Source organism: Lygodium microphyllum, chromosome 26 (genome assembly GCF_053477565.2).
Source record: "Lygodium microphyllum isolate KBCC chromosome 26, Lygodium_microphyllum_v1.1.10, whole genome shotgun sequence".
NCBI lineage: Eukaryota > Viridiplantae > Streptophyta > Polypodiopsida > Schizaeales > Lygodiaceae > Lygodium > Lygodium microphyllum.
Window position 1 is genome coordinate 45217413 of NC_141160.1, and position 72089 is coordinate 45289501.

The window sequence follows — 72089 nt, forward strand, 5'->3', positions numbered from 1 at the left end:
CAGTCCATTTGTAGTAAGCTCAATCATATTGATAGCTTTCTCTTAGAGAAATCACGTGACAACCACTGATTGTTAGAAGTAGCCATATCACATGTTTGTGGGTGCCCACTATCTAATTTATGGGCACTCTCCTTAATCTTTATTTGGTAATTGGCCATCCTATATTGTGGTAGGACAACTCATTTATTTTTATCTATAAAAGGAGGGAGTGTGGCCACAGTCCATTGTCCATTCATGTATTTGCAGATTCTTGGTGTGGAGAGAGGGAGCTTGTGAAGTGTGTGAGCCGGTGTTCAACCATTTTACTCTTGTCATAGTGGATTCCAATTCCCGGTTACATCTTGTGCATTATCTCTTTTATTGATTGTGTGCTTCATGACACAAGTTGCACGTGTGCATGCTCTCTATGCACCAAGGGTACAAAGCATTGTACTTGTATAACAGGGCAATATGTTTACAGTGGGGTCATTTCTCTTTGGGAGTCTTTGCTTTGGCCTAAACCCAAAGAGTCTGCATTTCATGATAGAAAATGCATTTTTGGGATTTGTTCTCCATGTGGCACTAAAAAATTGGCCTTGTGCTTCATGCAGGATATAGAAACTAGAGTCAATGAGAGCAGTAAAAAGAAGAAGAGGAAAGATATCTCAATTTAGCAAATGGGGTGTCTAGAATTTATGTCATTTCTAAAAGAGAGTACCAAAAGCTTCATTGTGCTTAACTTTATCTATACATGGCAAAGTCGACAATTTAAAGAGTGCCTGGCAAGGTTTTCAACGATGTAGTAGTCTCAATGATTAAATTTGTAGAGAACTATTCCTTCAAAGAACAAAATGAAATATATTCTATGCACTGGTATTATGCCACCAGGTCACAATATCGATACATATAAGTTATGTTCTTGACAATGCAGATGTGAAAAGGACATCACTTATATATCTCTGATGACTAAACACATGACACATTGTTTGTACACCATTATTTCCTTTTGCATGATAGGTAGCTGAACGATCAAGGATACGAGTTGAAATGTCATTAGGCATGGTCCAATGTTTGTAGAGCACAATTCAAGGTAAAGCATCCATTCTATTTTGTGGCAAGATCATTTGTTATGACTGGTCTAGAGATGTTGTGGGTTTATCCATGCTCAGGACATGGAAAGGGAGAGCATGGTGATGCAACTATTGTGATAAATCGAAAGTTGACACATGAACATCTAAAACAAAATGGATTTGTGCTAAAATGCTCTTTGAATTGTGTTGTTTTCTTAAGGGTAAGGTTTTATAACAATGATGTGCACATAGTTTTCTGGGAAGTCCAGATAGGTGATATGAACATAAAATCAGTGGCATTTTCAAGTGGATATCCAAGTCCAGCTCCATGAATTTAGTGAATGGATATTTCTTCAACAATACACATTCTATAAGATGTCAATCAATATCATGCTTCTATGACCAGTGTTGAAGAAGAGGCAGAAACAAGCAGATTGTGTAGAATTGGAAGTATCACACTAATGAACCCCTTATTGATGCTAGATAGGAAGACAATAGCTCTAATGAAATGAGAAGGATACTGATCTCTCAGTGTATGCAGCAAGGCATCCAGATGCATTGAGTTATACTTTGTCTATTGGGGACAACTTTGCTATGAATGCAAAAAAAAACCTAAGTAGGGCATCATTAAATGCATTTCTACCAAGGAGAAGCTAACTAGGGCACATTCCAATAAATTGGGCAATGTTCTACCATCATACTCATTGGTGATCGATGGGCACTACTACGAACAAATGCACAAAGATGTCTAGTGGTTGCTTGTGGACAAGCCCCTTGTTCTCATGCATTCGTACTTGGTCCGGGCCATCAAGTTGTCAAAAATAGTGTGGTAGGGGGGCTTGCTTAAGTTGTTGTGCCAAACACACACCATACACACAAAAGGAAGCTTACTCAACAACACAAGAAGAGAGATGGAGGAAAAAACGTTTTCTTGTTAGTTTCTTCTTCTTCTTTTTCACAAAATACAATGTATACAAAGTATAGATAAGATACAACATAAAGAAAAGCAGCCTGCTAAGTCAAATAGTGCATAACTTACTATCCTAATTGACCTGGCACTATAACTATGCCAACTATAGGTAGGTGCAACAAACTAAACATAATAAGTGATAAGATAGTGGCCATGTGAGGATCATAATAACCACCGACATGGTAAGTATAGACTTATGGATCCATGTAACTTAGAGGTCCATCATCAATGTCTACACATGTTGAGCTTGCCATCTCAACACTCCCCCTCAAGCTCAACTATATATCTGCAACTCCAAGTAAGCTTCAAATTTTTCGTACCTTCTTTGCACCCAACGCCTTTGTGAAAATGTCAGCTATCTTATCATGTGTACTACAAGTCAATCTCACTTGCAAGTACCTTCTCTCTCACAAAGTGATAATACACATCAATGTATTTTGTCCTAGCATGGAACATAATTGGGTTCCTAGCTAACTATATGCTACTCATGTTGTCACAATGAATGACAACTAGACTATCTCCCTACACATCCAAATCACCCAATAACTTTTATTGCCATACCACCTTACATGCTGCAATAGCGGCACCTCTATACTTAGCCTCTATACTTGATAAAGCAATTGTAGGTTACTTTTTGCTAATCCATGTAATTGTTGTACTACCAAGGGAAAACAAGAATCCACTGGTAGATCTTCTATCAGACATGTTACAAGCCCAATCTCCATCTATGTATTCAAACACATGTATATCCTTTCCTGCCTGATAAAAAAGTCCAAAATGCAAAGTAGACTTCACATATCCCAATATGCATCTAACTGCATCCAAAATGAGTCTTTCTAGACATTTGCATAAAATGATTGACAAGGTCAATAGCATAACTCAAGTCTAGCATTATAATAGTCATATAAAACTAAACCCCTTCTATCTCATCTCCAACATCAGCACTCAACTTCACATTTTGCTCCAATAGAATTGAAAGAGACTTACATATTGTCATACCATACTTGGATAACATATCCAAGCCATATTGCCTTTGGGATAGCCATATACCATCATTACATTTGATCACCTCAATACCAAGAAAGTACCTTAGCTTACCCAAATCTTTCATCTAAAACTTCTTTTTCAAAAAGTCCTTGACTTCAACAATCCCACTCAATGTCACTTGTAATAATCAAGTCATCTACATAGATGACTATGATGATCAAATATGCAACTCTATTTCTCACATAAAGTGAGTGATCACCATCAAAAATATAAAAGTCAATCTTGACAAGATACTCTTCGATCTTATCAGACCATGCTCTAGATGCTTGCTTCAGCCTATAGAGTGCCTTTTTTTACCTGCACATATATGTGAGATGTCGTAAATCCTCATAACCTGCTCTACTAGTTGCTCCATATACACATCTTTTTGCAATTTGTGATGCAAGAGGATATTCTTAACATCCATTTGTTGCAAACTCCAACATTTGGCTACTGCCAAAGCAATCACACATATGACTGAATGTCTCTTTATAATATGTGCCATATATTTGAGCATAGTCTTTTGCAACTAGCCTAGCCTTATACCTACTAACAAAACCGTTTGCATTATGCTGAATTTCGTAAACCTACTTATAACCAATAGCTTTATTTCCCTTAGGCAATGGTACTAGATCCCAAGTCTTATTGGCTTCTAATGCAACAATCTTCTAATCCATTGTTGTATCCGATGAGCATGATCAACATCCTTAACCATCTTTACCATATAAGCATAATGGTGAGTTGCATTACCTTCAAAACCAACACATTTATAGAAATCTTTCATTTCTTCAAGATATTCAACTCTTGCTTGAGTTGAATCTTTCGTGCCTTTGTGTTTACTAGAAACATATTCTCAAAAATTGTCCAAGTTGCATGTGAAGTTTTTGCATTTCTGATATAACCCAACATAGTATTATCAATGACTACAAATAGTCAATACATCACCTTTTTTTCTCTTTTGTATTCCATTCTTTCCACGCCTTTAATTCATATCAAATCATCTTCCATAGTATGAAAGCCTGTAAAATGATTGTTGATTTGTCAAACACTATACGAGAATTATTTAAGTTGTAGTCTAGTACTCCTCATGGAGCTATCTATTGTGACCATTGTCCTCTATTGCTCTTGCTTGGTCATATGCATATGAGTATATGGGGCATGTAGCAATGAATGCAAAGGGAAGAGCTTTGATTACAAAGATGCATGAGTTAATTGCAAAGGCCTTTAGGCATGACATGCATAAGGAGTGGAAAGATCAAGACCCTCATCCAAATCCTATGTGATTCTCCATTGCTTCTCTATTTGAATGTGGACAATGAAATATATTTATTTCTTCTTCTTGTCGTAATTCATCTCTACTTTGAGGATGCCATGTCCTTTTGTTGTGAGATTTAGAAGTAATCATGTGGTCCTACTTCTACTTCCATGAAATCAAGTCTACTTGTAAACTCTCTACTTTTGCTTAAGTGTACCCATGGGCTCTAATGTATTCGTGTGAGTCTACCCACAAACTCATACTAATGAGGAAAATACTATCATTGACTTTCTAATTCTACTTAAAATTTATTCATAGTTGCATCCTTTACCCTACAATTCCATCTATTCCAAGACACATATCAAGGCACTTAGGTATCAATACAAATTCTAACAAGAAAGCCTAACATAGCCATTGGAAACCAAGTACAATAAAAAACATTGTCAAAAAATCATCCACAAGTAGTAGTGGACAAACCTTCACCAAATAGATGCTTACTTTAAGGTTTTATAATTTCCTGCCTTGTTTTTAAGCCAAAGTCAAGGAAATATCCCATATACAAAATTGAATATCTTAGCAAAACTTTGCTCTAAACACTTAAAATTAAGGGTTTCCAGCACAAGTTTTTCTAAAGCTTGTGGCCTTGCTCTACAAAACATACACCCAATTTCTTAATCTCCAAGTTTTTAAGTATAACTCACCTAATTTTTTAATATCTTCATGTTTGATCAACAAGTGTTCACCCATATTTATGAAATAAAGAAATTATATGGGTCCCTCAATTTTTACTAACGCTTTGCTTACATCTTGTAAGACATATGGAAGTAATAAACTCAAGAAGAATTGCTTTGATCAAGACTTGCTATTGGAAATTTGTTGCTAGTGAGTATACGTTCATTTCCAAGGTCTTTTGTTGATTATGATGCTTTTGTCATTGGCAAAAGAAATACCACTTGTTTGATCAACGAGTGTTCACCCATCTTTATGAAATAGAGAAATTTATGAGTCCCTTAATTTTTACTAATGCTTTGCTTACACCTTGTAAGACATATGGAAGTAATGAACTTGAGAAGAATTGTTTTGATCAAGACTTGCTATTGGAAATTTGTTGGTAGTGAGTAGATGTTTATTTCCAAGGTCTTTTTGTTGATTATGATGCTTTTGTCATTGACAAAAGAAATACCACTAAGCATCTTCATGAAATAAAACATTCGATCAAGAAAGAACTCGTGTGGACAAAGCACATTTTCAAATCGAGCTACTCAACTAGCATCATATCTGGCAACATTCAAATGATTCCCAATTAATTTACTATCAAGTATTATTTTTCTTAGATAAAATATAGCTTTTTAAAATATTTTGCAACGTTATATTAGAAAGTAAATATTTACATCGCTTTTTCATAGGATAAGACATATTGGCCTTTTGTTGTAGGAATCTACCAAGCTTCAAGCATTGCTTAGCTAGCTTGAAGTTCACTTACTATGTGCTTTTATGAATAATGAGATGGCAAGACAAGCTTGCACCATAGTTTTTACATGTACTCGTGCATGCAAGTTTTCTATTATAGATCAACTTCCAAAAGAGAAACAAGCTATAAAACTTATGCATTGGGTAAGTTTCATATTGTTCTACTTTGTTGGCTTAAATCTTCCAATTTGTAGATATAAGAGTTACATGTGCTATTTGTGTTGAAATCCAAGTAACTAGTACATATTATTAAACTCACACCATATGTGAATAAATAAAATTGTTGTGTTTGTTTTAAATATGTACTTAAAGTTGATATTGGTGTTTTAACTAGTATAAAATAGAGTGTTCAAACTTTGAAGAAATCTAGCATTTAAGGACAACTTGAGTATCATATATCCAAGTAACTTTCATATTTACAATGTAACATAATATAATATAATACATGACCTACATACTCATATTCAAATAGAGAAAGGACACTATACTTTTGCACACGTATTTGTTGCTCTTTATCTCGGGTAAGTTACTTATGAATATATGTGTGCATCACGTAGGTTCAAAATAAGATATTTTTAAAATACCATTTTTATACATTTTTTACATATAGAAGGGTGTAATATAAAGGGGTTATTTGCAAATTGAATAGAAAAGGGTTATGTTTTATTAAGAAAAAAATCACATAAGGATATTTATAAATAGGCCTTGAACACACCTGATGTAGAGGATATACATATAGTAACTTCTCCAAGCACTTTATCTGGCAAATGTGCAAGATCTCAACTACTATTATATGATTCTTAAATATGCCTATAGTAAGTTTGTATAGCCCCCTTTTTCTCACATTCCATTACATATACCATTACACTATCCTTTACTTCCCTATTATAAAGCACATATTGCAACTACACATGCACATAGAGCTTGCAATGAAGTATTATTCTAGACAAGAACTACGAGCTACAAATCTACATGTTATGTTTTATGTGTAAGTATAAACTATACTCGCGTTTATATCAATAAGTCTCAATTAATTGGAAGTTTATATCAACAAAGAGGAGCTTAAGAAGTTTATTGAGTCTTGCCCGGACAAGGATCTTGTTAAGTACCAGTCTCCATAGGAGGGTGTTTAGTCGATTGGATTTGGTGGCTTTCCAAGTCCTTCTTAGGCATCTCCTCCAAGTGCACATTCAAGAGTGAGGAAACTGCTTCTTCCAAGCAACCCAAGTTTCCATGATTAACTGGGTAGATGAGCCATCAATCTGTTTAAACTTCTTGGCAAACCAAGCTCTTGTGCCTGCATCAATGACCAATGATTTGAGGAGATGGGTACGTTGTGGATTGCTCAACGGCGAATAAGCGGGCTCGAGGGGCTTGAGGCGTGACCTCAGTCTCATTAGCCACTAGAGTTTTGTCTCACTAAGACTAAATTGGTGCCTAATGGTAGGCAAATCCTTCCAAGTGGTGAAGGGTGAGTTCTATACATCTACCCATGACTTCAACCCTTTAAGGGCCATCTTCCTTGCAAGTTTGGGCTGCTCATGATAGGGTGTGAAGGGAGGATCATAGGGGAAGGGGGAGAGCCAAATGCTAAGCAACAGCGAACCATCCTCCTTCATTTGGGGATCAAGAAGAAGCTTCATTTCACCCAAGAGAGTCCCATAGTTGTACCAGATCCTATGCTATTCTAGACTTGGGGATTTTAATCTTCAGATTCACACCTAGCATATCATGCCGGGATACTTCAAGCCATTCTTTGCCATCAAGTTTAGCTATTCTAATCCATTCTTTGATAAGACCTGTCCAAGGTTGATAAGTATCAATTCTTCTGAGTGTCGCGAGTGCTAGACGTTGGGCCTTAGGATAAAAAGAGTTCAGCCCGTATCCCCCCTCTAACCTATCTGCAATAAGAATGGACCACGATATCTGTGCATAGCCTTTGGCTATATCTTTCTTCCATAAGAAATCTCTCACCATCCGATTTAGCTGCTCCCAGGACGTTTGATGGAATGGGATCATGGAGGCCATAAAACCCATAAGTGATGACAAGATCACCTTGGCTACCACTAGCTTTCTAGTTAATGAAAGCTGAATTTTTTGCCATTTCTCGAACTTGTTCTAAAATTTCCCCCTGAACCATTGAAAGCATTGTTTGAAAGAAAGACCTACACTTATAGGACACCCAAGATATCTTTAATTTCCCCACATTTGACTAACCTAAAACCATATTGTAGTAGCCATGGATGTGCCTCATTGTAGGTTAAGGGAAGAAGCTTCGTCTTGACAATGTTAATTCTAGAAGCTGATAGACTTGCAAATTCGTGGTAAAGTCCCATCAAACTATCTAATGAAGTCTTCTCTGCCTAGACTATGCTCGCATTATCGTCAACAAAAATTTGAGCCGCCATGTAGGACCCATCAAGAAGGGGTAGCCATTTAATAGTGCTTGCTGCCAAAGGCTGCCACTTGCTTGTCAACATGCCTCAAGAGTGGGTCAATAATAAGTGGAAAAAGGAGGGGTGCCAATGTACAGCCCTGCCTAATTGATCTGCGCAAAGGAAATGACTAGGAAAGCTTTTCGTTTACCATTACACATGTCATGGCATTGTTGAATAATGCACCCACCATGCCTAGGTAGATAAGGCCAAAACCAAATGCTTGCATTGTAGACATAATGAACTTTCAACTGATTCTATCATATGCTTTGTCGAAGTCCATGTTGACCAATACAAAGTCAATGTCTAGCCCCAAAGTATGGTCAATGGAGAATATAAGGTTGAGAACCACATCTTGAATTTTCCTCCCGTAAACAAACCCATATTGCCTAGGATGTATGACTTTCACTAAACAAGAACTTAATTCTGCCCGAGAGCAACTTGGCTAAAATTTTATAGGTGAAAGGGAGCATGGTCAAAGGCCTCCAATTGGATGGCTTGGATCTATCCAAGGCTTTAGGCACTAGCTTTATGAGTCCAACATTGCATTCTATCGACATCGTGCCTATTTTCCTAATCCAATTGAGGAGATGGACTAATTGTTCAAAGTAGGAATCCCAAAGAGCTTGGAAGAACTCGGGCGGGAGTCTGTTAAGCCCTAGAGTCTTCCCTTGCTTCATCAGATCAAGTGTAAATGTCATCTCCTCCTTCGTAAATGGTCTTCCAAGGTGGAGGGCATCCTCAGGCCAGATAGGGTCCACCACAGTCCTAAGGAAGCTGTGTGTCCTTGTTTGGTGGTTCTCCAGCTCATCACGCTCATTACCTACGATGTTAGAGAGATGCTCTTTGAATATCAAGCTCATTACCTACAATGTCAAAGAGATGCTCATTACCTCATTTGGTAGTCCACCTATCGCCAGTGTGCTTGATTCCATTAATATCAACAATTTTTGTGATGAGTTCTTCCTTTCATTTGTGCTAGTGCACCAAAGAAAAGTGGGGAGGATGGATCCCCCAACAATTTCCATGTCCCTTTGAGATGCACCTTTGCAGCAGCTACTTTTGTTTCCTCGAATTCTATTAGTGCTTGTTCCACAGCGAGGAGGGTAGCTTACATATAGCAATCCTTCGGGTTGCGTTGTAACACTCTTACAAGCACTTCTCTTTCCTCAATTGTGCACTGGTCCATTTTCCTTCTTTGAACAACTTTTTGTTTGCCATAGTATTTGGATGCCTTAGTGGCGGGGTGTAGGCACTTGGTTCGCCTGTAGTCACCAAGTGTGATGTCTTCATCAACATGTGCCCAACACTCTTCATATAGCGAAGAAAAGCCTTGTCTTTAAGAAATCAAGTATTCAACTTAAAGGGAGGAAGACCATTGGGGGTTCTAATCGAGAGCACCATCTTAAAAGTGATTAGAACTGGCATGTGATTACAAGTTGTCTTGAGTTAGGATTCTTACCTTTGTACTACTAATAACGAACCATCGTGCGTCAAGATTGACGTAGACCCTGTCAAGTCAGTCTTTCCAAGCGGGGCCCACATGTCCGTTGTCTTGATTGAAGGGCATAAGGATATTGGGGGTTCTAACTAAGAGCACCATCTTAAAAGTGATTAGAACAACCGGTAGGTGATTAGAAGTTGTCCCTTGAGTTAGGATTCTTACCTTTGTACTATTAACGAACCACCATGCGCCAAGATTGGCGTAGACCTTGTCAAGTGTACTGGCTTTCCAAGTGGGGCCCACATGTCTGTTGTGCTAATTGAAGGGCATAAGGATATTGGGGTTTCTAACTGAGAGCACCATCTTAAAAGTGATTAGAACAACCGGCAAGTGATTAGAAGTTGTCTCTTGAGTTAGGATTCTTACCTTTGTACTACTGACAAACCACCATGCGTCAAAATTGGCATAGACCCTGTCAAGTTTGTTGGCTTTCCAAGTGGGGCCCACATGACTGTTGTGCTAATTGAAGGGCATAAGGTTCTGTTGGAACAGCACATTCAAATCTCTCAGATCATGACTGTGTTGCACGGCTTCCCATGTTGTTCTCTCCACTACCAACATAGATCCAAAACCACTAGATCGATCTGTTGGCAATAGCATCATATTCCAATCCCTTGCAAGTAGAGTTGGGACAGATTCAAGCTTCCCCTTCATCCATTCCCACCAAACGCTACCTATTAACTAAGATATTGGGGGCATATATGTATACTAAGGTTATCTCTTCACCGATGATGGTAGCCCTAACCGCCATAGCAATGCCATCCCCTTTTATCCATGTAATCTAAGGTCGAAGCTCATCTTTGACAGCTAGAATGGTCCCGCCTCTGCCTCAAGCCAAAGTGTCAGCGTAGATGGTGAATCCTAGGATACATATCTTGTCCACATCCTCCTCAGTTTGATCTCTTGTAGAGCCACAACCGGAGGCTTGTGTAATTTAATAAACACCATGCATTGTTTCCATCTCGACTCACTAGCGAGACCCCTTACATTCCAGGAGAGCAAAGTCGCCTTAGTTGATTACTTATTCACATTAAAACTATTCATGGAAGATAGTGTCAATGTCACCAAAGCCCTCAATAGCCACATAAACATTACGGTCAACCAAAGGTTTGCGAACAAGTCTCTTGAGAGATACTCTAGTCTGCTTCTTCTTGACTTTAGCTATGGTCCATCCTTTCTTCAGTGGGGCGTTTTCCTTCTGTGCCTGCATGGAGTTGATAAGATGCCAATCCAAAGCCATGGCATTCCTCGCGTTTTGTGCACTCTAAGGGGGTTTACCAAGGGGCTTACCTGCTACCCCTTCTTGATGCTTCTTCTCCTCCTTTGATCCTTAGCCTTAAATGGTTCAGCTCAAGTTTTTGTCTTCTTAATCTTGCATTTGAGTGCCATCAATAGATGAAGTGTTGTTTTGTTGCTGCATTTCTTTGGGGCAGTTTCGAGCAAAATGCTCGTTCTCATGGCATTTATAGCATGCACCTGATAAATGAGAAAATTTAAGTTCAACCACCACCTAAAAGCCCGACGGATCCATGATCTCGAGGTAGTCTGGAGGATTGTTTCTTCGATCCCACAGTACATAAGCCAACCATTCAACTTTAAGTTAGCCAGAGAAGGTAGTAGGAGAGGGCACATAGAGGACTTTGCCCACACCTTGGGCGAGTTTCTCAACATCATCATCAAGCATAAATGGAAGGTCAGCAAAGGTGATCCATGCCGAGCATTCATGCATGAGATCTCCTTCGAGAGCACATGATTTCATGAAAATAATAACTTTTGATAAATCATATCAAAATGAATACAACAAATGACATATTTCAAAACTATGTTAGGTGCAAGAACAAAACACAAATTTATTGTCACTAATTAGGTTACACCTCTATACCCAATTCTAAATCAACGTCTTTTCCAAGATGTTACTCTACTAGATCCTCTGCCCTAGTGCATAGAGAGAGAGAGAGAGAGAGAGACACACACACACACACAGAGCTCCAAGCCTCCATGCCCCTTGGTCGATACAATATATCTATTTATGCACTCGACTCCATGCAAGAGAATAAACACACTCACACACACACACACACAAAGAATATGTTAGTATATGTACATGCAATGTTCACAAAAAACATTCTTGGTAGCATATGCAAAAAACTCTAGCTAAAATTTTTACAGAGATTTTTGAATCAAATTACATGTATTTACCATTTTTATAACTAAAATTTAGTTGGAGGTTTTAAACCTTCTTTCAATTTTGAAAGTTTTTTTTTAAATTTTGCAATTCACTTTACATTAAACCTTGGTTTTTTGTGAACATTGATGTCAGTACATGTCCAAGGGTGCATGCCTACATGCAGGTAGTGTACAAAGGCAAGTGTGCACATCTGCACGAACACAAAGAGATGAACCTAGCCCCAATGCAAGTGTACACCTGCAAGCACATGTGCATACATAATACATATGCTTTAAAAGCTAGCTATTATTTACATTTAAAAAAAAAAGACTCGGCATTTGGCAACGTTAAATGAATATTTGAAAAAAAAAATTGAAAGATAAAAGAATACGTCACGAGTGATGACCCAAAAGACTCAGGAGCACAAAACTTAAAAAGGAGGGCCGAATAAGTCAACCTTCTTGAAATTCAAGTCTTAAGACTTTTCACACGACGCGGCATCAATGCATTGACACTTGTGTGCTATGTCCTACTTATTGGGCATGACCATAAATCACCTGCAAACAGTAAAACAATAGTACCACAGTATCCAATAGGTGTAAATTGAACATATCTGGACCAATTACTACTAATATCACCAACTCCTTCCATCCGGTACAGAACTAGATCAGGATGGATATCTCCTGCGAATACATATAAGGGAACTATTCCATCCCTAAAACACTCTCACGCGTCAGAACGTTCCAGCATTATCAGCCATTAGACCTGCAAATAGATTTCATACTCGAGCTTATAAGTTATAACCCCTCCAGCACACAAAAAACTTATAATGGAATTGACCCAACTTTTTGCTTACCTTTGGAATGAACTTAAGACCCACTTGGACCTCTCCCTGCGGTTGTCCCTGTTTCCCGAGTACTTTGTAAGAGATTGGCGGTACAAAACCTTCCACAAACACCTTGTTCAATGGGATCCTGCTCCAGCATCCGAGCAAAATTCTCGTGACTTTTTAACAGAATCACCATTACCAGCATGCATGATTCAATCAGGAGAGAAAATAGATGTAGCTACTCGCATCAACAGAATCTGGTGAAAAGGAATGGGCTCCACTTACACAGCAGCCCCTAGAGGATCATCTGCTGTAAAGGTGTCTCTGTCAAACAGTTTGACATACATTTCAGTGACCTCACTATCAATATTGAACACAAAAGTCTGGTTCCATACTGGATCGCTCCCTGCATCTGAGGTGAGAGGCAGCAGGCTATTAGCGGCAAAACATAATGCTCTACAAGCAAGCTGAAATGCACTGAAAAAGTTTAAAAGTTTGTTGCCAGGCCATAAGTTTGGGAAAACGTCATCGCACTCGAAAAAAGAAGAAGAAGAAGTTAGGGAAGCGTCAATTTACTTTCCATAGTGCGACTCTTTTGCGTTTGGTTGTGACAAACAATCACTGCATACGGATCAGATTTATCTGCATAGAGAAGGTGAAGATGATGCCCTTCAAGTCCAGAAAACTCATTTATAACTGGATGCAGTAATTCTGAAAGGCATCATTTTCTCTCACCAAAGACGTCTGCTGAGAGAAGCCCGTGTCCTTGCACTAGGTGAACCTCTAAAGCTCCACGGTGTACCTGGCCACATTGGGCATAGTGGTGATGTAGCTTGCGTGAGAAGGATTTATGTCAAGTTTAGCTGGTCTAGATTCACAACCCTAATTTACACAGAACGTTCATGGTTGATTGTTAAAATGGTTAATGGTTACTAGCTTCATCTAGTTCTCCTGGTTGTAAATGTGGACAGACGGTTTTGAATGTTAGATCATCAACAGATCTAGGCTCATTACAGTACCCCCAAATAACAAATTGATCAACAGCCAGCCTTTAGGATTATTAAGATAAATGCACACACAAATCACCTTTGGGAAGAACTTCAATCGCAATTCAAGCTCGCCGTGAAAATGTCCATTTGGCAACTGCACTTTGTATTTGCATGGAGCAATCTGACGTTGCGCATACACACTAGCTAAGGGTATTCTGAGGACAGCATACAATCAAAAGAACGACTACTTTGAGTCCCCTCAGGCTGTATATAACTGCAAACCCTTAATAGTTCATAAGGTTATATCTAGGGGTATCAAACTGCTCTATCTGAAGGCGAGGTAAGCACTGTCGATAATTAACCAAGTTTCAAATATCAGCAACTAGAAGAGTGCATGAGGAACATCCTGCTTGTCCTGATCAGCTGAAGGTCCAAATATGCGACATAGGGCTAAATACATGGCCTAATGAGAGGAAATATACTTACATGACAGTGCCCATCGCTTCGTCTTTCCCATGCCTCTCTTGATCATACAAAGCGACTGAGAGCTCAGGAATGCCATCAGGAATCTCAAACAAAAAGCTTTGATTCCATGCAGGAGTGCTCCCTCCATCTGAAGATGAGTGTACAAAACAACTGTGAGAACTCCACTAACAATATGACAAGTAATCAAATGCCTTGTGCTTGTCCTCTTACCGTGCACTGTGCGGCTACGATGCTTGACATTCCCACAGGTCAGAAGAGCATAGGGATCAGATTTGCCTGCACATGAAAGCATGTATCTCCATGAAAACCACAATGACGATGCTCAACCATTAAGACGTTAATGCTCAAACATCTCAGTCCATTCTCTTAAACTTTCAGGCGCCTTACAACACGACATGTATCTAAACCTGGATGGTTGTGCTGATGATCAGCGACGGACAAGACTCTTTCTGTCGACTACGAATCCCGTTTCAAGAAACCCTCGATTATTATCAATGTAGATCAACGCAGGCGCAAAAAAGCAACAGATGCAGAAAGATTTGATAATGAAAGGACGCACCAAACAGTTCAACATCCTTGAGATCATGAGCTTTGATGAGCTCCACTTCGAGAGTGCCTTCGGGCATGGCTACTTCTTCTCAGGTTCGCTTTCAGGTCGCTTCCAAAATCTGTTGGAGAAGCAAGGGGAAACCTAGCCTTCAAACTGCAGATGCACACGCACACGAACTCAGACACACACACAATACACAGAGAGGCACGGAGGAGAAGAAGAAGAAGAAGAAAGACGATCAGCCGTCCCCAGTTATTGCCGTTAACTCGATTGCATGCGACAATAAGCTTCCAAATCCAGGTTAGAGACAGACAGAGAGAGAGAGAGAGAGAGAGAGAGAGAGAGATCAGCCGCCCAGGGCCGTCCCTAAGCATTTGGCCCCATACCCGATGCCATTGAAGTACACAACAGCAAGCTGGAAGGTAGCGAAAGCTATGTACAGTTCCACTGCAAAGTTCGCCGAAAATCGACCTTCATTATTCATAGTTTGTTTTTTTTCATTATAAGCATCGTAATGAAATTATTTGAATTTTTAAAAGAGCTTTTAATCATAACCCATAATAATCAATTGCTCCTTCTGATAAGGCATGCCATTTACATTTAAAGCTTCCAAACAGTCAAATTTACAAACGTTCTGTTTAATAATGCGGTTTCTTAATATTAAGATAAGGACTTTACAAGCGTTGATATTGATTAAAATTTGAGTAGTAGAGGGCTACAAGAGGGAACGTGGTGTAAGATGCATCTACATTCACATAACATGAGAATGAGACTTCGGTCCATAAAACCATACTTTAAAAATGTTCACATGTATAGTGTTTATCAATAGGACTCGAAGCTAAAAAATTCAAAACCTTATCGCAGCCCTAATATCTATGAGAATATGAGGCTCTACGTTTAGATAGGTCGAGAAAAACTTGCTCCTCTTACTACTTCGGATATGTTTACATGTGCATTGACCTCAAACTAAAAAAGGACAAGTGGGCAAAGGGAAGAAGAGAGGATGAGTGTGGTGAGATTAACAGGCTTTCAAGAAAACGTGAAAAAGCAAGATATGCAACACATGAAATACAACAATCATAAAAAAATCACCAATTACAAGTGCTATTATACTCATTTCCAAAACTCTCAATGATAAACCAACCTACTAAAATGCAAATGAGAATTAAAAATGTATCTACTAAGTCCCGTTTACTAATTAAAAGCCTTTTACTACTTACCATGTGGCCATCCTCCTCATGCAATACACGACATGGGGCTTGGCCACCAAGCTCCTAAATTTAAGGAGAAGGGCAAATTAGGGGGCAAGTAGGGATGAGAAAATGTTTGAGTACGAAAGCAATTAGGATGCTGGTTCACTTAGTTGTGTTTAAGAGGAAGAGAGAGGAGGAATTAGATACATTAGATGAAGATTAGTATAGAAAGCCCATGGAGCCCATTGACTATAAGGTAGAAAGCCCATGGAGCCCATTGACTATAAGGTAGCATTGAGTGGAGAGTCTACTATTTTGAAGGAAGATTTTACACTTTGGCTCAAGGCAAAACCCACAAGTGGTATCAGAAATCTTGGTCAGGTGCATCAACAAAAGCATAAAGGATAAGCCAGATGGGGTGGTGAATAAGGTTGTGCTCAACACAGTCAAAGTTTATGCCAATGTGATGCAATTTAACCCTAAGTCTATGTTGGCCTTCTTCATTAGCAAACCAACTAAGCTACTGGATATGGCGACTTGGTTCAATGTTATCCTCAAAGGTAAACATAATGTCAATCAAATACAGTATGGTGGTAGGCTTATTTAAGCTTGTTTTTGTACATGAAGGAAGCAATTAAGAAAGCATTGAAGCAGCAAGATATGTACTTCTAGGGGCTTGACTTGGTAGTTGTCATTTTGTGGCAACAAGTCAAATTAGGGTGTGATTGCATCAAAAGGAATGCCTAGTCTGGGTGGAAATATCAGATCCCTCAACATATTTGTGGAATCTCGTACCAAACACTTCAATAAACCATTCTACTTCATGCCACTAGCAAGTCCCTTTTGTAATTGCCCTACATGTTGTGGAATACCAACACGAAAAATCATGAAACCTTGGTGTTGGATGTACCATACACGGGTGAGCTATCCTTCGAGATCACATGGAGTAACTGTAGAGACTTGTCATCACCATGGATTATGGGGACATTAATACCAAGACTTTGCATAATACAACAACTAAGAACATCAAAGGGCAAGCAAACATTACAAGGATACGGAGGCATACCGACGGCGCTTTCCGACGCAAAATAGCGCCTCACTATTTGCGTCACTATTAGCATTGCAAATAGTGATGATGCTTAGACAAAAAAAGTGGGCGGAAACCCGAGCGCGTTATTTTGCACGAACAAACGAAAGAGAGAGCGAAAGGGAGAGTGAACTCCATCTTGCATTTGAGAGAGAGAGGGAGAGAAAGAGAGAGAAGGAAAGCTTCTCACCGTTGCCACCGCCGTTTTCGTGAAGAAGAGGAGGAAGTGTACGGAGGGCGAAGAGGAGCCGCTGTCGCGAAGAGGAGCCGTCGAATCCATCCTCGGGTCTTTACAGTGAGTGCATTGTTCCTTCTTGATTTTTTTTTATTTTTTCTCTTTTTCTTTTACTTATTTTTGTTAAAAATCATGTGTATTAAGAGAGTGAGAGAAAATGAGAGAGGGAGAGGAATAGAGAAAAGGAAAGAAGGAACGAGAGAGAGAGGGAGAAAACATTAAAAATGATAGGGAAAGAGAGAAAGAGAGGGAGAGGGAGAGGGAGGGAGGGAGAGAATGAGGAAGAGGTTGTTGTTATTGTTGTTGTTGTTTTATTTCTTCTTCGTTTTTTAATTGTTTGTTATTGTTGTGGTAGTAGTGGTAGTGGTAGTGGTTGTTTAATTTCTTATTTTCTTGTTTGTTGTTTTTGTGGTTGTCGTAGTAGCGGTAGCGGTAGCGGTAGCGATAGTTGTTGTTTAATTTTTTATTTTCTTGTTTGTTGTTGTGGTAGTCCTAGTGGTAGTGGTAGTGGTAGTGGTAGTGGTAGTGGTAGTGGTAGTGGTAGTGGTAGTTTAATTTCTTCTCTTCTAGTTTGTTGTTATTGTGTTAGTCGTAGTCGTGGTTGTAGTCGTCGTAGTTGTGATTGTAGTAGTAGTATTAGTAGTAGTAATAGTAGTTTTCTTGTTTGTTGTTGTTGTAGTAGTAATAGTTTTTTTTATTTTCTTGTTTATTGTTGTTTAGTTTTCTTGTTTGTAGTAGTAGTAGTAGTAGGAGTAGTTGTTGTTCTTTTTTTTCTTCTTCTTCTTCTTCTTTTCTTGTTTATTGTAGTGGTAATGGTTTGTTGTTATGGTAGTCATAGTCGTCATAATCGTGGTTATAGTAGTAGTAGTAATGATGGTGGTTTTCTTGTTTGTTGTTGTTGTTATTATTGTAGTAGTAATTGTTGTTTTTATTTTCTTGTTTATTGTTGTTTAGTTTTCTTGTTTGTTGTTGTTGTTGTTGTTGTTGTTGTTATTATTGTTATTGATTTTTCTTCTATTCTCGTTTATTGTATTGGTAGTAGTAGTAATAGAGAGAGAGAGTTGTTGTGGTAGTGGTAGTCGTAGCCATCGTAGTTGTGATTGTAGTAGTAGTACTAGTAGTTTTCTTGTTTGTAGTAGTAGTAGTAGTAGTAGTAGTAGTAGTAGTTTTTTCTTCTTTTCTTGTTTGTTGTTATTGTAGTAGTAGTAGTAGTAGTTTGTTGTTGTTGTTATTTTTTCTTCTTTTCTTGTTTATTATAGTGGTAGTGGTAGTGGTAGTGGTAGTGGTAGTGGTAGTGGTAGTGGTAGAGAGAGAGAGATGTTTTGTTAAAGGAAATCGGTAGTAGAGAGAGATATATGCTTTGTTAAAAGAAATGAGAGAGGGGGAGGAAGAGAAAAAGGAAGAAGGAACGAGAGAGAGGAAATAAACATACAACATAATAAAGAAAGAGAAAAAGAGAGAGAGAGGGAAGGAGAGAAGAGAATGAATGGATAAAAAACAAAGAGAGAGTGGTGGCGAGGTCCGGTGAGGTCCGGTGCAATACCACGAGACGGGAAACACTTCGACATACATTAATTTGTGGATGGGCGGAGACTTTATATACGTTAATTTTTGCTGAGTTATAAGAGAAGAAATCCCTTCTCAAACAATTTAAGAAAGAAAAAAAGAATGATAACAAAAACAAATTGTTTGTCCTAACGTAGACAAAATGGAAAATGATGAAGGTCCTGATGTCCAAGATCACGAGTCGTATCTTAATCAGCGTGTCCCATGTCCTTGCTCTCAATGTAAGCTGGCAATTAGACGAAAACATCGATTGTCTATAGAACAAGTATGATGCTTCGGTGAGTTTCAATCTGAGATCATTGATCAGGCAAACTTAGATTTTGAGCAAATGGTAAAAAAGTTTATATCAATCATGCATTGTATTCGCAAGCTAATTGAATACCATATACAAAAAGATTGGTGCGGCCATCAAAAGCTGTTGAGAGTGGAAAAAGACTGAATTTTTGACTGATTTTTGTTGTTTTTGAGGTCTGAATGATTAATTTTTGATGGATTTAGAGTGATGTATGGTTGATAATGGAAGTATTTGAGAGTGTTTTGGATTATATTGGTTAAGTTTTGGAAGTTCATGATGATTCTCAGTGGAGATATGAGGTTCTGTGATGTTCTAATAGGTTCTGATTAGTTCTGGATACCTTCTATGTAGCTTCTGTTTTGTTCTGATTATCTTCTGTATGAAGCATGGATTGATGATTGATGAAGATTGAGATCTTTTGAAAGCTTATTGAATAGTTTTTGATAGTTTGGAATGGTTTGAGTATGAGTTATGAGGTTCTGATGACCTTCTGTAGAGCCTCTGTCTCTGCTCTATCTCTGTACTGTAACTGTACTGTAGCTATTCTGGTACTGTACTATAAGTGTTCTGTAAACCTTCTGTAAGTGTTCTGTAGAATGTATGTGTGACTTTGGGAAAGTTTTCTAACCTTTGGAAAGAATGAATCTAAGTTCAAAAGAGCTAAAACAAGTGAAAGAAGCAGCTTCTGAAGACTGAAGTGACAGTGACAGTAGTGAGCTGTGAAAAGACACTGTAGTGGCTTTGGTGACTCTTCATATCAGACATACCTCTTGGGAGGTGCATCCACGACCTAAGAAGGATTATTGAGGGTTATTATGAGAGTATTGTAGTGAGGAGATGATGTACTATTGATGGAGAGAGAGAGAAAGAGAGAGAGAGAGAGAGCCAGAGATAGCCAATTCTATCAAAGTAGTGTAACTGTATATGAGAGATTGAGAGAGAGAACTATGAAGACATTGAAGATGAATAATATATGATTGATTTCCATTTAAAAGATGGTGTATTCCTTTGTGTTCTTTGTTATATTGATGGATTCTATGAAGATGTTGAAGATTATGGTTGATTCTATCAAATCCGTGGGAGAAATCTACTATGATGCTGCATGAAGAATTGTTGTTTTCTTTGTTTTGGTCATCAAAAGAATGAAATAAAAGCTTGTTGATGTTACAAGATAGATTTTCTTGCAAGAGAATTCCCTTTTCCTTGGTGTTCCTCTTGGGGCTCCATGTTTTTGATGTGCAGCCGGGGAAATTTGCCATCAACAAGCACTAGAAGAGGCTGAAAATGAAGGAAATGGCATTGCCAAGAAGAGGAGAATTCAATGGATGTTTGTAAAGTTCCTTCTTCCACTGAAGAGTTGGAATTTATCATTATCAAAGCCACTTTCCACAAGAAGTTCATCCCACAATGGTGGAAATATATCACCACCATGATGCATGCTCTATGTGGTGGATTGTTTCCTCTTCCTGTTGAAGCAGCAGAAACTTGCATCTTGGTGGCAAACTGTTTGGGAACAAACTAAAGAGCAGAAACAGAGAGAATGACCATCCATGGAAGATTTGACATTCATTGAGAAGTTTTCAGACATCATCAAGTGGGAGATTATGAAGAAGCTTCAAGAGTCTTGGTCTGTGGAGGTTCACGAAGACAAGAAGAAAAAGAGTTGGAATTTGTTCGGGATGCTCAACAGCAAGATACGTGGGATGCTTGGTGCACTGACAATCTTCTGTTTGTCCAATTAGCAACCCACTAGAAGTTGGTAGACAGAGTTTTTTTCACAACATACACTGTTGAAACCCTCAGAAGCTGGCATTATTATAATGACGCAACAACGATCCTAAGAGGAATGAGTTTTGATACTTTCAAAATGTAATGTCTCCCCCTCTGTAGTGGTTTGAAAGCCGAATTCAGATATGTTGAAAAGAAGGAAGTAGAAGAGATGTAGGCCAGAGAATCCATCAGAGGTTGAAGCCCTCTCTGATACTATCCTGTTGAGTCCAGAACAACTGGTTGAAGCCAACCCCCTGATGAATGACACCATAAAGAGGCAAGCGTTAGAACGAGTCCAGAGGTACGTGAGAAGAGAGAAGGCAAAAATCAAAGCTGAGAATGAGCTCGCAGTAGAAGCCTCCTTTGATGCCTTAAAAGCACTCTTTACAGAAGTCCCCATGGTGACTCAAGGTCCCCTTCCTAGTCAGATTCGTCCTGGAAATATTGATGACAGGCCAGCAAATGTAGTCCCATTGCCAGTTTTTAAGGGAGAGTACAATGAAGACCCTGATCTTCATGTAGCAGAATTCATGGTAGCATGTGTGGCTAACAATGCCAGAACCCCTGAGCATTGGCTAGCAATATTCCTCGCCACTTTCAAGGGCGCGACGTTTCAATGGTATGAGAGACAAGCAGCAGGGACTTTTGGCACACGGGACGACCTGAAGTTGGCCTTCCTCACTAAATTCAGGCATGAAGGTTTTGAAGAGTGGATGCAAGAGGAGTTCATGAACCTGAGTCAGTCCTCTAGAGAAAGAGTAGAAGCTTATGTCTCACAAATGGAATCCATCCTGAAGAGATGGACTAACCATCATTTGGATGAAGGAATCCAAAAAGGAGTGTTTCTCAGGGGCCTACAACCAGAAGTTCGCAAGTTCGTGGAATTGAGAAGACCTGTCAATCTGCAAGCTACAGTGGAAGGTGCAAGATTGTATGACAAAGTTGAAGCAAGGCTGTCAATGACTCCAGGAAGGGGAGTCTTACCTCCTCCCATGCCAGGAATGGTATACCCACCAAATGCAGTCCCAGGGACAGTTCCCTACCCCTATCCCCAGATGCAAACAGTGCCGCAATATAATGCACCTAATCCAGTATAATGCAGTATAATGCCACTGATAGCCAACAGAAGGTACAAGAGCTTGCTTCCAATTTGGTAGAGTTGGAAGTTGCTGCTGTTACGCGCACCAAGAAGAAAGAACCAATGGTTCAGAATGAAAATAACTCTTTTGCCAAGATTGTGAAGTTCAACCTTCCAACAGAGGGAAAGAGCAGTACAGAACAGACCAGTACAGTACAGAGCACTGTAGCGCCATAGAGAGCTACAGAGATAGTCCCAGCGATAGGACCAGAGGCCCAGGAGATAGAAGATATAGAAGCACTTCCAGAAACAGAAGAAGTGCCGATGTTGCAATTACTAGAAGAAAAAGAAAAGATGAAAATGGGTGTAGCCCCATTCCCTAGCCGGCTGGAGAAGCCTGTGGATCCTATCAAAGATTATGACTTGGTCAAAGGCCTAGACACTTTTAAACCAAACTTAACATTTCGGCAGGCTGATGCTGTCTCCCAGCTGCCGAAAGAAATTCAAAAGCATCTTGACAAGAAGACGTGGATTAAGGATCGCTCCTTCAACAGCGACCAAGACCAATAAGGCCCCGAAGCCTGTAAAGGAAGTCGATGTGGCTAATGCCTTCCTAGATCCTGGAACCCTAGAGATTAGTGTATGGATAGAAGGATGCTTTATTTCAGATGCATTGATTGATGGAGGCTCATCAGTCAACATAATGAGAGATGTCACAATGAAGGACTTAGGGTTGCAAGGAATTCAACCTACACAGTGGCTAATCAGATTGGCAGACCAAAGCAGAGTCAAACCGTTGGGCATCCTCCCATACGTAAAAACAACCCTTGTTGCAGGAAGAGATTATTGGCTGGCATATTTGGTGGTCAAACCAAATTCTTATGGGATCTCATACCCTCTGTTGCTAGGAAGACCTTGGCTTTTTGAAGCAAGAGCCAGGACGGACTGGTTCAAAGGAACTCTAACCCTAGGCAGAGGACCCAATAAAGCGGTATTAAAGCTGTATGGATCGCAAAAAGGCAATGGATCCACATCCATTGAAGTCATAACTGACTCCTCTAATGAGGTAATAGATGGTACATCAAGAGATGAAGAAGCTGTTAAGGAAATCTTCCTAAGAAAACAAAGGCACAGTCCCTCACAGTGGGCACTGTAAGCCAACTGCCACAGGATGTAAAATCCTTGTCCATGGGTGAATACCTCCAGCCTCAACTAGAATCAACTTTTGAAATCATATCTGACAGTGAAATAGAAGCATGGATGTACTGTTCTCCCTGTTACATGACAGTCGTAGAGACAGAGCAGAGACAGAGCAGATACAGAGCAGCTACAGAATAGAGACAGAGCGGATACAGAGACAGTTACAGAGACAATAACAAATATAGAGCCAGAGCCAGAGACAGAAGCAGAGTCAGAAGTTGTGACAGAAGTAGAAGTGCATGCAGAGGCAGAAGATCTGTTCTTCTTTTACAAAGCCTCTACAGAAGCAGAGACAGAGCCTTCAGAGGAAGAGGATAAAAATGATGAGGAAGAAAATGAAGCAGGTTATGCAAGTGCAGATGAAGAATTCCTTCTGATAGAGGATGATCTTGTTGATGTCCTTACAGAGACCTCAGAGGCCAAATATCTTAGGGTACTGGATGGAATGACCATGGTGCCGTTTGGATTGATCAATGGACCACAAAGTATGCGGAATCTGTATAAGCAATGGATTAAAGGCATAAAGATTAAGTTCACCAGTGGCTCCTGTTGCCCTAACTGTTTAGTCCAAAGAAAAGACGATGATGATACCCCGTGCCAACAGAAGCTAGAGCCCTCAGAGCCCCGGCCTCTAGCAGGTCCGTGCTATGTGACATTTCTGGATGCATCTTCAGAAGATGAATCCCTAAGTCTAGAAGAAATCACCACTCACACTGAAGCAAACAAAGCTCTGATACCCTTCCAGCAACCTAAACAGATGAATGAGTCATGTGTATAGAAGAAGGACACTGGTTCTAATGGGACATCAGACGAGGATACTACTCTCTTGGAAGAGTCAGACCTCTATCCAGAAGTAATCCGTGCGACATTTATCCGTGAAGTGGAAGGTGAAAGACAAGTAACATTCTTGGATGCTGACGGTACTGAACGTCACCTCAAAGTGGGTCTCAATCTTCCAAAAGAAGAACTAGTGGTCCTGCGAGACCTACTAAAGGAGAACTTAGACGTGTTTGCTTGGTCATATAAAGATCTAAAAGGGATTGATCCTATAGTATGCCAACATCACATTGACCTAGAGCTTGATGCCAAACCTGTAAGGCAAAGACAAGGCGTATGAATCCTAATTACTCTACTCTGGTGAAGGCCGAATTATTGAAACTTCTTGAAGCAGAGTTCATTTATCCCGTGGCTAACAGTGAATGGGTTTCACCCATTGTGGTAGTACCCAAGAAGAATGGGGAACTTCGAATATGTGTCGATTTTCGAAAGCTCAATTCGAAGACGAAGAAGGATCATTTCCCTATCCCTTTTACAGACCAACTGTTGGACACAATGGCAGGCCATGAGCTGTATTCCCTCTTGGATGGATTCAACGGATATAACCAAGTCCAAATCGCAGAAGAGGACCAATCCAAAACAACCTTCACCACAGAATGGGGGACCTATGCCTACAGAGTGATGCAATTTGGGCTCTGTAATGCTCCTGCCACCTTCCAACGAGTAATGATGGCTGCCTTCCAGAATCATCTGCATGATTTCATTGAGGTGTATCTTGATGACTGTTGTGTCTATAGCTTGATCCGAGAGCACTCGAGACACCTAGAGCAATGTTTTGACAGATGCCGAGAGTATGGGATCTCTCTCAACTCCGACAAATGTGTCTTTGGCGTCTCCTTATGAGTTTTGTTGGGCCATATTATCTCTACACAATGGATTGCAACAGACCTGACAAAGATTGAAAAGATTTCTGCCTTAACAGCACCAACAAATCTCAAGCAATTGAGAGGATTTCTTAGCCATGTGGGCTACTACAGAAGATTTATTGCACATTTTGCAACTAAGGCAGCCCCTCTGCACGAGCTCCGAAGGAAAGAAGCTGATTTCCTTTGGACGGATGACTGTGAAGAAGCCTTTAATATCCTAAAACAGTGCCTGATCCAAGCACCTATTTTGCAGCCTTCTGATTGGACAAAGGAGTTCCATGTGCACACCGATGCATCAGTTGAAGGGCTAGGTGATGTCCTATCTCAAAAGGGCCCCTATAAATTAGATCAACAGATATATTATGCAAGTCGAAAGGTCGTTGATAGGGAATGGAACTACACACTTGAGTGCTTGGCAATGGTGTTTGCACTGGAGAAGTTTCTACACTATCTATTGTCAACGCATTTCAAGTTCTATGTGGATCATGAAGCCCTATCCTTCTTGATGAACAAAGCATATGTTAAAGGACAGCTGATGAGATGGTTGCTCCTATTCCAGGAGTTCGACTTTGAAGTAGTCACTAAGCCTGGCCGTTCCCATGTCCTAGTTGATTATCTATCACGGATCCCTCAAACAAAAGAAGAGGAATAGGATGATCCAGACCTTCCTGATGCTTCTTTGTTTCTAGTTGAAACAGTTACTCCCTGGTATGCAGACATAGCCAATCTCCTAGCAACTCAACAGTATCCTCCTGGCATCGCAAGCCGTGAGAAGAAGAAGCTTCTGTTAGAATTAGCCCCCTACACTTTGCTAGGTGGTGCACTGTACAAGAGAGGCAAAGATGAAGTGTTGCGAAGATGTGTTGCAGGAGATGAAATCGGCATAGTATTGAAAGCATGCCATGACGAACCCTGTGGTGGACACTTTGCAAGAGAAGTGACAGCCAGGAAGGCTCTGCTAGCAGGATACTGGTGGTTGACTCTCCACAAGGACGCATATGACTATTGCAAGAGATGTGATGCTTGTCAACGAATGGGAAAACCCACCAAAACAAGTGCCATGCCATTTCAACCCATTCTCCCCCTAAAGCCGTTTGAGAAGTGGGGGATTGATTTTGTGGGTCCCATTGATCTTATGTCCGTATATCTTAGTATGTACGGATTATGTCACAAAGTGGTGTGAAGCTAAAGCCATGAAGCGGAATGATGGTAATAGTGTCGCCATGTTCATGTACGAGAATATCATCACCCGTTTTGGCAATCCTCTTGAGCTGGTAAGTGACAGAGGTACTCATTTCCTTAACAAAATCATGGAGGAGTTGACAGAACTGTATAAGATCCGCCATCGTAAGTCCACTCCCTATTATCCCAGAGCCAATGGCCAAGTTGAAGTCACCAATTGCATCCTCTGCTCGATCCTGACAAGAACGATTGCTGCACATCGTTGCGACTGGGATGATCGACTTACAGAGGCCTTCTGGGCGTACAGAACCTCCCATAAGGCAACAACAGGATAGACCCCTTTCGAGCTAGTGTATGGTACATAAGCTGTCTTCCCTATTGAGCTGGAATTGCCCTCTTTGCGAGTGGCAATCAAAGAACGCTTGGGAGATAGTGAGTCACTGCAACGCTGTCTCCTGCACTTGGAATGCTTGGAGGAGATACGACGGATGGCCCTACAGTGCATGGAAACCACTCAAGCACGACGCAAAGCCTATCATGACAGTTTCATTGAGCACAAGGAGTTCAAAGAAGGTGATCTTGTCCTAGCCTATGATTCAAGATTTGGCAAGTTTCTTGGCAAGCTTCAACAATAGTGGATGGGTTCGTACAAGGTAGTTGCTGTCAATCCTAATGATTCTGTTCAGGTGCAGACCGTTGATGCCTCTGATGATCCTTTCCTGATCAATGGCTATCACCTGAAAAAGTACTTCCCTCCCTGGGGACCTTGACAATCACAATCGACCTATCCTTTCCCTTTTGAGCATCGCACTGTCCTTCTTGTCGTGCTTCTGATAGCCCTTATGATTCTCCTCATGAGGCGGTCTCGTTCTGCTACCCCCTCGCAAAAACATCTCAATCTGACATTGTTCTCTTCTCGTCTGATCCAACAACGGTGGTGAGGTTGGTCCTAACATATGGTATTTCTACCATTCTCTTTCTTAATGAAAAAAAAGAAAAAAAAAGAAAAAGAAAAGAAAAGAAAAGAAAAGAAAAGAAAATAAGAAAAAGAAAAAACAACAACAAAACTGTTATGGGAGAAAAGGAAGAAATTCCCTGTCATAACATGCCTCGTTCCAAGAAAAGGTGGAAACACCCTTGGGCGAGAAGTTGACTGTGGAAAAGGTGGTAACACCCCGCAGTTTAGGATAGCTGATTCACCAGCAGAATCTCTTTAGCAAGTAATTTGCAGCCACCTCCCTTGGTGCGCTATCTCTGCAATATCAATCTGTCTGCCCTTCTTAATAGACGACTCTTCTTACCAATCATTGAAGTATGAGATTTGTTGGCTGCCTCCCTGAGTACGCCTTGTCCTCAAGATCTTGATGACACCAACAATCGACATGATCTTCATCACCAACCCCTTGAGTGATGTGAGCTTTTATCCTAATAGGATGGGGACGTGAGTATGGGTTGCCCTCTGTATCTATTAGAGAGTGAGACAGAGGGTGGGGTGAGTGATCAGTCTTTCCCTTCAAATCGAATGAGAGGTGAGATGTGTGAATAGAGTGTTGTACGCATGGGATGGGCCTCTCAATGCAAAAAGCACGATTTGTTCCTGTGCACTGCACTATAAGGCTTCCTCACATTCCTTCTTGCACTGTATGCTAGCACAGGGCGGGATGCATAGTTGCACCATCGAATGCGCACAAGGCATACAACCTTTGCACAAGTGACAGTGAGGATTACATTAATGGGTTTCAGGAAGGGCTGCCCTCTGTATCTTTCAACAGAGCGTGAGACAGAGGGTGGGCTGAGTGTGGCTGGTGTTTCTTCAATCAATTATCGAGAGGTGAGGATTGAGGGACGTTACGACCTTTGGAGTCAGGTACGTTCCCATTTCCCTATGCACCCATGGGAAGGGTCTCTGCCATCAGCACATGACACATCATTCAGTTCTATAAACTGCACTACAAGGCTCCCTGGTCTTTCTCCTTGCACCTATGCCAAACAGGTTGGACGCACTGATGCACCATCAATTGTGCACCCTGGCATACTACCTCTGCATCATTCCCTTGTCGATTCTTAAACCGGGTGTGAGCTCTGGGATTTCATCCTTATTTTCTCGAGTGATATTAGTAATGGGGTGAGTGACTGCTCTTTCAATCCATTTGAGTGATCGTGAGTTGAGTGCAATATCCCTCGCTAGCGACGAATTTCCTGTGATTCCTTCAACTAGCGACCTCCCTGGGTGCTGTCATATGGTCCCTGCCACGAAGGACAAAGGACGTGTGCTGTGAAGATACTTTGTTACCTCCTGCAGGCCGACGACGCCTCCAGACGCAACCTCGATAGTCGACATTCCTTCTCGACAATATGGGCCAAGTTTTTCTAACTCTACACCTTCTGTTTCTTAATACTGGTCATGTTTTAAGTGTGGGGACGTTTGTGGTTGGTATGATGTGAGGTACCAAGTCCTTGATGTTTGGTTTAACCTTCCTGTTAAGGTCTTAAGTGTGGGGACGCGTCCCTGCGCGTCCATATTGCATACCCCCATGCACACACCCTGTTCTAATCATGCATCTATGCCGTGACTTTATGTTATCCTAATGGGGTCCTTTCTTTATGACATTTTATGCTCCGTCACACACAAGACATCCTAAGCATTAGAGAGCAAGGTTTGCCATAGCATGTTGTTTGCTATGCGAACAAATATCCTGAACATTCCATGTAACTATTTTCATGAAGAAAAGAGAGACCAAGTATGGGGTCGCTACTACTTTTCTACAACTTTATTTGCCAAAACAACAAGAACATCCTCATCCAAGAAGTGTGTCAACACAACAAAGGCATTTATCCCAACCTTACAACCCTGTTCGTCCCTTCGAACTGCTTATTTTTCCTTTTTACCGACCCCTGTCTACGATTCTCAAGTTATTAATTTTTGAAGCAATTCCCGTAAATTGGACAGTTTTTCATGTGAACGCATCTTTATTGCTTCGGAACCCTGATCTGATGAGTCAAGCCTGTCCTACCCCTTCCCTCTGACATTTTTCCTTTTTACTCCATGCCATTCTGATGCATGATTCATCCGTATTTTTCGTGTTTTTTCCATGTGAACCCTTCCTAATTTCCCTAAACGGAGTTTTGATGGGCCACTCCTGTGCATTTCTTTTTTTCGGCCATTTTTCCTTTTTCTCGCTTGTTATTCCGATGCACGGTTTTTCCCGTATTAATTTTCGAGTCCATTTTCAGACCCATTTTTGGGGTTTTTCCCATGTGAACACGTCCTTTCTCGATCGGAACTGTGTTTTGACATGATAGGGTTGTCGAAAACATTGTTCTGTACACTTTTCCTTCTTTTCGCACTTCGTTCCAATGCACGAATTTTCCGATATTAATGCCCGTATGTGTTTTCGGGTTTATTTTTTGCGTTTTTCCCATGTGAACACCCTGATTTTGTCCCGAAACCGATGTTGCATGTTTCCAACATTTTTCTCTCGTCTCCGGGCCCATTTTTCCTTTTTACGAATTTTTGATCCGACAAACGGTTTGGCTTTTATTAAATTTTCTTTATTTTTCCCGTTAATCGTGTTTCTCGCCTCGCGCGTGAACGCATCTTTTTTGGTTTTACACGCCTCAGGACGCCCCGTGGCATCCATGGCTCACGTGTCCCCGTCCCTGTCCGTTTGAACCCGTCATTGCAAATTTTTTTACCCCTGCCTGCGCATGCGCACGGGCCGGGGATGTGTTCTTTTCTTATTTTTTTTATTATTTAATAAAAAATAAAAAGATATAAATAAACTATACACACAATTTAAAAAACAAAAAAACAATTAAAAAAAATCTAACTAAAGAAGAAGAAGAAGAAGAAGAAAAAAAAAACACACATACACATAAATCACAAAGGAAAATCCATATTTTTATAGACACAAAAAGGAAAAAGAAAAACAAGAAAAAGGAAAAACAAGAAAACAATGAAAAAGAAAAAGAAAAAACCCACGTACCTGCCGATTCGTTTCTCCTTCCTCCTCCTCCTCTTCCCTCCCCTTCCTCCTCCCCTTCTTCTTTCCTCTCTTGCTCCCGCTTCTCATGCTTCTCCTTCTTCTTCTTCTTCTTCTTCTTCTTCTCCTTCTTCCATAACCTCTCCTCCTCGCCGGCAGCCTGCTGCTCCTCCCTCCTCCTCAGCAGCGCCTCCCTCCTCGGCCAGATGCACGCTCTCCTCCACCGGCCCTCGCTCCTCCCGCCTCGGCTTCCTCCTCCCCTTCCGGCGGCCCTCTCCTCCACCGGCTCCGCCCGCGAGGCTGCCTCTCCCACCAGGCGCCTTCCCTCTTCTGCCTGGCCGCCTGTCCCCTGCACCTCGGCCGTCGCCCGCCTCCCACCACCGACTCCAGCCCCGGTCGCCCTGGCTCCACTTCCACCTCTCCTTCCTCCCCCAACCTCCCCCTCCTCCCCCACCACCACCTCCTCCTCTTCCTCCTCCTCCTACCCTCTAACCATACCCAGGTTAGAACCTAACCTGAGTAAAGTTACCACTAACCTAACCTAAGTTAAGTTAGCCACTAACCTAAGTTAAGTTATAACTAACCTAGGTTAGGTTAACCACTAACCTAACTACAATTAAATTTTAACTTAACTTTAGTTTCAAACTAACCTAACTACACCCCCTTTGGTTACCCTAACCCCATTAGGGTTCCCACTAACCCAACTAGGGTTAGGTCACACCTAACCTAACCAGGGTTAGGTTCTACCTTCACCTAACTAGGGTTAGGTTCACGCTAACCTAAATGTAGTTAGTCAACTAACCTACCTCAGGTTAGTTCCACCCCCACTAACTAACCCTAGGTTAGTTAGTCTCACCTAGGTTAGTTTATACTAACCAAGACTAACTTAACTAACCTAGACTGACCTCGGACTACCCTAATTGACCTACCTAACCTAGACTAACTTAGACTAACCTCATCAACCTTGACTAACCTGACTTGACTTAGCTTGACTTACCTAACTTAACCAGACTAACTTGACTTAGTTGCCTTAACTTTACCCTACTTACCTGACTAACCCGATTTACATAATTTAATTGATTTATAAGTTAATTTCAAACTTCATTTCAACTCAGAAAAATTACAGAATTTTTTTTAAAAATTCCCCCAGATTTTTGCAAATTTTTGGAAAATTTGTCAGATAGAAATTTAAACCAACAAAATTACAAATTTGATAATTCATTCAAAATTACCTAAAGAATGCATAAAATTCATTTAAAATTAGTAAAAAATATAGAAAAAATTCAAAAAAAACCCCAAAAATTCCACCCATCCCCTTGACCTTTTTCCATTAATTTTTCACTTCAAAATATTTTCATACAAGGCCCCAATATTCTTGGAAGAGAAAAAAAAAGAATAAACATAAAAATTAAAAAAACCTTATTTTCATAACATCAATTGTGGATATTTCCTAAATGACAGAAATTTTATTTTTTCCTTCATCACATATCCATGTGCTATATATCTTGATTTAATTATTATTCCTTTTGAAAAAAAAAACAAACAACCACATACAATTTATTAAACAACAAAAACCAAAAAACACACATAAACCAAACAAACATAAATAATAAAATAAACTAACCAAACCACATTATAAAACCAACACAAACACACATAAAATACCAAAAAATATAAAATTAATCAAATAATAATAATAACATAAAAAAATAATAATAACAATAGACAAACACACTAGGTGTTTTCTATTTTGTTCAGTCAGTGGTCTTTGATTTTGTTTGACTGGATTTACTGCTTTTGGGGGACTCTTCCGTGCGCCTTCTAGCCATTGCATACACACCCCTACCAGGTATTTATTTTGTGAGCTTTAGTTATTTTCATTCCCCCTTAATCACAAATTAATTGTTAAAATGAACTATTTATTCACCCACATTTTCCACGTGCATTTGCGCTAAACACATAATTTGATAATTTAAAAATCAACTAGCCGTTCACTTTGCACGCGCTACGTGCGCTTAAGAGGCACCTTAATTTGTAATAAAAATGAACTAGCCGTCAGGAAGAAGCACACGCTGGCAAAAAAACACTCCACATCACTATTAATTTTTAATTAAGGAATTTACATTTAGAGACCCAGTCTGGGAATCGTAGTCCGGGTTGCGCTAAAGCACCGTTTCACCATAATAATTTGTAATTAATATTTTAAGAAGGAAACACGGTTTTCTTATTAAGGTTTATAACCTAATAAAATGTCACCCATTGTTAATAATTTATTAAAATAAACCTTTCATTAAAATAATTCCCCCTCACTGCACTTTTTCTCCCTTTTTAATAAACATGCTTCGTGGGATGGGTGCGTCAACGTCTTTTAGTTGACACTAATGGTCAAGGTTATGGTCAAGTCTTGATGTACATTTTTATGGTAGTCTGATTTGTCTATGTGTTAGGATTACGGGTACGGTGTGTAGTTCTTTCTTTCTTGCCTGATATGGGGATTTGGGTGCTTGAATGTTGCATCCCATGAAGCTTTCGGTCGCATATGTGTAGAGGTCATGCCGAAATTTTTCTAGGCTGTGTATTGTCTGGGGTGGTAACTGGGTTAGTTACGTCTATGTCTGTATGTGTGTCCTTCTTTTTTATTGATTCCTTTTTGATAGCCCTTTGGTTGTTTTGCATGCATTCTTTGTGATTGTCTGTGTTGTGGTGTGTGTGTTTACCATCTGAATGGTGCCTCACACTCCTCCCCCTATCTAGTATGTCCCGTTGGTTAGTAGGGATTACTCTTCCCTACTCACTTTTGAACCTCTCACGAAGGTAGGACTTGCGACTTTCGTGGCTGCCTCCTTCCCCTTGATTCCAGAAGATCCATCCATGTGTGATGAGTTCCTTGCCTCAAACAGCAAGAATTCGGGACTGGTCCATGGTACTTCCATGACATTGACACCTCGAGGGTTAGGGAAGACTCTATCTCTTCCCTACAAAGGAGAGCCCTTTGTTACAGCTTGCCAGCTGTTCTCTAACGATGAGATTTTGAAGCTGTTACAGAAACAAACGAAGGAAATTCTGGATGTCAAGAAAGTGATCAACACTTCAAGAGTTTCCTTTTCCATGATCACTGATCCTGTGTGGAAGTTGGTTTGCCAGTTTCTCCAAGACAGGTTTATGCCTTCAAAAACACCATCCCATTACTTGTCCAAAGAGCTCTTTACAGCTTCAAGGATGGTGTTAAAAGGAGTAGCTATTGATTGGAGCACTTACCTACTCACAAATATGGATCAACATTTTGTTAAAGTAACCAGGGGCAATGTCACAAACGTCACCTATGGATCCTACCTGTCTGCTTTCTTGACCTACTCAGGTTTAAAACAGGGTATACCTCCACCTCCTCCATCTGATCCAGTACCCCCTCCACCTTCCGAAGAGTCAGAACCTATTGATATAGAGGATCTTGATTCTCCTCCTCCACTGGTCATACAGCACAAACACTTGAAGTGGGTAGCAAATAAATCTCCTTCAGTTCTTCCTTCAGTCACAATTCCTGCTACATCTGGCAGTGACCTCCCTGCTTATCTCACATGTAACAACTTGTTCAGAGCACATAGAGAGGGTTCCTTGGACATATCAGTCCCTTCACTAAACAGTCTCATGTTGGGAGATGCCATTCCATTCTTTTGTAAAGACATCCAGAGTTCGATTGAACTTTCAGTGAACAGTTGTATGCTTCCTTTTATGAAGAACTGATGCAGTCCAAAGACCAGTTGCATAAGGCAACATCAGAGTTAGCCTCTGCTAAAGATACATTGGCAGATCTATTTAAGCAGATGGAGCAACAAACCCAATTGATTGAGACCCAAAGAGAAGAGATATCTTCTTTGAAGATTCAGTTAACAGAAGCTCAATCAGAGGTCACTAAAAATCTCAACGGAGAAGGAGAGGTTGTCCAAAGAAGCACAAGAGTTTCGGACTCTTTTAGATGCAAAACTCTCAGCCTTACAGATTGCTCATGACACAGTGGAATCACAAGCTTCCCAAATCAAGCAGTCGCAAGACCAACTGGCAAAGTCACAGTCTGTTCCTCCAAGCCCTAATGTTCTACTGATCCCTTCTCTCTCATAGCAGGACTTGGCAGTTCTCCAGAGATAGGCTACCTTGTGTCCTTTATTCCAAGATAAAGTGGAAAGATTGCAGTCCAGGATGGATCTGCTATGGTCTACATTTGAGCATTTCCAAGAATATGTTCCTCCGGACCATTCTTTATTTGTCCACTATCAATTGCAAAAGTTGGCCTTTACATGAAGCTTTCAACGATGGATATTCCTCTTCCAGAGGATGGTTGGAGTGGGGCTTGATCTCCTGAATTACTGTCAGAAGTGGTCCATATGGTGTTTGAAGATTCTGTGACGACGGATACCATGTTGCTGTCATATATGTATCTACGAGGATACTTGTTGATTCCAGATGAAGTAGATATGGCTTGGTATGTGGGAGATGTGGTTTTACAAGCTGTTTTGTATGTCAACTATTTGGAGTTGCGAATAGATGACATGTTCTAGAGTTACTCCTCAAAAGTGGCTATTTGTCTTGATAATTCTTGGCACTCCATGATTGATTCTGTAGTCCTGAATCAACGACAGAACACAGCTTCTACCTATGTACAAAGCACTAACCAACTGAGGGTGGATCTCTTAAGTCACCTTTCCAAAAATAAACCATTTGATTCCACCTTTTTTTATGTCTATCAGAGACGATCTATCGTTATGATACCTATCTTTTCCTCTATCAAACTAATTCAACTGCCATCTTACCCCTTCTTTTCAAACCTCAATCTTTTTCTCAAATTCCAATATTTACATAATGCTCTTTTATTGAAGATAGAGTATTTTCCCCTTCTCCACCATGCCCTTCTCCATCTATCCATGTACCTTCTACCTTTTCTATTTATCAATTAACACCCTTCCTAACTGATTCCCTAAAATTTTCAGCCACTCCTTCTTTAACCTATTTCTCCTTTTATGATTTTGCCTAACCATCTCTTCATCCACTTTTACTTATTCCACTTTCATCTCCTGTCACTTCTATCTCTCAACCCCCTCAGTTGGTTAGTGAATATGAAGGGTTTGATCAGTAGATTCCAAGAAGAAGAGGATGGAGCTCGACTGATTCTCTTACAAGACCTCAGATAAACTGGCCAATAATTCCAGGGGATTGGACAACTGCCAGTCAAGCATACTAGAATTACATTTTGCTCACCAATATTCACAATCTCTAGATCCTTCGGTGAGATTGATAGCTCATTTTGCTTGGTATCTAGCATACATGCATAGACATTCCCATAATGATCAAAAGGCCATTCCAAAACTTTGTATGAATGTCAATGTGAACATTGACTCCCACCAGTTGGATGTCGTGTATTTTCATGCCCTATGTCTCCCTAGCAGATACCTTGTTTTGCTAGAAAGGATGTGCTGCTTGCAGTTCTTTCAAAATCCTCCCAAGACATTTGTAGATGAATCCTTCTCCATGGATCACTTTCGAAACCACCAAGCCTTCAAAAGGGATCATCTTCATTGATGCCTTTGCAATGTATTTTGGAAGATTCTTAATGTTATATATCTCTTTTTGGAGGTGTCATTCAGATGGTTGTGTTAGTGTTTGTGTGTCTGTTGTAATAATTGTATGTGATGAGTTCGTGTTGATTGAGAATAATTTGTTTGAGATCTCTTTTCAACCGATTGATGGTGGATGAAAAGCCTATGGTGGAACGCTGAAGAGAACCTCTTATATCCTTTACAAATTTGTTATGATTTTTAAAAAAATGATTAATCAGATGAGTTATTGAATAATGGAAGTTTTCCTTTAGTAGTATTTTTCTATCAGATACAGGTGATAAGTTGGGGTCGTGGTTTGGCAAGATTATTGAAGATTCGACGGAGTGCAGTAGATAGGTTTTCTACGGGCTAGATGATGGAGTGCATGTGTGCATATATGTTACACAGACGATCGGATGCACGCAAGGCACTCAAGAGTGGGGCTTCAAAGCCCGAGTGGCTAGACGCGGACGACTGGCCCCGACCCAAGGAGGAGGCTACAGATTCTCCAGGACGTTGGAGAAAGCAGTGCGAGGCGGCAAGGGCATGACTAGAGGCCGGAGTGGTCCATCATCTTGGGAGTGGCAGCCACATGACATATTTGGAGGACTTTGTAAGTTTTTCTTTTGTTTTTCTTGCTTATTTTTTTGCAATATCCTTTGTATTGATAATTGTGTTTCTAACAGTTGTATTTTGTTTTCTTTGTAGCACTCCATTACAAATCGCGATTCCATCAGCCTTGAGACTCGATATGCAGAGAGGCACGGTCTCACTGTATTGATCGACTGATTGTATGGACGCGGCGGCCCTGTAAGTCACTCATCTTTCTTGTCCATAGTTACCATGTTTAATTAGAATGCATTATTGTATGGTGGACTGATGTGTAGTTGTTTCTTTTTTTGCAAAGTCCATTCGATGCTCCTTTGCGGTGGGACGAGGTTTCGGATGGCGATGATCTATAGCTCGCCCTTGGATCCTTAGAGCTCACACACCCTTCTTTTTTGGTCACGTGATCTATGTAGATATTTTCTATGTAGTAGTAGTATCTTTCCATGATTGTACCGGTCACTTTCGTTATGCGATCATGTATTTATTTCATGTATCAGTGTCACAAATTTTTTTCCCTGTTACTGTCGCTATTAGCGTCGCAAGTTTACTACACGGGTTGCTATTAGCGTTGCAAAATGCGTCGCAAAGCGTTGTTATTTGTGTCGGTATTAGCATTATTTGTGTCGGTATCAAATGCGATGCTGATACCGATGCAAATAGCGACACTGATACCGATGCTGATACCGACTGTTCTATGGCATCGCCAATAACGATGCTTTTTGCGATGACGGGGGCAAATTTCTTTATGAACATTTTTGTCACTTTTAACGTTGGTATAAGGCCTATATCTTGTAGTGAAACAAGACATCATGGTCAAAGGTGGTCAAGAACAAGGCAAAGATATAGTACAAAGTGAAAGATCCAAAGGAAAATAAGCACAAGGAGAATGAAGGTTAGCAAACACTTTCACAACAAAAGGGAAAACCAAATGTAGCTTGATCAAGACTCAACGTCCTAGATAGCACATGGATAAAGCCTTTGAAAATCCAAAACTTTTGGGGGAAGATTGGGATACCTAAAGGGAGTAGAGGTAGGGCCAATGCATTTACTAATATTAACAAAATATTTGTATAATATCTTGATTAGAAATATCTCGACATTGACACAAAGATACAAATGTCCTTATCAAGAGGCAACATGGGTTTCAATGGTGCAATGTACCAAGTTGGTTCGTTATACTAACAAGCATGGATAGCCTTGGCAAAGGTGACATCTCTAAGAAGGATGCATGGATTAGAGGAAAAGCTAAGTTTGATAGCAATGACAAAGGATATGAAAGGGCTGGCACTAGTGCTTAGAACCCAAATGACTCAAATGCTAATGGAAAATAATCTTAAAGTGTTGACTCTAAATGTGAAGGGAATTAATGAGAATATCAAAAGGGGAGTGTTCTGGAGATGGATCACTTACAATAACTTCAATGGCATCTTGTTTCAGAGCACAAACTTCACTCAATACTAGCAGTTTCTTTCTACATGGATCATATGCTTGTTTTATAGCTGGTGCACTAGGAGGTGAGTAGGGATGTGCAATACTGGTGAAGACATGTAAGAATCCACAACAAAGTCGATATTGTCATGATGGAAGGATTTTAATATTGAGATGGAGATGGTATAAACTTGGTAAATGTATATGACTGTAAGAAGCCAAATGAAGGACATCAATGTGGGAAACCCTCAGAGACCTAGAAATCAACAAGGGCCTAGTCAGGGGTGATTTCAATATGATCATGGATGACTTGGATGCCTAGTTGGAGTAGCAAAGGCACGTGGAGAAGAGTTGAATGCATAGTAGAAAGTTGTGGACAATATGGGCTTGATTGATGTCATGGACTACCTTTAACATATGAAATAGACTCAACTTACTTTCAATTCCCTCAACCATCTAGGTGATTGGGATTGATTGGACCATTGGTACACTATGAAAGGTGAGAAGGATCGAAGCTTGCATTGGAGAGCTATGGTGGGAGAGCAAGAGCAAGAGAGAGAGAGACTCACAATGTGGGAACTCCAATAGTCACAATGTGTGACCGGCCTTCCCTTTATTCATCTATCACAAAAAGAATAAACAATAAAGTGACAGTGATGGGCGTCAGCCCGCCTGCAATGTGCAGGTGTGGGTACTGTCAGTGTAGTAATACGTGAGCGACTAGGAGAAGGTACGTTTACCCCCAACAACCTCCCACTTAAAGGCGAATCTACCCCAGCGAGGAGTGAAAAAGAAAAGAAAAGACAATACAACATGTACACATGTACAACTGGATGAAGAAAGTCGTCATCTCATCCCACGCCTATCAATCTCATGAGGAAGGAAAAGCGCTCCAAAGAGAGGCTTTTGGTAAATAGATCTGTAGGATTTTGGTTAGTTGAGATCTTGACAAGGTTAACAGACTTGTCCTCAATGACCCTACGTATGAAGTGATACCTCACCTCAATGTGTTTCGTCTTCGCATGGAAGACTGGATTCTTGGATTCTTGGCTAACTGAATAGCACTCATAGAGTTCAAATGCAGTGTAGGGATAGCATCAAAACCAAGGTCATGAACCAAACGGCCTTATAGCCTCCTTGCAAGCCTCAGCGGTGGCTGCAACATACTTGACCTCAGTGGTGGAAAGAGCCGTACACTTTTACACCCTAGACATCCAAGAGACATCACCTCCAGCATAGGTGAATACATAGCCAGAAGTGGACTTCTTACTATCTGCATGTCCTGCATAATCAGAGTCAATGTACCCCACGACTCCTGTATCCTAGCTGCCATAGCATATACATATATTTGTAGTGCCCTTTAGGTATGGTACCCTTCACGACATCCCAATGCTTCTTGCCAGGTGTAGCCATATAGCGTGCCACAACACCAATTGCAAAGGCAATATCTGGATGAGTGGCTATCATGGCATACATAAGACTACCAACTATGGATGCATAGGGAATCTTGGCTATCTCGATCCTCTGCTCATTTGTCTGCGGACAATTGACCTGTGATACCTTCATATAAGAAGGTAATGGACAGCCAATAAGCTTCACGTCCTGCGTGTGGAAGCGCATAAGGACTTTATGAATGTACTCCCTTTGTGACAAGTAGAGGAGTCCTTGATGCTTGTCGTGTCTAATGTGCATACCAAGTATGTGAGAGGCATGTCCCATATCCTTCATCTCAAAGCTCTTCTTTGTTAAAAGATACAGATCTAGAGCATGACACGAGCTATGGTGGGTGAAAGATGAAGACCAAACTCATAATGATATGGACAAGTAGAGACAAACTGTTACACAAGTGAATTAGGTTCCAAGATAGATTAGCTTGGACTCATAAAAACAATCTTGTGTAGGATTGACAAAGACAAGACACTTAACTATTGAAAGTACAAAGCATCATGACATTATATTCATTTTATATTCAAGTACAATGCTTTATAGAGTTTGGGTTGTTCCACTTTCCTCACTGTGCACATGGGATTCAGGACAACTCTTCCTGGAGTATACATCATTTGTCTATTTCTCAACATTCTTGAACTGAGCCTTAAGAGTATCTAGCTCATCATGAGCTTTCCCTAGTAATAGCATGTCATCCACATAGAGTACCAAAATAAGCAAAGATCCATCATGGGCTTTCTTCGTGTACAAGCATGGATCCATAGCACTACGACTGTAGCCCTGTGATTGCATCAAGGCATCAAACTTATGATACCATTCCCTAGGTGCTTGCTTCAAGCCATAAAGACTTTTCTTCAACTTGCACACTAGATGCTCCTTGCAAGGCTTTGCAAAGACCTTAAGCTACTCTATGTAAATCTCATCATGAAAGTCCCCATGTAAGAAAGTTGTCTTGACATCCATCTAGTACAAGTCCAAGTCAAGCTGTGCAACCAAATCCAAGACTAAGCGCAGGGTGGTCATCTTAACCACATGAGAGAAGACCTCATCAAATTCAACACCATGCTCCTACTTAAAACCCTTTGCTACCAATCTAACCTTGTATGCTCCTTGTATGCAAGCTTGGGGTGTCTAGGGGTACTTTTCAGCTTGTACACCCACTTGCATGGCAGAGCCTTCTTGCCAGTAGGTAAGGAAACCAAATCCCAAGTCATATTCTTATGCAAGGAGTCTATCTCAGACTGCATAGCCCTCTCCCAAGAGTGACTGTCACCCCTGCGCATAGCCTCATCATAGGTGAGAGGCTCTCCTGCATCTGTAGCCAAGACACAGTGCATGGAGGGGTCAAATATGTCAGGTGGACGTCTATCTCTAGTAGAACGCCACACTACAAGCTCTGTTGCCTGCCCAACATTCTGTCCAACACCCTGGCCATGAGCATCTGCTACTGCTGCAAGTTGTCCAGCTGGCCGTATGGGAGCTCGTGGCTCCTCCTGAAATATAACCCTATGTATCTCCATGAATCTCTCAGGCTGCCTATGCATCTTGTATTCATGGAAGACAACATCATGGTTGTGGATGACTTTCCATGCCTATGGATCCCATAGATAGTAATCCATCTCTTCTGCATCTCCATAACCAAGGAATATGCATTTAACACTCTTAGGATCCAGCTTGTTACGCTTGTCCTTGGGCACATGGCAGAATGCCTCACATCCAAAGATACGTAAATGTGCATAAGAGAAAGGCTTTCCTGTCCATATCTCGTCTGCAACCTAAAAATCAATGGCATTATAGGGTGATCTATTAATGATATGCATGTCAGTCTCATAATTGCCTCAGCCCAAAAGTGTTGGGGTAGGCCTGCATGGCTAAGCATATTGCGAACCCTTTCCTGGATGGTCCTATTCATCCGCTTAGCCATACCATTCTGGGGAGGGGTGTAGGGGGCAGTCAACTGATGCTTAATACCCCTCTCATCACATAACTACTCAAAAGCATGTGATACATATTCACCCCCATTATCAGTCCTAAGGCATTTCAGACTATGTGCAGACTGGTTTTTTGCCAAAGTAAGCCATCTTTGAAAAACTATTAAGACATCGGACTTCTGCTTTATGGGATAAGCCCATACCTTCCATGAAAAATCATCTATGAAGGTACTAAAATAATTTGCACCACCAAAAGCCTGTCAGGGCATGGGCCCAGAGACATCAAAATGTACCAAAGCCAAGGGCTCACTCATGCATGATATGCCAGACTTCTTATGCGTAGACCTAGTCTACCTGCCATAAAGACAATGATCACAAGAATCAAATGAGAATAGTCAAGGGGGGGTAAGTACTGCAAACCAGAAAGCATTTTCATTCCCTTAATAAACATGTGCCCCAAATGGGCATGCTAAAGAGATACATGAGGCAAAGACCCCACAGACAAAGCATGATGAACTATAGATCCAGAAACAACTAAGGGGTAGAGGCTGCCAACCTTGGCACCTCTCGCAAGCACAAGCCTGCCACAAGTAATCTTTCGTGCAGAGTCTCCAAAAGATGCATGATATCATGCGTCATCAAGCTGTCTAGCAAACATGAGACTGCATGTCAATGCAGGTACATGATGTACACTTCCATAACAAAACTACTGCCAGAAAGAAACTACAGCCTAACATCACCAATGCCCCGAAAATGTTAAGAGCCTTGTGCACAAAACCCGAAACAGAATGATATGAATGGAACCACTCTCGATAAGGTGTCACATGAAAGGACACACCTAAGTCCAAGAGCCAACACTGTGCATACATAGAGTGTATCACTGTCATTTGTGAAGCACTAGATGAAGTTGCTGCAAAGATATAATCCCCATCACTATCCTCGGGCTGCATAACATTGATCTCTTCAATTTTAACACTTGACTTAGTAGGTATTATGCTGCGATCCGAAGACTTTTCCTACACTTTCTCTTTCCCCTTGTCTTTGTGCCTTTCATTGCACAATTCATGACACTGTGGCCTATTGTGGCCTTTCTTCCTACAATGATGACAAGTCAGATTGGCATTTCTCCCATGAGACTTACTGCGTGACTTGCCATGTGACTTGGACCGAGATTTTTGTGAATCTTGTCCATGGCCATGGTTATTCTTTGCATTTCCATCATGTCTGCCTCTAACTTTCAAAGCATGAGACACATGAGAGGCATCCAAATTCTTATGATTTATCTCTTCCTATAGAAGAGAGCTCTCAACATTAGATAGCTTCAGAGTAGTGGGAGAAGCACATATGACAATGCAGAATACATCCCAAGACTCATTAAGAGTTCCAAGCAAGAACAACGAAGTGACATCCTCTTTGAAATAAATGCCCTACGAAACCAAGTTCTTAAGAATAGCATGAAACTAGCTTAGATGAGCTGACATGGTCACACTCTCTTTCATGTGGAGATCCATAAGTCGTTTCAGCCAATATATTTGACTTGTAGGACTTTGCTTGTCATAGAGGTTCTTGATCTTATTCCAAAGCTACCAAGCACTCTGTGCTTCCTCAACCACATTGTAATGCACCTGTTCAGTGAGAGCCAAGATGAGGGTTGACTTGCATAAAACATCAAGCTCCATCCATTTGTCATTAGTCATAGTTTCAGGCACTCAACCTTAGTGGATTTATATGCAATTTTTACATCAATACCTGCCAAAATTGGCTCTTTCAATAGGCATAATTCATACCATCAAGCTTATGATGTTGAAGATAGCAATGTCAATGGAAGAAGATGCCATACTACAAGTTGAAATAGTGCAGTTAGTTCAAAATTGCTTGATGTAAACTATAGAAAATGACAAAAAAACCACAAAAACAAGGCAAAATGGCAAGAAATGAGTATTTAATGATATTTACCACCAAGTACCATCAAATCTACATCAAATCAGGATGATTCAACATGAAAAATACATGACAGTCCGGAGATATATGCTTGCTGTAATTTATGACAATAGTGTACAATGAGAGTTGAAACCCAATATTCAAAGTCAATCACTAATTGTCAATGTAAGACCAACAGCAAGTGGGCATAAACAAGCATGTAATAGTCAAACTCACATGAGCCAACACCCAAGCATGTTAGACAAAGTTTGTCCCAGTAAAGTTAGTACACCCCCCAATCAACAAGGCAAAATGAACATACCACAACCAAGATCTGACACAAGTCAGTGTGTGCTCAGTGGATACAAAGCCGAATCAGCCCAAGTACATCTACACGGACCAAGATGTATCAACCATATATCATCCACAAGGAGATCCTTGTCTGAAAGATCCAAAAGCTCAATATGCATAACCCACACTGCGCTCAATGTCTAATAAGCATACAAAGATGCTCCCACTAGCACAAAAATCGTAAGTGTCAAGAAAATAAGCTCAAACAAAGCATGTAAGTGCACTAGTGGATAGAGTATCCAAGATCATACATCAGTAAGATATCCAGAGCATATGAGCGGTCAAGTATCCAATGATAGCATCCAATGTCTCATGAAGACAATCCGAATCAATCTCTGACGAGCCAAAGCAAGACCAAAATAAGCTCTAGAATATCCAAAGTCAAGCCCAAACAAAGCTCCAGTAGCATTCAAGTTCAAACAATGTAACTAGCATGTGTAGGTAACATAAGCATCAAGCATGTATCAATGGGTCATATATAGACCATAGGTATAACCTTTGTCACAAAGCATGCCAGTATAGACCAATGTCAAGTAAATGACAACCAATACAGAGCTCAAACAAGGCTCAAAATACATTTCGGAACCATCCAAAGCATTTGCCAACCTTCATTTGCATCCTAATAGTCATATGAAACACCCGGGAAGCACCTGTGGACCAATAGGCAAAGCATAAAGTGACTAAATAAGCTTCAGCCTAGAGTGTACAGAAGTGATTTATTATATAAAACTAAGTATTTCAGGCCACTAAATCAGCTCCAAATGATGGCCAATCAATAGGCATACATTCCCCTAAGATTCGGGGACTATTCGGGACAACTGAGCATCAAATGTCAATGCTATCCAAGCATAAACATAAAGTGCTGATGTAACACAATTGTGGTTGCTTGTGGACTATGGACTATGGGAAATAGTCTTGGACTAAGGTAAATTAGTCCATAAATCAATGCCAATGATAAACCACCAATGCCAGCATCAAGGGGGTGTTCCCAAGTGCCAAATGAAGTGTTTTCAAGCTATCAATGAATGCCAAGGGAGGGCTGAAGTAAAAAACAAATTTTTGCAGGTCTTCAAGCTGTCACAAATTTTCCTGCTGTATCCCACAAACTAAAATAAACACTCAAAAGAATGCTTCAATACCTTTGAAGGAATGCTGTGAGGGTGCCCAAATGGGTCGGGTAGGTGCTCAAGAAGCCAGTGAGTGATTGGAGCTCAAAGGAGTTGGATATGGCTGCTAAGAGTGAGAACCAATGGTGTAGGGATTCACATGAATGCTGAAGGAGTCATGGACCAAGCTCGAATGCTCAAGAAACCATGCTCTGATACCAATTGAAAGGTGAGAAGGATCGAAGCTTGGACAGGAGAGTTATGGCGGGAGAGCAAGAGCAAGAGAGAGAGAGAGAGACTCACAATGTGGGAACTCCAACAGTCACAATGTGTGACTGGCCTTCCCTTTATTCATCTATCACTAAAAGAATAAAGAATAAAGTGATAGTGATGGGTGCCGCCGCCTGTAGTGTGCATGCGTGGGTACTATCAGTGTAGTTATACATGGGCAACTAGTAGGTGGAGGTGCCTTTACCCCCAACACACTATGTATGTAAATGATTGGTTACCTCCAATAGTTCTTCAAGATGTAGATTTTGGATGCATCATCTTAAGTCATCAACCCATAACCATCAACCTTTTCTCTTTAGAATTGAGTAAGTTTGTTGATAGTCACAAATGGTTGGTAGCAAAGAATAGGCACTTCAACTAGATCAGCTTTCAATATATGGTGGAAGGTGCAAGTAGTGTAATGATAGAGAAAATCAACATGGGGATGGAGTACCCATTCAGAAATTTTATAAATGTGGTGTAGTAATGCATTAAACTGCATGGAGATTTGCTATCTAGCAAAGAAAGATTGGGACGTCATAGTTGAGGAGCTAGAGGTATCACTAAAGAGCTTGGGGAAAAAGGAAGTCTCTAGAGTTTGATGGGCTCACAATGGAAACTGTGATACATTTTTGTCCGCATTTTCATGGGTGCATCATGAAGCTAATAAACAAGTATTGGAAAATGAAGAGGCTCTCCCCACTTCATGGACTAGATCTATCATTACTTTAATTCTAAAACAAGTGCAATGTACTCAAATATCACGGGTGGCCTATTTCATTGCTTGGAGTGGTGTACAAAATATTCACCAAAGTGCTTGCATTAAGGCTTTCTCCTATTCTAGAAAGATATATAAACACTCATCAATTTGGTTTTATCAAGGGTAGGAATCTAGTAGATAATGTATTAAATGCTATGTTAGCAAGAGAATGGGATGACATGTCCAATCAAAAAAGTAAAATTTCTTCAAGTGGATGTCTTCAACTTGGTAAGCTAGGAATACCTAAAGATGACAATGAGTAAAATGGGTTTTACTAAGAAGTTGACTAGGATCCCCTTCATGATAGCTAGCAATGCTCAAGTCTTCATGGCTTCGAATGGATTGCTGCTAGAATCATTTGATATTAAGCAAGGAGTGAGGTAGGGATGTCCTTCTAGCTCCTTGCTTTTTTGTAGGGTCCCCATTACACAACTCAAATGGATAAAACAATGTGAGTTTCAAAACAAGTAAATTAATGTGTGAGAAATGTTGAAAAAATTATTTCATCAATAGCATGTGAATTCTTCACACACACACACACACACACACACACACACACACACACACACACACACACACACACACACACACACACACACACACACACACACACACACACACACACACACACACACACACACACACACACACACACACACACACACACACACACACACACACACACACACACACACACACACACACACACACACACACACACACACACACACACACACCTATAATAAAGTTTGTACACACCCTAGAGTAGCTCACATAAATGGCCATACACATTACCTTAACTGGTCATGTGATGTACTCATTAAGGAGTGACTATGATGACTTCTTGAACAAGAAAAAAAGTTCAATTGGCATAAAATTCCTTCAATAATTGCAAAGGAATTTCCATGACATTACTCAAAGATTACATTTTCCATGATTTTCCTTTGTGAAGCATTGCAATAAGCTTGCATGTATGCATTTCTAAGCAAGGCTAGTCAATCATTCCTCCTCATCAGTGCTTACATTTGATGAGCCTTGATCTAATCCAATTTTAGATTCTCTTTACTTTGTCAGGTAGTCTTCCACCCTTGGGCTTCCATGCCCAAATGATGTAGCTAGTGTCGTCCCAACACTATGGATAATTTTTGTTCTCTCGCTAATACTTGTTTTAATAATTCCTATAAACCTCCACATCACCCACATTCTTTCTCTTTGAAATTGGTTCCCAATACTATATTTTAACTCTCAACAACTAGTTTGTTGACTCTTTGTTTTGATCAACACTAGTTGTTATTACTCCTAGCCATACTAGATAGTTTGCATCGCAAGGTTGTACGAGGACAAAGTCACACATTGCCAAATCAATCGTTTAGTTAAACTCTTGAGTAGGTTTATTGCACATTGGACCACAATAGTGCCCTTCACTTTCATAAATTCCTCCTTCTAGAATGTCTGTTGCTTGAAGCTCTAGAGTCATATCATGTGTGTATGCACTCCTTGGCCAAAAGACATGAAATAAAGCACTCTCCCTTGCTCTAGGTTTTTGCATAGCTTGTATCACATTCTCTCAATATATGAGCATTGGTTTGATCCAAATTGCATAGTCAAATTTCTCTTTTTTGTCTTGCAGGTGGTCTTTCCACCAATTGACATAGCTTGTTAAGCCTTCCATAAGCTTTTCATTGACTTTCACATGCTCAAAGGGTAGCACTACTTCTGGGACACCCTTAGGAAGCTTGGGTCCTCCTTGGTCAATTCTTTTCCCCATAGCTCTATACCACTTTTTGATAGCTTGTCAATATTTTTGGGGTTTACTGTGTATTGCATCAGAGGTATGCCATGAATTATGTAGAATCTAAATCGGAATGGTTTTCAATGACCCACTAGGTTGTTTGATCCATGTGTAGGCAACCTTTTACAAATTCCTTGAAGTCTTCCACCCTTTGTAGTAAGAGAAATGGTGTAGGATGCATGCCAATACACTCATTAAAGATCTTCATCAAATGTGGGAATGAAAAGGTGGTTTTTTTCCTTATCTTTTAAAAAAATCAACTAAATAATGTGTCAATGTTCTCATGAGTGTGACCAACCATAAGAAATCCAAGTTGCACCATGTTGAACATCCCTCATGCAACCAATAGTGATAGGTAGGCAGATACATATTGATTCTTGTTTTTAGGGCCACAATTGTCAAGTTACAATAGCAATGTTCTTGGCACGTCTACAGTTAGAACTCTGGTAAGTTACTTATGAATAAATATGTGCGTCATGTGGGTTCAAAATAAGGTTTTTTTAAAACACCATTTTTATGCATTTTTTACATACAGAAGGGTGTAATATAAATGGGTTATTTACAGATTGAATAGAAAAGGGTTATGTTTTATTTAGGAAAAAATCACAGATAATGATATTTATAAATAGGCATTGAACGCACGTGATGTAGAGGATTTACATATAGTAACTTCCGCGAGAGTTAGCACGTCGGTGGTCATTATGATCCACATATGGCCATTGGCTTATCACTATAAAAAATCATTTTTAGTTTGTTGCACCTAACACAGCTAGCATAATTGTAGCGCCAATCAATTTTAGTATAGTAAGTTATGTAATGTTTAACTTAGCAGGCTTCCTTTATATTGTATCTTATCTATACTTTGTGTACATTGTATTGTGTGTGGAAGAAGAAGAAAAAACCAACAAGAAAACATTGTGGCCTCCATTTCTATTCTTATGCCATTGAGTGAGCTTCCTCTTATGTGTATGGTGTGTATTTGGTACATCAGGTCAAGCAAGTCTCCCCATCACATGATTCTTGACATGGTACTAGAGTAGCGCTATTGAGAGAGGTTGGTTTTGAAGGCTGAAGTGAAGGAGAAGAAGCAAGAATTTGAGCAAGCAAGCAATTTTCTTTATGGGTGATAGTAGTAGTTAGCAATTTCATAAGCTATGAAATGGAGTAGGTTGTAGGAGGCTCTAGTCTTGGTACCCAAGGTAGAATCAAATGTACCCTACTTTGTACATGCTCACTTTGATGCTGAAATTGGTTAGGTACTACAGGACTACGAATATGTTTTTGTCTTCATTGAGAGGGTCTTTGACAAGGACAAGCTTGTTCCCAACTCTAGCATGTTTGAAGTCCTGCAAGGTCATAGAAGCATTCATGATTTACTTCATATAATCCCAAATTATGATTTCTTAATTATATGATAATTAATGCTACATTAATACTTTTTGCTTATGGATCATTGCATAATTAAAAGTCACAATTTACCCACCTCTTACCACCTTACTATAATAACTATTACTTGTTTGGTAGCCTTGGTTGGTTGGTGTTGATAAGTTTCTTGTGGGTTGTTTTTTGACATTGTCATTGGTCCCCCATGGTTGTTGGTGTTCCATGGTCACTTGGTCTCCCTTGCCCTCTAAAAGTGAGGCAAGCTTCCCTAGCTCGAGAGAGGTGATCAAGTGTGTGTGACAAGATTTTTAATGGTTTTAAATGTTACAATATTATTGTTATATACAATAGAATGTGATATTTTGTTTATGTACAACTGAACAAGGGTTCAAAATCCACCAGTTGTAGAAGTTTGGATTGTAATCTAGGTGGGTAGGTTTGACAAGTAGTTCACAAAGGTATCATGTAAGCTCATCTAGGAGCAATGGTCCATTGAAATGGCTTATGACATGGAGCTCTTCCTTAGTCAGTAGCTTGTCAATGAGCAGAAGGTGAAATAGCTCTTTTGGCAATGTTACTATACAAGACTTGATGATTACATAGAGGGAAGTATTTGGTAGTATGTCGGGACATACTTTAGGATGTTGACGATCTTTTGGTGTTGGGTCATACTTCAGGATGCTGATGATATTTTGGGGCTTGGTGGTGGTGATGATTTTGTATTTGAGGGTCACAACTTCATGGTGAAGTGTGTACCATTTGTTTAGAAAATGAGTAGTAGAGCCACATAGATGGTATAACTTTTTAATAGCGGAAGAGTCCTTAATGATCATATTTTTCACATAGGGTGGAAGTATTCAACACATTTATAATTGCTTTTGTGGGATATCCTATGTTAAATAATCCAAGATTGTTAGACTTTTGCACAATAGGTGCTCATGCTCTTCCCACATATAATGCCATTGAGATGTAAGCAAAAGCATGCCAGGGTTGGCTAATCCTAAGTTGATGAGTGCAAATAGTTTGGAAAAATTCTCGAATATTGAGTCTAGTTGTGCAAAGCAATCTACAATCCGCTTTTAAAAAATATGGACAAGTTCTTAGCCATTTTGTAGTAGAGTGAATGGCATTGTTGTGGCCTCTTGATGTTGGTTGGTGGAGAAGGTCAAAATTGGCTTATTCTATATGGGGCAGATGCATAGACTTCAAAAATGATATCTTTGACTAAAGGGAATGGATCATTTAGCAAGGTGATAGGAGAGGCTGGTTCTAGCAATGTGAAAGGTTGGTGGGTAGGTTCCTTCTACGAGGGTTGTAAGGATGGAGAAAGGTGAGAGAAAGAGTAATAGATGGGACTAAGCTAGAGAAGATTATGGAGGGTGAAGTAGTTGTTTTTATTGCTATTGGGGCATTGGTCTTTATGTGATTTTGTCTTGTTGACATACCGCAATGTCTCTATGGTAGGGATCCCTTATATAGACTTTGGAGATGTAATCTTTCATGCTCTTGTCCTTTGATTGCTCAATGTTCATTAGCCAAATGATGAGGTTATCCCCATAGCCAAATTTTGCAAATCATTTAATGAATAATTCCTTGAGTAGTACAAAGGAAGCCTTCTTGATAGCATCAAGACCATTGAAATAGGTTTGTGTCTTCTCTCTTAAGCAAAGTCCAAAGGCTTGTGCTTGCTTGGCATTATCAAGAATATTATTGGCATCATAGACTTGCTAGAATTGTTCGATAAGGGTTATCCCTAGTGTGATACTTATTAAGTTGTTTTGCTATAATAGGATTTTTTACCTTTTTTACATGGAGACATTCGTGATGATATTTATATGTAGCAACTTAAAGGCTTTGTGGAAGAAGGTAGGGAACACCTAGCATGAAAATCAAAGAAGAGTCTTTACGGTGTCGAAGGATTTTGAAAGCAAAGTCGCGACCACAGAGGACTTTGAATAATTTCAGGATAGAAGGTCAATTTAGCAGATCAAATTCAATTTGAAAGCTCTATTTCTGCACCATTTCTAGTCTCTGAATCTGTAAATAACCAGGGTACATTCATGCACAACATCAGTAATATGAGGAGATTCTAATGCAAGTTTGTAAGTTTGCATCAATGTATTTCTGCCTTTCAAAACATCAACAGGCTAAACTTCATCTTCAAAGGCAAACTGCATAATACAAAGAGAATCATGTCGGGTAAGCTCAACATCTTCACAAACAAAACCTATCATAAGGTGCTGTTCTGGATCAGCTCTAAGTAAAGTCATGGTAATTGTGCTGAATCTCTAAGTGTTGTTGCAGCAACTATCACTAGATATCTCTCGCTATCTCCTCTGAGCATTCTCCTCCTTGATTCCTCTGATTTGACCAGAGATGCATATTCTGGATTAAACCAAAATTGTGCAATTTCATTTAAAAAAAACCACTGTTTCAATCCACAAGTTTTCAACCAGAAGAATGAAAAACCTTCTTATGGCCCCCAAATAATACAAGAGCCTTGTATCCTTCTTTTTTCAAAGTGACTTGACAAAGAGCAGGAAGAAGAAGCTGCACAACCATGGAAGAATTTTCTACAGAATCTGATGTAATACCAAACAGATACTGAAGTAAAGACAGAAATTGAGCTCTGAGTTTCTTCTGGGAGGGAGGTGCGTCTGTCAAATATCTTCCAAACCAGAAGTAATTATTCAGAACTGCCAATCATCCAAGCTGATGCCAAAAACTCATCTCCTTTTGTCAAATTCTTCTTCTTTGATTCCTCCTTCTTCTTCATGTCTGCATCTTCCTTCGGCATGCTCATCCCCTCTCCGTGACTGTAAGGACGTCAAAGGAAGTCGCTACACAAGGTCTTTAATAGATGCGGTCGACGTGAAGAGTCAAATCAAAGCTAATCTTCAAGCTTCATCGTACACTTCGCCTTCTTCTCATCCGATTCTTCCGCTATGGTCATTCCAGCCTGGATTCACGTAGTCATAGCTCCAGCATAGCTCCAGCAAGTCGATCCTTTTCTTTCGATACATCAAGGCCACTGAATGGATAGTAATGGAGCTATGTAGAGGCTTTTCCCCTTGTGATCCACCTCCGGAAGAGCTGCTCATAGAACCCCATCATCTGGAAGCCTGTCTTGGCATGCTCACTTAAAGCACAATCGATGGTGGCCTCCACGAACTCCACACCCGCATCATTACAATCGATGACGAGCCTCTTGTCCTCTCCCAAGGCAAGGCGTCCGGCCCAAGGATAGTAATGCACAAGGGCGAGAGAGAGAGGCTGGTCTTTAAGATCTGGACTGCATTGATGGGAGCAGACGAGTAGAAGATGAGCCGTCTGTTGTAGTGGATGTCCTGCCAGACGGCATCGGCAGTGGGCAAGAACAGGTGGCCAATGGTGGTACGGGAGGCAGGGACGATGGAGGAATAGGCAAGCACAGTGACCTGGGGATCCGATATGTCAAAATCCACTGCATAACACTCTGAATAGCGCACTTCTCCCGTGAAAAAGCGATGCTTTTTCTCTACTATACGTCGATGAAGGCAAGGATTAATTGAATTGTCTCACAAGGATTCAAAACAAACACCCTCTTCGTCGACTGAGAGATACATTCCTCTTGTCTGCTTCAAGATTTCACCATGTTGTTCCATCTCTGACAGACTACCAATGTGGATTGATAACACAAGACCTTTCAGACCAATAACGCACACTTGACGAGCATCAATTGGGTTACAACTAATGTAACCCAGGACTTCCAGAGTTGCAACCAGCCGCCAAATGGGTCGTCCTGAGGCTACATCTCAGAGTATTACCAAGAATGCACCATGTATTGCTAACCAGGTCCATGGATGCCTATCGACCAGCAAAGATCTTCACTCCCCCCATCTACTCCTTTTGTTCTTTCCTTCCTCAAGCTTTTTTAGAACACTGTACTCCCCTTTCGCTCTAAAGCCCCCAACGCTTGTTTTTTTTTTCTCCCTAATTAGCTTTTGAATCCCCTAATTAGCCTCCTCCTTCCGTGCTTGCTCGACAGGTTCCGACGACAGGCCTGTTCATCCCTTGTTCAAACGTTCAAAAAAAACCACGTTTTTTTTTCCCCCAGTCCGGATTTTTCCCAATCATTTTGGGTACCTTTCGCCATAATCAATCCTAAAAAGAACCACCTTTGTTTTTAGCATACTCTATATAGAGAGTATTAACCAAGATCAGTTTTTACTACAATACTCTGCATGTGGTGTATTGCACACAAATGAAAAGGAGTAGGCTTAATGTTGTTCCCACTTGCCAAGCCAAAATCCTAGTAAGTCCACCATAGCAACATAGTGCTTCACAGTAGGAATAGTGCCATATACCCTCGTCATGGACGCAAATAGCTGAATTCCCTTATCAACATAGCCAAGGATAAGGAAACTCCAAAAATACTCATTACGTTGTGGCATGCAGTCAAACATGTGCTGAACATCAAGCAAGCTCCCACATTTGGCATATTTATCCTCCAATGTACTTCGATTTGCATCTCTTGGAAATAGTTTAGTACTTCCTCACAAAACCCATAATCGGCATATCTTGAAATAAGTGTAGCCCATGAGATTGCATCTCGAGTTACCAATCTATCAAAAACTCCCTGTTCTTCTCCGTCTTCAGCATAGAATGAAAGAGCAAACATAACAACTAAGTATGTACAAAGTATCAAATCACACGCACAACTTTTGGGTGGTTTTCACACCTCGAATGTGCAGCAATACGACATCCACCCCCTCTAATCCTGCGCATCCTCCGGATGGGCCAACTACCCATGATCGTTATCATCAAGATCCACAAACAGATCAATCTCTTCATTATGCATTTCCGGTATATCAACAAGATTATCTGTCATATCATCTGTCTCTTCCATTGGAGTTTCTTCTCGTTGCTCTTCTCTTGAAAATTCTTCCAATGCATAATCCTCATCATCTCTTTTCTTGAAAATCTTGATTCTTTTTCCGGCAATAGGCACTCTAAGCACTGTCCCATCCAATTCTGTCAGCTCATATGTTGCATTATTAAAGACATGTCTGACTATGTACGGCCCAAACCATCTTTTCACCATCTTCCGAAGTGCAATATGTTGATTTTCAAGGCTGCTATCAAAGACCAATACCCAATCTCCCTCTTCTATTGCTCTAGGCCGCAAGCGATGCCTGCTGTCAAACCTGTCCTTATTCCTTAGTCTAGCAACCTTCAAGCTGTCAATAGCTAGCTGAATATCCTCAGGTCTCCTCTCCAACTGTCGAATCCGAAGAGCCAAGAGCTCCTCTCTCGTCAAATCCTCCTGCCAAGGTAAAACTGACCAAGTCAAAGCACAAGTCTCAGTCGGCATAATAGGTTTCTGACCATACATCAACTCTGTAGGCATATATCCTGTGCTAACACTATGAGTCGTACGATCAGCCCACAAAGCAAATGGTATAAGTCTCGGCCATTCTCCAATCCGTCCTCTACATGCTTTGGCTAATGCTTTCACTATCGGCGGGTGCCCTCTTTCACTCTTCCCATTTCTCTCTGGATTGTATGCTGTGGTTAGAGCCAACTTGATTCCTAGCTGAGAGAAAAACTCCCTAGCTTCATCTGCATCCAATTCACCACGATCCGCAGTGATCTTACCCACACAACCATACCTGCAGAAAATTTCCTCCAATAAGAACTTACACACTGCACTAGTGGTCTTCGTTCTCAAAGATCTGCCCTCAACATGATTGGTAAGATCCTCTCTAGCCAAAACAATGTACCTCATCTGCCATAGACCCATAGGCATGGTAACCAAATCAACTACCCACTTATAATGAATGCATAGCGGATAGGTCGGATGAAGCTCATCTCGATGACGCACTACTGAATACATCTGACAGTCACTGCAAGTCTCAACAAAGTGAGAAACATCTCTATACATGCCTTTCCACCAATATTTCTCCTTGATTTTCTCATAAGTAGCCCACACTCCTCGATGACCAGCCCAAGGACTCTCATGAAACTCCCTCATCACCTGCAACTGTGTCTCTCTATCGCAGACAACCCGCAAAGGTAATCCGCCTCTTTTCTTCGGATGCTTCCAAAGAAATCCGTCCTTGAGAAAATAACCATAGGCTTTCCTTCTGATCTTCTTAAACTCTTCATCTGTCCATTCATCTCTTTTACTTAGTGTACTTAGGTACCTGCCAATCTGCAACCAATCTCCAATATAGAGTTCTTCTATAAAAGCCACAATATCATAGACATGACAAACATGATCAACCATAGTGGCTGAAATTTCTGCATCATCCTCTTCTGCAAGTAGAGTCTCCTCATCATCATATCTGGCTCTAGACAACATATCTGCCACTGGATTATCCTTCCCTGCTATATGTTTAAATTCCGGATTTAATGACTTGATGTATGCAATCCATCTCAGCATGGATATATCCGGAGTAGAGCAACTCGTGATCATACCAATCAATGGCAAGCAATCTGTCTCTACCACAACTGAAGCTCCAATAAAATACTCCTTGTCACATTTGAGAGCCGTGACAATCCCCAATAACTCCCTCTTGATTTGCGGATATCTCCTCTGTCTCTTGTTTAGGACTTTCACCCCAAACCGAATAGCATACCTATTTCCATCTGCATCATCTTGACCCACAGCCCAACCTATGCCAATTGGACTAGTGTCAACTGTCAATACAATAGGCTTTTCACAATTATAATCCGCTTTCCTGAGAGTAGGAGCATTCTGCAATAACTTCTTCAATTTCCGCATGGCTCTAGTGTGGCTCTCATCCCAATAGAATTTCTGCCCCTTTCGAAGCAGCTGATATAAACAATCTGCTATGTGTGCAAAATGAGGTATCCAAATCATATAAAACACACAAGCTCCAATGAATCTCCGTACCTCTGAAGTGGTAGAACAATACTCTGCAATCTTGCCTATAGCATTCACCTTATCAGGTGAGGGTTTCTTGCCATAATATCCACACATATGCCCAACAATGACAACCTCATTCACTCCAAAAACAGATTTTTGCCCTGAAAGTGTCAAGTTCACTTCTTCTAACCTGGCCAAAATCTTCTCACATGCTGAAATATGATCAGCCACAAAATATCTGCATCCGTGCTCATTTAGACTCTCATTCTTCTCTTCTTCTGCACACCCCTTAATGGGCACATCATCCAAGAAAGGCATGGTAAGCTGAGGTATGTAATCACGAAGGACCTTATGCATGGCATTCATCACATGCGCAACAGAATTAGTGGCACCTTGAGGCAAGGTACACATCCTGACAAGCCCAATAGGAGTTCTCATGGTGGTTATGTCCCTGCTTTCCAAAGCCAGCTGAAACTGATCATATCCTGAATACAAATCACCTAAAGAATAGATGGCACGTCCAGCAAATGCCTCTGCAAACTCATCCACAACTGGACCTATACCAACATTCCTGATAGTAACTCTGTTCAGTGGCTGCATGTCCTGAATAAATCGGAGAGTACCATTCTTCTTTGGAACTGTAAACCACCTGTTTGAGTATGGTGCAGATGAAGGCTCAAGAATTCCCATCTTGATTTTCTCATTCAATAAATTAGTCAGCTTTGGCAGGTGTGCCTTAGGCACTGGAATAGGTCGGAGATTCCATGGAATATGAGGAATAGTAAAAATGACCATAGGAGCAACAATATCAGGATTCACACATCCAATCTCATGCGGGAAAAAAGCAAATCCCCTTCCATGACTCTCAAGCATATCCTGAAAGCATTGCTTCTCTATGGGTAGCAAGAAATCACCATTTCCAATTTTCAGTTCAGCAAGAGTCTCTGCTGAAAATTTATGACCAATATGCTCCGGATTCCTCAAAATTGGCTGTTTAGCAACCCTCTCTATTTGCTGATCACTGTCAGGTGGAAGCGGTACAGCAACCGGCTTCACCTTCTTATCCACAGTTTTGTATTTCGTGTCAACCCTGACTTCATTATGCTCTTCTGCATTACATAAATCTTGCTGTAAATCAGCAATTCTGCACTCCAATGGCTGAATATTCTCAGCCCTCTACTCTATGGACTGCATAGGAACAGCCCCAAACTCTGAATGCTGAAATATTTCAGCAGTAAACTCTGGTGGCTGAAAGTTTTCAGCCCTCTGTGTCTCTGAAAGCTGATCATAACCAGCTGGAAACTCTATTTGCTGAATTTCTTCAGCACTCAATACTCTTTGCTGAGTTACCTCAGTCTCTGACTCAATCTGTGACACAAAATCTGCAATTTCATGAAACATGTCCAGGGACTGCACTAATACATTACTATGACAATTTTGCATATTAGTTTTCAGCATATCTCCCATTTCAGTCATCGTATCTGCACAAATCACACTGTCATACATCCCATCTATGTGCTCATCATCCTCCAAAATTCTTGCATTTTTCAAATTTTTCTCCTTTCTGCATATATACTGCCTGGCAGCTCTAGGCAACCTAGAAGTCTTCTGATAACTCATTGAACTGTTTGCTGAAATCCCAACAAAACCGGAGGAGAAAACACTGCTGCCAGGAGGCGAGAACTCCAATCTCCTATGCTTTGTACCACCGTCATCTCGCGAAACGGCGGTACCTAATGAAAACCTGAATCCCTCACAGTGGGCAAAGGTGCATCTCTGAGAGTATCCCTGTTTCTAACATGGTTCACACACAGTCATAAACTGAACTGGTCTCATACCATCTTTACTGTGAATCCGTGTATAAGCAGATCCATCATCCATGACCTTTGTTTCCATACGCATCTCTGTGATGAATGGCTGTCCAAGCATTATAGGATAAGAGCATGAATCCTGCACAAAGAAATGAAAATCCTCCTCTACATCACCAATAGAAACCCTGACACTAGGACAGGCTGCATACAAATCACCTGCAGTGTTATTGGCGGCTCTCATACGCCACCCATGCTCTACATCCATAGGCCATCTGTTACTCTCATAAACTCCACGAACTATGAGATTAATATCTGAACCATGATCCACCAATGCAACATAAGGCACCTGTTTCTCTCCAATCTTTACCATCGTCTCTGTAGTTTCCCTAGCCCAATGGCTCCACGAAAAGTGACTACGCGGTATCAAGACAGGCTCATCAATTTCAGCATAATGCATAGGCTGAACCCTCTTCTCTACTTGCGGAAAAACAGAAGCATTATCAACCATAACCTCATCCTCATCCTCATCCAACTCCCCAATCAAAACTCCCTGTGTATCAGTGGTAGACAATGCATGTCTTTTCCTCTTCAAAACCTCCTGAAACTGATCCTGAAACTCTCTTTTTGAGATGCCCAAAATCTCAGAAATAGTGAAAGTCACCTCACTGCCAAGTATCTTGTCATTAAAGATTTTCCTCATGTCCGTAGATGTCTCAATATCGGACATCAATCTAAACCCTGGCTGCTTTCTCTCTCTAGGCTCTTGCCTCTTTTCTCTCTTTTGAGCATCTTCCATCTGTCGATTTGGCCCTGGTCTTGAAGACGGTCCTGCAGTAGGTGGAGTAACAAACTCACCCCCTCTAGTCTTCTTAGCTGCACTTGGATTTTCATCATCCCTCTTACGCTTCTCCTCAATAAGTACATCTGCACCATGAGACTTAGCCAAATAAGCATAAATAGAGTACCTGTCAACAGGAGAGTCCCAACCCGTCTCTGATCTGATGCTAGAGTCTACACTAGTCAAAACAGTTTGCTGAATTTTCCCCTTGTTTGCAGTCTCCATAGCATAAGTCCATAGTGCTGACTGAGTCTATGATCCCTTTTCAATCTGGACTCCATATGCAGAAGCATCACCTCTAGCTGTCACATAAGAAGTACGCGCAGCCATGTCATCCACTAACTTCTTCATTCCACCTTTACCAAAGTTGGTAGCAAGTGGAGCTTCTGTCTCAGTCAACCAAATCTTACCATTTTGCCCCCAATATACCAAATTCTTCCTCCTTGCATCCTGAAAAGATTCACAATCCCTGCAATGCTGATGGTCCGTACTATCACACCAAATACATCTCCGATCTCTCCTAGGTGGACTAGGAGCACTCCTAGGTGCAGTAGGAGCACTAGAAGAAGTAGAAGGCGCAGTCGAAGCAAACTCCTCTTTCAACTTTCCCACCAACTCCGCTTTGACTGACTCCAGTGTCAAATCTGTTATGCCTTTGATTATGTCATCAAGAGAGGTAGGCACCGATGGAGCGGATGGTTTTGGAGTAGAAGGTGTAGGCATCGGTCGTGGAACAGGAGGAATAGGTGGAGTGGAAACAGTAGGCACTGGCATAGGCCAAGAAACTGGCTGAGGAGGAGAAGAAATAACAGGGATAGAAGTAGGCATAGGAGCAGATGATGGTGTAGGTGTCATGGAACCATTCTGTAGGCGAGTCTTCCATATCCTCCTCTTAGTCAAAGTCGAGACTGCATCCTGAGCATCCTGCCAATCCGTTTTAAGACCCATAGGCTTCGTGCGATCCTCAAGAAGCTCACCCAATTCTTCCTGAAGAGCAGGATCTGCAGCTTGCAAGAAAAGCTCAACTTTTTCAACATCCAATGCTCTTTGTTCTATGGCATCAAGCTGACTATACCTCTCCTCAAATTCTCGAATCAACTCTGAAGCAGCTAGACCTTTGTTTGGCATGTAGACCCACTCTTGGAATGACCGCCGAGTAGCCATACCAAAGTCCTCAAGGAAGTATTCTTCTTTCAAGGCCTTGTTAAAATCTTGCCAATGTGTATTTTGAATAAAAAGATCAGTCACTTTTTTCCTCAAAGCGGGTGTGACAAGATGAAGGAAGTACTTACTCATAAGTCCAGCAGGAACTCCAAAAAACCCCATCTTGATCTCATATGTCTTCAAATATGCTGAAACGTTACGGCCGTCAAATAGCTTCTTCTCATTCTCAACTGCTTCAATAGCCTTAGTCGCGATGTTTGCATTCTCTTGTTCCGAATAGAGTTGCCTTTGCTGAGACAACTGCTGTTGATGCAATTGTTGCTGCTGCTGCATATACAATTGTGTCTGCTGATTTTGGAGCTGCATATACATGGACATATTCTGCAAAATCTACTTTAGATCCTCTGTTGAAGTACTTGACGCAGCAGTCATTGATGGAGCTGAAGTAGATGCAGCTGGAATTGTAGAAGAAGCTGAAATAGAGGCTGAAGTATGTCCCATCCTAAAATTTCTGCGACGCTTTCACGTCGGGTTCACCAAAGATGTCGAAGGATTTTGAAAGCAAAGTTGCGACCACAGAGGACTTTGAATAATTTCAGGATAGAAGGTCAATTTAGCAGATCAAATTCAATTTGAAAGCTCTATTTCTGCACCATTTCTAGTCTCTGAATCTGTAAATAACTAGGGTACATTCATGCACAACATCAGTAATATGAGGAGATTCTAATGCAAGTTTGTAAGTTTGCATCAATGTATTTCTGCCTTTCAAAACATCAACAGGCTAAACTTCATCTTCAAAGGCAAACTGCATAATACAAAGAGAATCATGTCGGGTAAGCTCAACATCTTCACAAACAAAACCTATCATAAGGTGCTGTTCTGGATCAGCTCTAAGTAAAGTCATGGTAATTATGCTGAATCTCTAAGTGTTGTTGCAGCAACTATCACTGGATATCTCTCGCTATCTCCTCTGAGCATTCTCCTCCTTGATTCCTCTGATTTGACCAGAGATGCATATTCTGGATTAAACCAAAATTGTGCAATTTCATTAAAAAAAAAACCACTGTTTCAATCCACAAGTTTTCAACCAGAAGAATGAAAAACCTTCTTATGGCCCCCAAATAATACAAGAGCCTTGTATCCTTCTTTTTTCAAAGTGACTTGACAAAGAGCAGGAAGAAGAAGCTGCATAACCATGGAAGAATTTTCTACAGAATCTGATGTAATACCAAACAGATACTGAAGTAAAGATAGAAATTGAGCTCTGAGTTTCTTCTGGGAGGGAGGTGCGTCTGTCAAATATCTTCCAAACCAGAAGTAATTATTCAGAACTGCCAATCATCCAAGCTGATGCCAAAAACTCATCTCCTTTTGTCAAATTCTTCTTCTTTGATTCCTCCTTCTTCTTCATGTCTGCATCTTCCTTCGGCACGCTCATCCCCTCTCCGTGACTGTAAGGACGTCAAAGGAAGTCGCTACACAAGGTCTTTAATAGATGCGGTCGACGACGTGAAGAGTCAAATCAAAGCTAATCTTCAGGCATCGTCGTACCCTTTGCCTTCTTCTCATCCGATTCTTCCGCTATGGTCATTCCAGCCTGGATTCACGTAGTCATAGCTCCAGCATAGCTCCAGCAAGTCGATCCTTTTCTTTCGATACATCAAGGCCACTGAACGGATAGTAATGGAGCTGTGTAGAGGCTTTTCCCCTTGTGATCCACCTCCCGGCAGAGCTGCTCATAAAACCCCATCATCTGGAAGCCTGTCTTGGCATGCTCACTTAAAGCACAATCGATGGTGGCCTCCACGAACTCCACACCCGCATCATTACAATCGATGACGAGCCTCTTGTCCTCTCCCAAGGCAAGGCGTCCGGCCCAAGGATAGTAATGCACAAGGGCGAGAGAGAGAGGCTGGTCTTTAAGATATGGACTGCATTGATGGGAGTAGACGAGTAGAAGATGAGCCGTCTGTTGTAGTGGATGTCCTGCCAGACGGCATCGGCAGTGGGCAAGAACAGGTGGCCAACGGTGGTACGGGAGGCAGGGACGATGGAGGAATAGGCAAGCACAGTGACTTGGGGATCCGATATGTCAAAATCCATTGCATAACGCTCTGAATAGCGCACTTCTCCTGTGAAAAAGCGATGCTTTTTCTCTACTATACGTTGATGAAGGCAAGGATTAATTCAATTGTCTCACAAGGATTCAAAACAAACACCCTCTTCGTCGACTGAGAGATACATTCCTCTTGTCTGCTTCAATATTTCACCATGTTGTTCCATCTCTGACAGACTACCAATGTGGATTGATAACACAAGACCTTTCAGACCAATAACGCACACTTGACGAGCATCAATTGGGTTACAACTAATGTAACCCAGGACTTCCAGAGTTGCATCCAGCCGCCAAATGGGTCGTCCTGAGGCTACATCTCAGAGTATTACCAAGAATGCACCATGTATTGCTAACCAAGTCCATGGATGCCTATCGACCAGCAAAGATCTTCACTCCCCCCATCTACTCCTTTTGTTCTTTCCTTCCTCAAGCTTTTTTAGAACACTGTACTCCCCTTTCGCTCTGAAGCCCCCAATGCTTGTTTTTTTTTTCTCCCTAATTAGCTTTTGAATCCCCTAATTAGCCTCCTCCTTCCGTGTTTGCTCGACAGGTTCCGACGACAGGCCTGTTCATCCCCTGTTCAAACGTTCAAAAAAAAACCACGTTTTTTTTTCCCCCAGTCCGGATTTTTCCCAATCATTTTGGGTACCTTTCGCCATAATCAATCCTAAAAAAAACCACCTTTGTTTTTAGCATACTCTATATAGAGAGTATTAACCAAGATCAGTTTTTACTACAATACTGTGCATGTGGTGTATTGCACACAAATGAAAAGGAGTAGGCTTAATGTTGTTCCCACTTGCCAAGCCAAAATCCTAGTAAGTCCACCATAGCAACATAGTGCTTCACAGTAGGAATAGTGCCATATACCCTTGTCATGGACGCAAATAGCTGAATTCCCTTATCAACATAGCCAAGGATAAGGAAACTCCAAAAATACTCATTACGTTGTGGCATGCAGTCAAACATGTGCTGAACATCAAGCAAGCTCCCACATTTGGCATATTTATCCTCCAATGTACTTCGATTTGCATCTCTTGGAAATAGTTTAGTACTTCCTCACAAAACCCATAATCGGCATATCTTGAAATAAGTGTAGCCCATGAGATTGCATCTCGAGTTACCAATCTATCAAAAACTCCCTGTTCTTCTCCGTCTTCAGCATAGAATGAAAGAGCAAACATAACAACTAAGTATGTACAAAGTATCAAATCACACGCACAACTTTTGGGTGGTTTTCACACCTCGAATGCGTAGCAATATGACATCCACCCCCTCTAATCCTGCGCATCCTCCGGATGGGCCAACTACCCATGATCGTTATCATCAAGATCCACAAACAGATCAATCTCTTCATTATGCATTTCCGGTATATCAACAAGATTATCTGTCATATCATCTGTCTCTTCCATTGGAGTTTCTTCTCGTTGCTCTTCTCTTGAAAATTCTTCCAATGCATAATCCTCATCATCTCTTTTCTTGAAAATCTTGATTCTTTTTCCAGCAATAGGCACTCTAAGCACTGTCCCATCCAATTCTGTCAGTTCATATGTTGCATTATCAAAGACATGTCTGACTATGTACGGCCCAAACCATCTTTTCACCATCTTCCGAAGTGCAATATGCTGATTTTCAAGGCTGCTATCAAAGACCAATACCCAATCTCCCTCTTCTATTGCTCTAGGCCGCAAGCGATGCCTGCTGTCAAACCTGTCCTTATTCCTTAGTCTAGCAACCTTCAAGCTGTCAATAGCTAGCTGAATATCCTCAGGTCTCCTCTCCAACTGTCGAATCCGAAGAGCCAAGAGCTCCTCTCTCGTCAAATCCTCCTGCCAAGGTAAAACTGACCAAGTCAAAGCACAAGTCTCAATCGGCATAACAGGTTTTTGACCATACATCAACTCTGCAGGCATATATCCTGTGGTAACACTATGAGTCGTACGATCAACCCACAAAGCAAATGGTAGAAGTCTCGGCCATTCTCCAATCCGTCCTCTACATGCTTTGGCTAATGCTTTCACTATCGGCGGGTGCCCTCTTTCACTCTTCCCATTTCCCTCTGGATTGTATGCTGTGGTTAGAGCCAACTTGATTCCTAGCTGAGAGAAAAACTCCCTAGCTTCATCTGCATCCAATTCACCACGATCCACAGTGATCTTACCCACACAACCATACCTGCAGAAAATTTCCTCCAATAAGAACTTACACACTGCACTAGTGGTCTTCGTTCTCAAAGATCTGCCCTCAACATGATTGGTAAGATCCTCTCTAGCCAAAACAATGTACCTCATCTGCCATAGACCCATAGGCATGGTAACCAAATCAACTACCCACTTATAATGAATGCATAGCGGATAGGTCGGATGAAGCTCATCTCGATGACGCACTACTGAATACATCTGACAGTCACTGCAAGTCTCAACAAAGTGAGAAACATCTCTATACATGCCTTTCCACCAATATTTCTCCTTGATTTTCTCATAAGTAGCCCACACTCCTCGATGACCAGCCCAAGGACTCTCATGAAACTCCCTCATCACCTGCAACTGTGTCTCTCTATCGCAGACAACCCGCAAAGGTAATCCGCCTCTTTTCTTCGGATGCTTCCAAAGAAATCCGTCCTTGAGAAAATAACCATAGGCTTTCCTTCTGATCTTCTTAAACTCTTCATCTGTCCATTCATCTCTTTTACTTAGTGTACTTAGGTACCTGCCAATCTGCAACCAATCTCCAATATAGAGTTCTTCTATAAAAGCCACAATATCATAGACATGACAAACATGATCAACCATAGTGGCTGAAATTTCTGCATCATCCTCTTCTGCAAGTAGAGTCTCCTCATCATCATATCTGGCTCTAGACAACATATCTGCCCCACTGGATTATCCTTCCCTGCTATATGTTTAAATTCCGGATTTAATGACTTGATGTATGCAATCCATCTCAGCATGGATATATCCGGAGTAGAGCAACTCGTGATCATACCAATCAATGGCAAGCAATCTGTCTCTACCACAACTAAAGCTCCAATAAAGTACTCCTTGTCACATTTGAGAGCCGTGACAATCCCCAATAACTCCCTCTTGATTTGCGGATATCTCCTCTGTCTCTTGTTTAGGACTTTCACCCCAAACCGAATAGCATACCTATTTCCATCTGCATCATCTTGACCCACAGCCCAACCTATGCCAATTGGACTAGTGTCAACTGTCAATACAATAGGCTTTCCACAATTATAATCCGCTTTCCTGAGAGTAGGAGCATTCTGCAATAACTTCTTCAATTTCCGCATGGCTCTAGTGTGGCTCTCATCCCAATAGAATTTCTGCCCCTTTCGAAGCAGCTGATATAAACAATCTGCTATGTGTGCAAAATGAGGTATCCAAATCATATAAAACACACAAGCTCCAATGAATCTCCGTACCTCTGAAGTGGTAGAACAATACTCTACAATCTTGCCTATAGCATTCACCTTATCAGGTGAGGGTTTCTTGCCATAATATCCACACATATGCCCAACAATGACAACCTCATTCACTCCAAAAACAGATTTTTGCCCTGAAAGTGTCAAGTTTACTTCTTCTAACCTGGCCAAAATCTTCTCACATGCTGAAATATGATCAGCCACAAAATATCTGCATCCGTGCTCATTTAGACTCTCATTCTTCTCTTCTTCTGCACACCCCTTAATGGGCACATCATCCAAGAAAGGCATGGTAAGCTGAGGTATGTAATCACGAAGGACCTTATGCATGGCATTCATCATATGCGCAACAGAATTAGTGGCACCTTGAGGCAAGGTACACATCCTGACAAGCCCAATAGGAGTTCTCATGGTGGTTATGTCCCTGCTTTCCAAAGCCAGCTGAAACTGATCATATCCTGAATACAAATCACCTAAAGAATAGATGGCACGTCCAGCAAATGCCTCTGCAAACTCATCCACAACTGGACCTATACCAACATTCCTGATAGTAACTCTGTTCAGTGGCTGCATGTCCTGAATAAATCGGAGAGTACCATTCTTCTTTGGAACTGTAAACCACCTGTTTGAGTATGGTGCAGATGAAGGCTCAAGAATTCCCATCTTGATTTTCTCATTCAATAAATTAGTCAGCTTTGGCAGGTGTGCCTTAGGCACTGGAATAGGTCGGAGATTCCATGGAATATGAGGAATAGTAAAAATGACCATAGGAGCAACAATATCAGGATTCACACATCCAATCTCATGCGGGAAAAAAGCAAATCCCCTTCCATGACTCTCAAGCATATCCTGAAAGCATTGCTTCTCTATGGATAGCAAGAAATCACCATTTCCAATTTTCAGTTCAGCAAGAGTCTCTGCTGAAAATTTATGACCAATATGCTCCGGATTCCTCAAAATTGGCTGTTTAGCAGCCCTCTCTATTTGCTAATCACTGTCAGGTGGAAGCGGTACAGCAACCGGCTTCACCTTCTTATCCACAGTTTTGTATTTCGTGTCAACCCTGACTTCATTATGCTCTTCTGCATTACATAAATCTTGTTGTAAATCAGCAATTCTGCACTCCAATGGCTGAATATTCTCAGCCCTCTGCTCTATGGACTGCATAGGAACAGCCCTAAACTCTGAATGCTGAAATATTTCAGCAGAGTAAACTCTGTTGGCTGAAAGTTTTCAGCCCTCTGTGTCTCTGAAAGCTGATCATAACCAGCTGGAAACTCTGTTTGCTGAATTTCTTCAGCACTCAATACTCTTTGCTGAGTTACCTAAGCCTCTGACTCAATCTGTGACACAAAATCTGCAATTTCATGAAACATGTCCGGGGACTACACTAATACATTACTATGACAATTCTGCATATCAGTTTTCAGCATATCTCCCATCTCAGTCATCGTATCTGCACAAATCACACTGTCATACATCCCATCTATGTGCTCATCATCCTCCAAAATTCCTGCATTGATGGAGCTGAAGTAGACGCAGCTGGAATTGTAGAAGAAGCTGAAATAGAGGCTAAAGTATCTCCCATCCTGAAATTTCTGCGACGCTTTCACGTTGGGTTCACCAAAGATGTCGAAGGATTTTGAAAGTAAAGTCGCGACCACAGAGGACTTTGAATAATTTCAGGATAGAAGGTCAATTTAGCAGATCAAATTCAATTTGAAAGCTCTATTTCTGCACCATTTCTAGTCTCTGAATCTGTAAATAACCAGGGTACATTCATTCACAACATCAGTAATATGAGGAGATTCTAATGCAAGTTTGTAAGTTTGCATCAATGTATTTCTGCCTTTCAAAACATCAACAGGCTAAACTTCATCTTCAAAGGCAAACTGCATAATACAAAGAGAATCATGTCGGGTAAGCTCAACATCTTCACAAACAAAACCTATCATAAGGTGCTGTTCTGGATCAGCTCTAAGTAAAGTCATGGTAATGGTGCTGAATCTCTAAGTGTTGTTGCAGCAACTATCACTGGATATCTCTCGCTATCTCCTCTGAGCATTCTCCTCCTTGATTCCTCTGATTTGACCAGAGATGCATATTCTGGATTAAACCAAAATTGTGCAATTTCATTAAAAAAAAAACCACTGTTTCAATCCACAAGTTTTCAACCAGAAGAATGAAAAACCTTCTTATGGCCCCCAAATAATACAAGAGCCTTGTATCCTTCTTTTTTCAAAGTGACTTGACAAAGAGCAGGAAGAAGAAGCTGCATAACCATGGAAGAATTTTCTACAGAATCTGATGTAATACCAAACAGATACTGAAGTAAAGATAGAAATTGAGCTCTGAGTTTCTTCTGGGAGGGAGGTGCGTCTGTCAAATATCTTCCAAACCAAAAGTAATTATTCAGAACTGCCAATCATCCAAGCTGATGCCAAAAACTCATCTCCTTTTGTCAAATTCTTCTTCTTTGATTCCTCCTTCTTCTTCATGTCTGCATCTTCCTTCGGCATGCTCATCCCCTCTTCGTGACTGTAAGGACGTCAAAGGAAGTCGCTACACAAGGTCTTTAATAGATGCGGTCGACGACGTGAAGAGTCAAATCAAAGCTAATCTTCAGGCTTCGTCGTACCCTTCGCCTTCTTCTCATCCGATTCTTCCGCTATGGTCATTCCAGCCTGGATTCACGTAGTCATAGCTCCAGCAAGTCGATCCTTTTCTTTCGATACATCAAGGCCACTGAACGGATAGTAATGGAGCTGTGTAGAGGCTTTTCCCCTTGTGATCCACCTCCCGGCAGAGCTGCTCATAGAACCCCATCATCTGGAAGCCTGTCTTGGCATTCTCACTTAAAGCACAATCGATGGTGGCCTCCACGAACTCCACACCCGCATCATTACAATCGATGACGAGCCTCTTGTCCTCTCCCAAGGCAAGGCGTCCGGCCCAAGGATAGTAATGCACAAGGGCGAGAGAGAGAGGCTGGTCTTTAAGATCTGGACTGCATTGATGGGAGCAGACGAGTAGAAGATGAGCCGTCTGTTGTAGTGGATGTCCTGCCAGACGGCATCGGCAGTGGGCAAGAACAGGTGGCCAACGGTGGTATGGGAGGCAGGGACGATGGAGGAATAGGCAAGCACAGTGACCTGGGGATCCGATATGTCAAAATCCACTGCATAACGCTCTGAATAGCGCACTTCTCCCGTGAAAAAGCGATGCTTTTTCTCTACTATACGTCGATGAAGGCAAGGATTAATTGAATTGTCTCACAAGGATTCAAAACAAACACCCTCTTCGTCGACTGAGAGATACATTCCTCTTGTCTGCTTCAAGATTTCACCATGTTGTTCCATCTCTGACAAACTACCAATGTGGATTGATAACACAAGACCTTTCAGACCAATAACGCACACTTGACGAGCATCAATTGGGTTACAACTAATGTAACCCAGGACTTCCAGAGTTGCATCCAGCCGCCAAATGGGTCGTCCTGAGGCTACATCTCAGAGTATTACCAAGAATGCACCATGTATTGCTAACCAGGTCCATGGATGCCTATCGACCAGCAAAGATCTTCACTCCCCCCATCTACTCCTTTTGTTCTTTCCTTTCTCAAGCTTTTTCAAAACACTGTACTCCCCTTTCGCTCTGAAGCCCCCAACGCTTGTTTTTTTTTTCTCCCTAATTAGCTTTTGAATCCCCTAATTAGCCTCCTCCTTCCGTGCTTGCTCGACAGGTTCCGACGACAGGCCTGTTCATCCCCTGTTCAAACGTTAAAAAAAAACCACATTTTTTTTTCCCCTAGTCCGGATTTTTCCCAATCATTTTGGGTACCTTTCGCCATAATCAATCCTAAAAAAAACCACCTTTGTTTTTAGCATACTCTATATAGAGAGTATTAACCAAGATCAGTTTTTACTACAATACTGTGCATGTGGTGTATTGCACACAAATGAAAAGGAGTAGGCTTAATGTTGTTCCCACTTGCCAAGCCAAAATCCTAGTAAGTCCACCATAGCAACATAGTGCTTCACAGTAGGAATAGTGCCATATACCCCCGTCATGGACGCAAATAGCTGAATTCCCTTATCAACATAGCCAAGGATAAGGAAACTCCAAAAATACTCATTACGTTGTGGCATGCAGTCAAACATGTGCTGAACATCAAGCAAGCTCCCACATTTGGCATATTTATCCTCCAATGTACTTCGATTTGCATCTCTTGGAAATAGTTTAGTACTTCCTCACAAAACCCATAATCGGCATATCTTGAAATAAGTGTAGCCCATGAGATTGCATCTCGAGTTACCAATCTATCAAAAACTCCCTGTTCTTCTCTGTCTTCAGCATAGAATGAAAGAGCAAACATAACAACTAAGTATGTACAAAGTATCAAATCACACGCACAACTTTTGGGTGGTTTTCACACCTCAAATGCGCAGCAATACGACATCCACCCCCTCTAATCCTGCGCATCCTCCGGATGGGCCAACTACCCATGATCGTTATCATCAAGATCCACAAACAGATCAATCTCTTCATTATGCATTTCCGGTATATCAACAAGATTATCTGTCATATCATCTGTCTCTTCCATTGGAGTTTCTTCTCGTTGCTCTTCTCTTGAAAATTCTTCCAATGCATAATCCTCATCATCTCTTTTCTTGAAAATCTTGATTCTTTTTCCAGCAATAGGCACTCTAAGCACTGTCGGCCCAAACCATCTTTTCACCATCTTCGGAAGTGCAGTATGCTAATTTTCAAGGCTGCTATCAAAGACTAATACCCAATCTCCCTCTTCTATTGCTCTAGGCCACAAGCGATGCCTGCTGTCAAACCTGTCCTTATTCCTTAGTCTAGCAACCTTCAAGCTGTCAATAGCTAGCTGAATATCCTCAGGTCTCCTCTCCAACTGTCGAATCCGAAGAGCCAAGAGCTCCTCTCTCGTCAAATCCTTCTGCCAAGGTAAAATTGACCAAGTCAAAGCACAAGTCTCAGTCGGCATAACATGTTTCTGACCATACATCAACTTTGCAGGCATATATCCTGTGGTAACACTATGAGTCGTACGATCAGCCCACAAAGAAAATGGTAGAAGTCTCGGCCATTCTCCAATCCATCCTCTACATGCTTTGGCTAATGCTTTCACTATCGGAGGGTGCCCTCTTTCACTCTTCCCATTTCCCTCTGGATTGTATGTTGTGGTTAGAGCCAACTTGATTCCTAGCTGAGAGAAAAACTCCCTAGCTTCATCTGCATCCAATTCACCACGATCCACAGTGATCTTACTCACACAACCATACCTGCAGAAAATTTCCTCCAATAAGAACTTACACACTGCACTAGTGGTCTTCGTTCTCAAAGATCTGCCCTCAACATGATTGGTAAGATCCTCTCTAGCCAAAACAATGTACCTCATCTGCCATAGACCCATAGGCATGGTAACCAAATCAACTACCCACTTATAATGAATGCATAGCGGATAGGTCGGATGAAGCTCATCTCGATGACGCACTACTGAATACATCTGACAGTCACTGCAAGTCTCAACAAAGTGAGAAACATCTCTATACATGCCTTTCCACCAATATTTCTCCTTGATTTTCTCATAAGTAGCCCACACTCCTCGATGACCAGCCCAAGGACTCTCATGAAACTCCCTCATCACCTGCAACTGTGTCTCTCTATCGCAGACAACCCGCAAAGGTAATCCGCCTCTTTTCTTCGGATGCTTCCAAAGAAATCCGTCCTTGAGAAAATAACCATAGGCTTTCCTTCTGATCTTCTTAAACTCTTCATCTGTCCATTCATCTCTTTTACTTAGTGTACTTAGGTACCTGCCAATCTGCAACCAATCTCCAATATAGAGTTCTTCTATAAAAGCCACAATATCATAGATATGACAAACATGATCAACCATAGTGGCTGAAATTTCTGTATCATGCTCTTCTGCAAGTAGAGTCTCCTCATCATCATATCTGGCTCTAGACAACATATCTGCCACTGGATTATCCTTCCCTGCTATATGTTTAAATTCCGGATTTAATGACTTGATGTATGCAATCCATCTCAGCATGGATATATTTGGAGTAGAGCAACTCGTGATCATACCAATCAATGGCAAGCAATCTGTCTCTACCACAACTGAAGCTCCAATAAAGTACTCCTTGTCACATTTGAGAGCCGTGACAATCCCCAATAACTCCCTCTTGATTTGCGGATATCTCCTCTGTCTCTCGTTTAGGACTTTCGCCCCAAACCGAATAGCATACCTATTTCCATCTGCATCATCTTGACCCACAGCCCAACCTATGCCAATTGGACTAGTGTCAACTGTCAATACAATAGGCTTTCCACAATTATAATCCGCTTTCCTGAGAGTAGGAGCATTCTGCAATAACTTCTTCAATTTCCGCATGGCTCTAGTGTGGCTCTCATCCCAATAGAATTTCTGCCCCTTTCGAAGCAGCTGATATAAACAATCTGTTATGTGTGCAAAATGAGGTATCCAAATCATATAAAACACATAAGCTCCAATGAATCTCCGTACCTCTGAAGTGGTAGAACAATACTCTGCAATCTTGCCTATAGCATTCACCTTATCAGGTGAGGGTTTCTTGCCATAATATCCACACATATGCCCAACAATGACAACCTCATTGACTCCAAAAACAGATTTTTGCCCTGAAAGTGTCAAGTTCACTTCTTCTAACCTGGCCAAAATCTTCTCACATGCTGAAATATGATCAGCCACAAAATATCTGCATCCGTGCTCATTTAGACTCTCATTCTTCTCTTCTTCTGCACACCCCTTAATGGGCACATCATCCAAGAAAGGCATGGTAAGCTGAGGTATGTAATCACGAAGGACCTTATGCATGGCATTCATCATATGCGCAACAGAATTAATGGCACCTTGAGGCAAGGTACACATCCTGACAAGCCCAATAGGAGTTCTCATGGTGGTTATGTCCCTGCTTTCCAAAGCCAGCTGAAACTGATCATATCCTGAATACAAATCACCTAAAGAATAGATGGCACGTCCAGCAAATGCCTCTGCAAACTCATCCACAACTGGACCTATACCAACATTCCTGATAGTAACTCTGTTCAGTGGCTGCATGTCCTGAATAAATCGGAGAGTACCATTCTTCTTTGGAACTGTAAACCACCTGTTTGAGTATGGTGCAGATGAAGGCTCAAGAATTCCCATCTTGATTTTCTCATTCAATAAATTAGTCAGCTTTGGCAAG

The 72089-nt window shown here is 41.0% G+C and overlaps 1 protein-coding gene across 1 annotated transcript; it reads right to left on the minus strand.

Annotated features, from left to right (window-relative positions):
• Positions 1–12213: 12213 nt before the first annotated feature.
• LOC148013218 (uncharacterized) lies at positions 12214–15242 on the minus strand. Its single transcript, XM_087668458.1, has 10 exons — positions 15117–15242; positions 14740–14883; positions 14391–14456; positions 14181–14307; positions 13792–13909; positions 13441–13507; positions 13282–13347; positions 12991–13117; positions 12733–12850; positions 12214–12641 (listed from the first exon to the last, which is right to left on the minus strand). Exons 2-10 carry the CDS (start codon positions 14804–14806, stop codon positions 12636–12638), a joined length of 762 nt encoding a protein of 253 aa, XP_087524584.1. The 5' UTR covers positions 14807–14883; positions 15117–15242; the 3' UTR covers positions 12214–12635.
• Positions 15243–72089: the final 56847 nt, after the last annotated feature.

Bases quoted from the DNA above. Each gene is read 5' to 3' on its own strand.
- LOC148013218 (XM_087668458.1), bottom strand. From the start codon at position 14,806: ATGCCCGAAGGCACTCTCGAAGTGGAGCTCATCAAAGCTCATGATCTC. The intron at 14,308-14,390 runs GTAAGAGGACAA...ACTCATCTTCAG, and splicing joins TCGTAGCCGCACAGTGCACG to ATGGAGGGAGCACTCCTGCA. The intron at 13,118-13,281 runs GTAAATTGACGC...CTCTCACCTCAG, and splicing joins AAAGAGTCGCACTATGGAAA to ATGCAGGGAGCGATCCAGTA.